Source organism: Nicotiana tabacum, chromosome 11 (assembly GCF_000715075.1).
Source record: "Nicotiana tabacum cultivar K326 chromosome 11, ASM71507v2, whole genome shotgun sequence".
Taxonomy (NCBI): domain Eukaryota; kingdom Viridiplantae; phylum Streptophyta; class Magnoliopsida; order Solanales; family Solanaceae; genus Nicotiana; species Nicotiana tabacum.
In genome coordinates, this window is record NC_134090.1 from 106,829,899 (window position 1) to 106,901,987 (window position 72,089).

General features: G+C 38.7%; 2 protein-coding genes across 5 annotated transcripts; one reads left to right on the top strand and one right to left on the bottom strand.

Moving 5' to 3' along the window:
• Positions 1 to 2,581: 2,581 nt before the first annotated feature.
• On the bottom strand, positions 2,582 to 5,160 carry LOC107802235 (karrikin insensitive 2 receptor IA-like). Its single transcript, XM_016625693.2, has 2 exons — positions 4,690 to 5,160; positions 2,582 to 3,140 (listed from the first exon to the last, which is right to left on the bottom strand). Exons 1-2 carry the CDS (start codon positions 5,073 to 5,075, stop codon positions 2,711 to 2,713), a joined length of 816 nt encoding a protein of 271 aa, XP_016481179.1. The 5' UTR covers positions 5,076 to 5,160; the 3' UTR covers positions 2,582 to 2,710.
• Positions 5,161 to 14,894: 9,734 nt separating this feature from the next.
• LOC107802233 (uncharacterized) lies at positions 14,895 to 20,916 on the top strand. Of its 4 annotated transcripts, none has more exons than XM_016625690.2 (7): positions 14,895 to 15,909; positions 17,154 to 17,329; positions 17,423 to 17,638; positions 17,703 to 17,795; positions 17,895 to 18,011; positions 18,110 to 18,528; positions 20,728 to 20,916. In XM_016625690.2, the coding sequence occupies exons 2-6, from the start codon at positions 17,312 to 17,314 to the stop codon at positions 18,275 to 18,277; spliced, it is 612 nt and encodes a 203-aa protein (XP_016481176.1). In that variant the 5' UTR covers positions 14,895 to 15,909; positions 17,154 to 17,311; the 3' UTR covers positions 18,278 to 18,528; positions 20,728 to 20,916. The 4 variants fall into 4 exon arrangements, with proteins under 4 accessions (XP_016481176.1, XP_016481175.1, XP_075081453.1 ...); XM_016625689.2 differs by having other exon boundaries at positions 20,731 to 20,916; XM_075225352.1 differs by lacking the exon at positions 17,703 to 17,795.
• Positions 20,917 to 72,089: the final 51,173 nt, after the last annotated feature.

Genomic DNA, 72,089 nt, shown 5'->3' on the forward strand with positions numbered 1-72,089 from the left:
TTTGGCGATTTCCGGTTGATAGGTGAGATTTTGATATAAGGGTCGGGATGGAACTCCGAGAGTTTCAGTAGCTTCGTTGTGTCATTTGGGATGTGTGTGCAAAATTTTAGGTCATTCGGACGTGGTTTGGTTGGGTTTTTGATCAAAAGCGTGTTTCGGAAGATTTTAGAAACTTAGGCTTGAATTCGATGAATTTTTGTAATTTGATGTTGTTTGAGGTGTTTTGATGATTGGAACAAGTTTGAATAAGGTATCGGGTTATGTTTGTGCTTTTAGTTGAGGACCCGGGGGCCTCAGGATCATTTCGGGTGGTTATCGGAGAATTTGGAACTTGGTTGCAGCAGCTGATATTGCTGCTTCTGGTGTTTTCACACCTGCAGTTTGGGGACCGTAGGTGCGGTGCCACACGTGCGAGGGGGAAGGCCGCAGATGCGAAAGTTAGTTTGGCGAGCAGTTTCCGCAGAAGCGGTCAAGGTGGCCGCATCTGCGAAGCCGTAGATGCGGAATTTCTATCGCATGTGCGATTCTAGCTATTAAGTGAGGGACCATAGAAGCGGTTGTTTTGACCGTATATGTGGTACCGCAAAAGCGGGTTTTGGACCGCAGATGCGAAAAAACCTGGGCAGAAGGTATATATTTCATCCTTCGCGATTTTTGAAGGGTTTAACCATTTTTGAACTCGGAATTGGGAGCTTTGGGCGATTTTGAAGAGGGAAATCAAGGAGACTTCGTTGAGCTAAAGATTTTGGACTTAAAACACACTTCTATGGTAATATTCCATGGATTAGGACTGAAATTTAAGGAATTAAAGGACTAAAAATGGAGGTTTAGGGCTTGAGTTTAAGAGGGCTTTAAATGGAGAGTTGAGGGGTCATTTGGACTCCGATTTTGATGTTTTTGATATGTATGAACTCGTGGGGAGACGAGGAATCTAATGATGTAAAAATTTCTGAGTTTCGAGAAGTAGTCTCGGGCCTCGGGTTTTGCTAATTTCGGAATTTTTGGTATTTTTCGATTGTTTTCGCTTGGGCTTTGTTCTCTTAGCATATTGTGACGTATTCGTTCTGATTTTGGATATATTCGACGCGTGTGGAGGCCGATTCGAGGGGCAAAGGCGTCGCGAGTTAGAGATTTAGCTGGTTCGAGGTGAGTAATGATTGTAAATGATGCTCTGAGGGTTTGAAACCCCGGATTGCATATCGTAGTGCTATATTGAGGTGAGACACACGCTTGATGACAAGCGTAGGGTCGTGCACTATTGGGTATTGTGACTTGGTTCGTCCCGATTGATGATTTTACCGTGTATTTGACTGAAACTTATTTGCTATCATCATGATTTAGGCTGATTGCCATATTTGGGCTTCGTGCCAACTATATTTGAACCCTTCAGGGATTTTTATTAATATTTCCTCACTATTTTGACTTATTACTTGAACTCAGTCATGTTAAAAGCGATCAACCTTGGTCGCTAATGTATTTAGAATAATTATTTAATTATTTTCTCCAATTTAGCGACCAACGTTGGTCGCTTTTCTTGACAGACAAGTTTGGAGTCTAATTTTTTGTCGCTTTTTTCCGGATTTCTAATAGTGATTTTTACATTATAATGTGAGGATGAGAGTAAAAGCACGAAGGTTGATTCCATGCAAGTTTATTGATTTCATTACTCTTTACTTTGATATTTGGAACGTGGACTTGACTTTGTGGTTTTGTTATTCCCTTTTGAAAGAGGCTTACTCAGTGACACTTTATTCTATGTTTTCGTTTTATGCCCCTTTATTTTTGTATTTGTTATCCCTTTCACTTGCCATTATTCTGTTGTTATATTTGACTTTTTATTTGTTATTTCGTCATTTCTTGATATATAATTGTACAGGTTTATTGTAGGTGTCTTGTCTTAGCCTCGTTACTATCTCGTCAGGGTTAGACTTGACACTTACTGAGGATATTATGTTGGTTGTACTCATATTACAATTCTGCACGTCTTGTGCAAATCCGGATATTGGTACCAGTGGAGTCACGAGGGGTGCTTAACAGATACTGTGCAGGTGATTCGAGGTAGAGTTGCATTTCATTCGCAAACCTTGAGTCATCTTCTTATTTTTGTTGTATTGTTTCCAATTTTCCGGACAATGTTGTATTTTTCTGAGAACAGTGCATGTAGTAAACTCTAGAAACTCATGTACTTGTGACTCCACATCTTGGTATGGTTTGCGTTAGATGTTGGTTTTAGACTTATTATATTTATCTTTTTTATGCTATGTTATTATCCTGTTGTTAGTCAATTAATATTGTAGTTTCTTTTGTATTTTACTGTTGCGTGTTATCTTGGCTAACTATCGATGTTAGGCGCTGTCACGACTCCGATTGTGATTTTGGGTCGTGACCCTTAGAAACACATATGGATAGAACAGTTCTAATTATCCTTACGAGAAATTCTTAGTCATAACCAAGTGACAAACTGTGCTATCAAAAACTCTTGGCAGAGGAGACGGTATTTTTGTCCCAAACTGTGACAACCACACAAATCTTTCTAAGACAGACAAGAGCATATATCACCTTCTATATGCAATAAAGGTCATGAAAACAAGATAATAATTACTAGTACTACTTTATCTCACAAATGATCATTTTTTAACATTACTTCATCTTTTACTTTTACTGCCAACAAAACAAACAAAAAAGAAAAAACAAGCATGCAAGAAATTATCTAAGAACTTAAGACTCTATGAATTACGTTAAGAAATTCTTCATGAGCAGTGAGCTGAGGGAAATGGCCTCGAGTGTTGATGATCTCCACCGTTGATTCTCCCTTGATGTTGGTGTGCATGAACGTAGCAACTGAATTTGGAACAGCAAAATCAATCTTGCACTGAATTATGGTACACGGGGTGACAACCTTTTCAAGAATGGCTCGATAATCACTGAGAAAAACTGTTTTTGCTAAAGGCAATGCAACTTCAACTCCCATTCTTTTCAAAGATTTCTCGAATTTCTCAACAGAGGGAGGATCACTTGGATCCACAGCTATACGAGCAAAGCTTGAACTCCAAACGCCGTAGTTCTCCTCAATGTTTTGAAACATCTGCTCTATATCTGCTATTTCAAAACCTCCTACATAATCTTCCAAGTTAATGAACCTATACGGCCAGGGAAAAGAAAAAATGAGTTGTTAGGGGAGATTATTTTGAAGACACACAAGGGCCAAACACTGGTGTATAAAAGGATAAACCGTATCTTTCGACAGTTTCGACCTATTAATTTACAGAAGATGATAGTTAATATTTGCAAGAAAAGATTAACTTTTTCCATACGGTATAACTCTGATGATGCAGTCTTTGGTCAGTGGATTCAATTGATACAAAAGTTATACGCATGTGAAAAATTACTAAATTGTTTAATAAATATGAAATTCTGAACTTATTATTTCAAAAGTTTATTGATTTCCAGTGCTAAGAACGATAAGGGGTCGTTTGGTACGAGAGATAAGGTGAGATAAGATATTAAATTTATACTGTATTTGGTTGGCAGTATAAATTTATTTAATCTCATACTTGATCTAGGATATCCTATCTTATTCTACCTTATCCCATCAAATGTGGGATTATTTTATCTCATCTCTCATGAGGTATAAATTAGTTTTGGAATTATAATCTTGGAATTATAATTTCGGAATAATATAGTCCGTGTACCAAACGACCATATTGAATCCATCAAGTTTAAACATAGAATATGGATGTAATGATGATGTTCTCTTAACTAAAACAAGAAAAAGGAAGGTTTGCCGTGGTGATCATTCTACTCGTTAGTTGTTACCACTATTAATAATACTTCCTTTTACCTTTACAAGAAATTAACTATTTAAGGAAGTTATCAAAGTTTGATCACTACCCTGGGAGATGGTTTTGTGTAGGACTAATATCATTGATTAGCTAGTACGCATAGTAATAATTAGAATAAACTTAGTGGCGTTTGGACATAAAAATTGTAAAATTTCAAAAAAAGTAAAAAAAAAATCAAGTGAAAATGATATTTAAAAATTAGAATTATGTTACATAAATACATTTTTTGGTTGTTTTTTAAATTTTTGTGAGTGATATTAAGTGAAAATTTTGAAAAATAATTTTTTTAAGTTTTTAAAATGTTTGAAAATTCCGAAAATTCAAGTGAAAACGGAAAATTTTATCCAAACATAATTTCGAAAAAAAGTGTTTTTTTTTATTTATGGTCAAACGGCCCTTAAAAAACCTTTACCGAAAGGTGCAAGATAAAGTGGTGAAAATTGCATTCCAAGTAAGGAAAAAAGAAATACTATCTCTTAATGGTGACTCATACAACTCTTATTTCCTTTACTAGGAAACATCAGAACCCAATATATGCAGAAATATACAGAGAAAGAAACATAAGCATATACAGGCATGTCCATACAATGAGCATCTAAATTAATTTTTGTTTGACTTCTGATAACTTAATCGAGGGTAGTCAAAATTGTTTAAGACGATAAAATAATTAAGTAAATAAAAGCATACTCTTTTTTGCAGTTTAAACTTTTAAATAAGATAATCACACAACTCAATATGGTACAAAAGCATAAGGGGTGACTATTACCCCACCTAAAAGTAAGAAAATAAATAAAAAGAGTGAGGTATAGATAAAAATATAATTAAGTAAATTAAACTAGAAAATAACCTGGGAGAAGATGCAACAAGGATGAGCCTGGTGAAGAGATTCGGTCTTTTGATAGAAGCAATGCAACCAATGATGCCAGACATGGAGTGACCCACAAAAATAGAAGAATCCAACTTCATTTCATCAAGGAGAGCTATTAAGTCATCAGCAAAAGCTTCATAGGAGGAGTATTTCTGAGAGTCAAAAAGACTTTGATCTTTAACAGCACCAGAAAAGCTCCAGTCAAAGAGGAGAATCTGGTAATTAGACATGAGTTTGGGCAATATTTTATCCCAAACAGACTGGTCTCCTCCATACCCATGTGCCAGAATTATGGTTTCTTTTCCTGAACCTATTATTCTTGCTTTCATGTTTGTGGACAAAACACCCTTATGCAATATCACCATCTTTTAATTTATTTGCTTCTAGTAGGAAGAAGAAAACAGAACAAGTATGGTTGAGTAGTTATTGGCTTTATTTTGTGTAGTCTGTGGCTACAGTTATATAGGAAAAATGAAGGAGGTTTATTGGCCAAAAAGACGATATTATTTTAACTGTTAATGTCAATATCAAGAGAAAACCATCTTTATATTTAATATAGAGTTATCTTTTGCCGGCTTTTTGATATGGACAACGATACGATTATAAGCGATTAGTTGTAAATTATGATGTACAAAAGGACATTCTGTATATAATGGTAGGTTAAAAAGAAACATATAGGCTGAATGTTTATTACGTGGAAATATATATATATATATACGCAAGTGGCAAGTGCGACCTTGGTCTGAACTGATTTGTTTAGTTAATTACCACATCAGCTTTTTGGCCTTTGGTGGACAAAGAATATCATATAATCTTTTTAAAAATCTAAAATAAGGGGAGAAAAAATGGCTGAATTAATTAAGATGAATGGTGGCAAGGTTAATCAGCATGTTTTGGGTATCTTGTTACCAAAGAAGAGAAAAAATGATAGTACTAAATTCTAGCCAATCAAAACAGAGTTATATAGAGTACTACTCTCTCCATATTTGTTTGATGCATTTTGAGTTTTTGTGAGTCAAATAAGTGTTTCTTGTACCATGATTTTTTTCATTTGCCTTATAAATATTTTAAATTATTAATTATTGTAACTTAGAACCCGTTTGAATTGGCTTATTTTAAGAGTTTTTAAACCAAAATAGCTTTTAACCCGTTTTATAGCATTTGGATAAAGTAAAAAAAAATACTTTTAAACACTTATTTTTGTCACGCCCCGACCTCAGGGAGCTCGACCGGTGCTCAATCGAGATAATCCGGCCGAGCAAGCTTACTAGATTTCCTTCTACCCAACTTACCCGTAAATAAAGAATGAATACATTTTATTAATTAGACAATGAGATAGTCATGTGAGCCACCCCAGTTCAGTACCATTAGTTGCATCATTTATAAATCTCCAAAACAATATATTTCACAATCATAGTTTAACAGTGGAAGCAGGTAATACAATTACAACATCTTTAGTTTAATTTTCCCACACCAATACACAACTTACACTATGTCTACGAAGCCTCTAATAGATACAAAAGAGTACAATAATAGTGCAGGCAACAAGGCTCTGACTATTCCTCAAAACATAATATTACACACAGAACAAAAGATGCACGCCCCCGGAATGAAGTGGGGCTCACCAAGTCAGCTGGGAAGAATGAGACCGCTATCACTGATCATTGTCTTCCGCTGTGGAATCACCGACATCCATTAAAGATGCAGCGCCCCCAAAAAAATGGACGTTAGTACATGTCGAATAGTACTAGTATGAAAACCAAACACCTGATCAAGGACTTGGAAATACAAAATGATTATGATGAATCATGGTAACAATAGAATTGCATAGATAGCTCTTAAAGCTAAAGCAATTTTTTCAAGAGCTTTTAATAACATTTATAAATTTTAAGTCGAGATCCTCTGTAACCACCTTCACACAAAGCATTACCGCCGCCTCAGTCCAATGTAGGCGGGTGGAGGTGCAATCATAATACCACAAACTCTACTCAAGCGGCCCTGTCGCCTCATCCCAATGTATGTGAGTGGAGATGTAACCACAATACCACCACTCTACACATGCCGCCTCACGCCAATGTATGCGAGTGGAGGTGTACTCCCAATCACAATCTACATAATTTGGCATAATAGCCTTCATTTGAAACAGGATTTGAAGTTATAACATTTAGATATGCAATCCAAACTTAGAACACATTCTCAAATAGTAACACAACATAACAAGAATATTTGGAATACGTATTGAACATATATCTTTTGTCACATGGGACTTACAAGGGTACTGTGGGATTCAATTCTAAGAGAAGAGTTTAGCCAATATACTTTGCTTTGAGCTTTCTTAAATTACTACAATGTTCCGAAAACTCTAGCAACCTTAATCTATTTAGAAACATAACAAAATTTAAACATAATTAGAAAGATATTCGTGGGTTCACCTCATTTAAGAATTTTATCAAACACTAAGTGTACATCATGATCTCAAGGTTCTTCTATGGTGGATTCCTTCATCTCACAACCCAATCTTTACCAATTTGAGGTCAACAACCTTCTCATACACCTCGTTGGTACATACATGTATAATGATACTCTCCCATACAAGAATCACACTCCCTATTACCCAAAATCCGAAATTGAAGAATTGGTGAAAAAAATTCTTACCTTTTAGAAGCCCTAACAAGTTCCTCTTGATGAAATTCCAAGGCTTGACTCATGTTGAGTAGTGAAATCGTTGAATCCTCCCCTTTCTCTCTCTAGAATAGCTCTCACCTCTCTCTAAAAATTATCAGATGAACCCTCGAAAATGACTCCCAAAGACTTTTCATGAAAATGGGATCGGGTAAAATTTACAAAACTTAATCTTGCCAATACAAGGTCTGCGGTCGCAGATCGAACCGCAAAACGGGTATGCGAGCCCGCAAAAAGGACCGCAAAAAAGGGTCCCAAAAATCGGGCTATTCGGGTTGGGTCTGCGGTCTGCAAACCAGTTCTGCGATCATATAATGCGCCGCAGAACTCCCCTCCAAAAGTCCTCATGCTGGGTCTGCGATGGGTTCTGCGGCCCGCATAATGGTTCTGCGACCCGCATAACGGTTCTGCGACCGCACAATGGACCACATAATGGTCCTAAAATTTAGCTAAAATTTCTGCTTCACTCTGCGGCCGATCTGCGACCCGCAGAGTGATTCTGTGGTCGCATAGCAGACCGCACAAATACCATATTCTACAATCCTTAACACAATAACCTACCTCGTCACCGCGAGACCTCAGGTTCTAGGTGAAATTTTTACGGGGCCTTATAGTTTTTAAGCTAAAATGACTAAAACAAACCAAAAGTCAAAAACTAGAATTCCTAACTTAAGACTTGTGCTGAAAAGTCACTTAAAATAAGTTCATCCAAACGGGCTCTTTATAGTATTTTTATGTAGTATTTAGATATATAAATTTTATTTCAGAAAAATTTAAAAATTTTATGTCTGCATTTGCGATCAACATTGAGAAATTTGAGTCGCAAAAGTGAGAAATTTGACTCTCACTGATATAATTGTTGTGATTCCCGGTTCATATTTTTATTAGAAGAGAGAATATGAAAAGATACGTAGTTAACATGTTTTTTTAATATTTGCATACATATTTAGCTTTTGTGTAAACAAACTTTGTTTCTTCATTAAATCACTCTTTAGTCAAATATGAGCACATAAAACAATAAAGTAGTGATACTCTTGTAGTACTCCCCCTATTCCGTTTTATGCGACATTATTTTTATTAATATATTTTAAAAAAGAATGATATTTTTATTTTTAAAAATATTTTTAAGTTTAAACTTTTTATTTTACTCTAAATGACATGCTTTTATAGTAAAAAAACATTAAGAGGTGGTCAGTTTCAAAATCCTTCTTTCTTAGTTAAATTTAATACCGAGTCAAGCTTAATATTACAAAAATTAAATATTGAGAGCTTTACAGTAGATAAAAGGTTAGGGTGATGAAAGCGATGAGCTCAGCATGCATTGGATTAGTAGAGGCGAGGAGAGGAGAGGGCAAGGAGTTGTCAATCTCGCCGGCCACCATTCAAGCTCTAGCTAGGGCTTGGAATTGGAATTAAATAGAAGAGAGGTTCTATTTTTTTTTTTTTAGGTCAGAAATGGAAGAAAAAGTAAGCATTGACATGACTACTACTAGAAGATGTAAGAATGGAAGATGAGATTTTAATTTATGAGGCTGTTGAGATCATTTATTGATCTTTTAGTTTCTGTTGAAAATTTGCTGGACCAATAAATTTTGTAGGCTGCCACAGCCTCAATATATACGTGAGAAAAATGTGTCTCTCCTCTTCATTTTTCCTATTTCTTTAGATTTTTATTTTTTATTTTTAAGTACAGAAAAGAAGAAGAAAATATTTATATTTTTGTGGGTAACTAATGGCTTACCCACACCACAAATAATAGTGGCAATATATTTCAGTATAATTTGAGAAATAAAGAAGGTGGCAACTACCCAAAAAAAGAAAAAAAACTTGTGATTGAGAATTATATTTTCAAAGACTTAATGAAATGAATGTCTAAGGAGGATAGCTGGTCAGATAATAAAAGGTCATCAGCAGCCTTTTGGTTTGAAATCAAAGTGCCATTTGCAGTTAGGAGAATGGAGAAAAATGGTTGTCCGTATGAATCACCAAACATTAATTGCTGTCATAATTGTAAAATCCTTTTAACTAATTTCATTTCATTCTTCCATTTTTGGCTCTTAGCTGCTTCTGTTTTTGTTGGGAAAAAATAGCCTTTGGGCATAATACACTTATGGGGGTGTCCCATTAAGGTAATTTAACCCTAACCATAAGTATAATCTATATATATATATATATAAAGGAGGGCTTGGAAAAGATGACTTGACACTTCTATAAAGCCAAGAATGATATTTATCTATTTTCTCAGATTTTTGGGTTTTCCCTCCCTTTTCTACTTATATATTCCATTTATTACGTCCTATTTTTACAAACCCAAAAATCACATCCCAAAAACCAAACGTTTTCGTTTCCAAAGGCACCACCCCACGGACTGAGGAAGCTAACGGTTTCTTCCTTCATTTTACTTAATAGAGAAGTGTAACGGTTTCTTTCTCCATTGTGGATGAATGTATATTCAATTGATTGAAATCAATGTATAATAAATTACATGTGCCTATATAAATTATGCATTAGGCTTTGATATTCCTTATCTAATTCCCTGGCGTTATCTTGAACTTCAAAGATTTTCCGTCTGTTGTCTCAGTTTTACCGGAAGAAGACTAGCAACTAAAAGATTTCAAAATAATGAATGAGAGTGTTACATAATGCAGTCCCATGTTTTAGCTGTTGGTGGCAGCATTAGTTACGAGAAAATTGATTAAGACTTCTCCTATCAAGGTATTATTGTCATTAATTTTGCTGACATATATATGTAATATAAATTGACTGAAATGCTTCTCAAGATTTTGTCCTATCAAAGGTGCTATATTTTAATTTTTACTTATTTCTGTATATTTTTCAAAAAATTTCCAGAAATTGGATACTAGAAGACTTTTCAGCAATGTTTCTTCTCAGTTTTAAGCCAATCTACTAATGTTATGTTGGCGAACTTAAAAAAACTAAGAAGAAGATAAATAGAAAAAATTAGTATAAAACATATTGAATTAGTGCAATTCAAATGCAAATTCGTGTTACTTCATACGGTCTTATTCTCCCATAAATTCTTTGACACTTCTTTCTAAAAGAAGAACGAATTGAGGTGTTCAAAGGACTTTTGAACAGATTATTGTATTGTATATGAACAATTTGAGAACCGTTCACCTCTTCATTTGCTATTTTCTAATATGATTTTGTAGAATTGCTATTACTATCATGTTATGGAGAGATGGCTGCGAAACAAACATTATTGGAGGAGGCAAGGGAAAAAAGAGTTGATGTAGTAATGGTTTCATAGACTACTCCTCCACCAAAATCGATCCTTACATGCTAGAGACATTTCTTATTTGCTTTTATATCCTTTTTTTTCCTTATCATTGTAATTGTTTGCTTTTCCATGTTTATTGGTGTGAAGGTTCATGTTGCAGTTACTTCATCCTCAGCTTTGTGCTTTGTGTGCAAATGATGAAGCGTGAATTTTGTGTTTATTGTAATCACGAGGATATCTCATTGAAATTTTGTAGCTCGAGCTCTGTGAGGATTATGGCAAATAATTTTACCCTCTTTAACCTGCTTATTTTAATTAGTGATCAAGTTATGTCGATGGATAAATAAGGTATTCTTTTATATAATAGCATGTTCAATTGATTATTAAAGAGTGATTTTTAAAAAAATAAAAATTACGACTTCAATTATTTAATTTTATTTTAATTTTTAAGACCGCGCAAAGCGCGGTAAATTCACTAGTTTATATAATAAAAGGATGGCTATAGAGTTAGTAATTCTCTGCATCTTGCCACGTGAGGATTCCTGAACAATCAGTGATTCGAACAAGATTGTTGCACTCGGTTCGCTTCCGCTTTGGAGAACTATCATAAGTCTCTTAAACTAGCAATTACTTGCAATATTACTGTTTTAAGAAGTTCCATTAAAGCTAAGGAAGAGAATTGACAAAAATATCTATAACCTCTATGTATATATCTATCCTCAACAACGACTGTCATATCTTGAGTCCCTGTAATTACAAATTCCATTTAACAAACATTTGTTCCATTATTACAAGCTAAATCAGAAAATTCTGTTTGGTGTCATATTGATCTAGTTAGCAGCCCAGCCTGATTGTCAGGTATCAATACAAATCTGTTTGTTAATATAGAAAAGGTTGCTTTTAAGTGTTTGTTAAATGCTTGGATAGCCTTTTAGAATTAAATAATTTGGATCGTCATACGTTTTAAATTAATTCAAAGTTTATGATCACACTATCTCTATTTGTTTTCTTTATATATATTTTTTAACCTACTATGAAATTTTAATTAATTTTTACATTAATATTTTATCTATAATAAAAATAATATCACATTTTATTTTAAATTCTAACCTTCAATTAGTCTAAAATATTAATACATAAGTTCTTTGATTATTATGTTCCAAATCTATTGAGTTTTCTTATAGTAATTTTTTTATTACATACAATTAAATTTTCTTTCTCTTTAGTTTCAAGATAACAATTTTGATTTAATTTTTATTAGTAAAATTACCTACATAAATTATTTATATTGTATTTTTTAAAATTTTAATTTGTTGTCAATTTTTTTTTATCTAGTAAGACTTCAATTTCGTAGTCCTAACCATAGCTTGAGCGTTCTCATCATAATTTTAAGAAATTTTCAATCTCAAGTTTAAGTAGTATTTCCCTTCCATTTCTAATATTAATTTTTTTAATTATTTTCTTTAATTTTACTGTTACAATATCTAATATATAGTATTATCATGTTTCCATATAAATTTTTATTAAGTTGCCACTTTATTTAATATCGTTATCTATTATTATTCTTTAATGTAATATGGATAGATATGTTGGAATTCTTAAAGTTATTTAAATTTTTCAACAAGTTTTTTAAATATTTAATGTTTTATTTTATTTTATTTTCTAAACTAATTTCTTGTATAAATATTCTCACATTGTCACTAAATAATTTTTTTTTATTTTTAATTTTTTATATGTTAGAGTTGAGTTATGCGTCCTTATTCACAATAAGATTTTTTTTAGCATAATAGATAAAAAAATTCTCATTTCAAATTTAAATAAGTTTTATCTTTTTTTTTTCTTTATGATAAAATATTAAAAAAAATTCTATTTGTTTTTCTTATTTTTTATTATATTATTTAATACTTAATACTATTATATTGTCACTTGGATTTCATTATCTTGTTTGGATTTAATATCTATTTCTACCTCACGCATTTAATATAATACAAATAAAAATAAAAAAATTATGTCAACAATAACTTTGACTCTATTGCTCATATTCTAAAATATTATGTTTCTTATCATATTAGTAAAAGAAAAATTTCATCTCAAATTTAAAAGTCATATCCTTCTCTTTTCTAAATTGAACACTATTTTCAAAAAATCATCTTATACTTTCAAACATAAATTAGTCGCACTGTATTCAGATATGAATTAAAATGTTATTTTCTTATTTGTTTGATTACATTATATTAATAAAATTTCCGCTATCATTTTATTTCTCTACATAATATTGTCAAGAATATAAAAATTATGAAATGAAAAAAAAAACAGAGCATGTTCAATCTTAATTTATTTTCACCATAAATTATATTTGATCAAATCTAATTTGTCTTAATCCTTATTAGATTTCTCTAAATATATTTAGAGTATGTCTTAAAAGTACCTATTGGTATTTTATTTGAATATGCCACTTAGCTTAACCTCATGCTTCACTACTATCCTTTTAATATAATATAGATATAGACAAATAGATATTCTAAAATATGATTTTTCTTTTCATATTAAAAAAAAAATCTCATCTCAAATTCAAATAAGTCTTATTCTACTCTATTCTGAATTGGACAACATTTTCAACAAATCATCTTATGCTTCAGATATAAACTTACTAACTGCTTCAAATATTAATCGGAAAAAAACTTTTTCTTATTTATTTGAACACATTATATCTAATTGATGTAATAATATTTCTGCTATCATTTTATTTCTCTTCCTAATGTTTTCAAAAATATAAAAATTATGAATTGGAAGAAAGGATCATATTCAATCTTAATTGATTTTCACCATAAATTAAATTTGATCAAATCTAATTTATCTTAAGTTTTATTAGATTTGTCTAAATCTATTTTGATTATATCTTAAAAGTGCCAAGTAACATTTGCTCAATATGCTAGTTGGTTTAACCTAATGTTTCACTATCTTCCATTTAATATAATATAGATAGATAACGCGATACCTTAGAGAGAAAAACATTTATTTCCTTGTCTAGGATCATCACATTCAGTTCTGGGGAAACATCATAAGTTAATTGAAATCGTTATACCACTCAAGTTTATATATATAATAAAATATATTAATTGTTACTGGTTACAAAGTTTTACATTTTAAAATTCTGAACTTTGTTATGATATATTCTTCTTAAAATTAGTCTCTCAAACATTAATCTAATCAGCATTTATTTCACTATTTTTAATATAATATATAAATCAAATTATCATTTAGTACTATGTATCAAATTAAATATACAGTACTACAGACAAAAATAAGCAAATTTAAATTTTAGGGGACATGATCACATGAAGAAATATAGATACCAATTGGTTTGGGCCAAAACCCCAAACAGACGAAGGACCAACACAGAAAAAGAAGCAAGGTGGATCTGTCATCGGATATGTGTTCAGACTTGGGGATGAAACCACAGTTATTAATATGCTCAGCAAAAAAGCTTTTTTTGTCGTCTTATATTTATTTATTTACAGGAAATCCAACAACCAACTTTTCGCAATTATTAAGGCCGGCACAAACGTGGGGACCACCCCATGTTCTTGCTCTTAAATCTTGATGTATATTTATATTTATTTATGCCCTCTTCTTCTTATTGATTATCTATCTTCTCAGAATAGTCAAAAGGAAAGCCTATAAGAAACCAAACCAGCACTTTTTGAGGCAGCTGTACCAGCCTCTTTCGAGGTGATATGTACGCAAACCTAACGAAGGAAGAGAGGTTGTTTTTGATAGATTCTAGTTTCTAAAAAAAGGTATCCGGTTGCAGCAAATTTTCGCTATGTGCGGGGTCCGGAAAAGGGTTGGACCACAAAGGTCTATTGTACGCAGCCTTGCCCTGCATTTCTGCAAGAAGCTGTTTCCACGGCTTGAACCCGTGAAAAGAACATAATAAACAAACAATAACAATGACAAGGAAATAAGATCACAACGAAAGCAAATGGTATATTGTGTAATAATAAAGATCTAGGAATACAAAGCAATGAGAAAAGTGCGAAAACTATAGGTAATAATAACACATCGTGTAACAAACTACAAGGAACTAGATTTGAGGCAGCTGTTAGTAACAGGTAATTTATTACTCCCGTTGAAAAGAACTTGAAATTAGTGTTAATCCAGTTCGAGTTGAGCAAGTACACGGGTTTGGGTTTTTACAGTTGTGAGGTTTTACTAACGCTATACTTTTGTTCTTGACTGATGTTTACATTATTTTTTCAGTAGTGTCGTAAACATATCAGAAAAGTGCTATGCATAGTATTTATTATTAATTTGACAACACTTCAAGTATTGTTTTGCCGGCCACACCACTGCTTGAAAGGAACAATTTATTTTGTACTATATTTTTATATGCTTTGAATCCTTTCAGTTCGTAAGGGGTATGATCCAAGACCACAGAAAGGGGTCGCTGGGACAAGCGCAGGAAGGGAAATTAGAAAGAGATAGGATAAGCTCCAACCGCTACAAGAAGTTGAATAATTAGTGGCGACATTTAGCAGCAACCTCATAAGTTGCTACAAAATGTATATTATCAGCAGCGACTTTAAAAAGTCGCCACTGTTTGTTTATATTTAGCAGCGACTATTCGTAGGTCGCCTCTAAAGTGGCTGAAATTTTCACTCCCGCTAAAATTAAAATTTTGGCTCCATATTTTTGTGGCGACTTCGCCGCTAAATATGTATTGCAGCAACCGGGTTGCTCCTATTCCCTTTTAAAATAACAAAAGAAAATAATTAGTAAATGAAACACTAAAATCGGTCCAGAGACCGAAGCAGCGAAACTCTTATCTCGAACACATCGAGTCGATGTGAAGAATAGAGAAGCGCCCAAAATCGGTCCTTTATAGCTAGAAATCGCAAATCGAAACCCTAAGTCGGTCCTCTCTAGCTAGAAATCTGTCCAGATAATAGAAATCCCAAATCGAAATCCCTCAAAAATCTCATCCAAATCGAAATCCCTCAAATCAGAATGTGAATTCGATTGGGTGTTTATGATACTTGCCAGAAACTTCATTTTGAAGCTAAATCTTAAGATTAGAAGCTGGATTTGTGAATCGAGTTGTGCGAAGAAGTTTCTGCCGGGTTTGAATTTGTAAATCGAGTTGTGCGAAGAAGAAGACCACTAGGGACTTTCGATTCAAAGCTTCTTCAACTTCAAGTATTCAAGAACATGTACACAGCTGCGGAAGTTGGCAAAGGACAAGATAATATAGAAGTGAAATATTAAAAACTCAGGTATGTTAAAATCCCTAATCTTTTTGTTTTTCTCTGGGGAAAGAAGTTGCTTTGCTTCAATCAAGTATTTTAATTTTTTAAAATTAAAATTAATTTCACCTCTATACATGCCAGTAGGTTTTGATCAAGTTATCTCATTAGTATATTGTTGGACATATTTTCGATAATTCTCAAAAGTGACTATTGAAAGGTGATAATGATATAAATCCTTTGCCCTGTGTGACTGAAAACTTGTGTGTTATGCAGTTCCAACCAGAGCAGTTTTATGTCTACATTTTCTCATAGAAAATGTGAAATATATAATTCAAAATTTCCCATCAGAAACTTGCTCATTGTGTCTGACCCTCTTCATGAAAAATTAGGTATACTAACTGTAGTGCATATCTGTCCACCAATAAATTATCACAGATATAAACCCCAAAGAATTTCGTTGAAGGAGATCTCACCAACCTGTTGTTGCTGTTTTCTTGTTTTCTTCCCTTTTATTAAGTAACTTTCCTGTACCCCATAGCGAAGCTTGGTTCTTCCTTGTCGTGTTAGAGTTGGGTTCAAGTTTTCTATGAAATGGATCGGTCTTTGTTTATTTGCTGTTCTCCTAAGCCGCACAAGATTATTATCATTGAAAACACAATTTTGGTTATGGCAGGTCTCTTCTTGGTATGGGATTAGTTTCACTCTTAGAAATTAGATTGACTGATTCACTCGGTTAAAGAATCCCAGGAGTTTTCTTGTCTTCGTAGTTTGATCTTCGAATAGCTTTTGCCTGTTTTAAAATCTTCGAATAGTTTGTCTTCATAGTTTCATTCAAGAACATTTCCTCTGCAGTATTCCTCTTTGCAGTAAAAAGAAGCAGAAGATCACCAGAAATGCTTCTTCCTCGTAATTTCTCTGCCCGTTTAACTATCTTCTAATCTCGTCCAGCGAAAGAAATTTTGTTATATGATTTCTGAATATTGTTTGCTGAAGTTGTCAATCTTGCATATTACCTGACAGAAACTTAATCAACATATTACTAAGGTCATGTATTTTTGTAGTTTCATAGAGTGGTACATACCATGGTTTGAACTTGTTCTTCATTGCACACAATTCGTATAAGTAATTCTGGAATAGACTGCTTCCTTCTTGTTGAATAATGTATTTTTGTGACTGCTTGTCTGAATACCCCTGGTATATGTTAGTTATTATATATATTTTGATTATTATAATCCTTTCCCCTTTAATTAGTAATTTTTTTTTTAATATAGATATGATGGATAAAAGTTGGTTGAATATTAGGAATAGATTCGACCAAAGATACAGAGATGGAGTAGACAACTTTCTTAATTAGGCATTTAGTCAACCAACGGTGAACATTGTGATTCGGTGTCCTTGGCAGAAAACAGTTCTGAAACACGGAGAAGTAATGTGGTTAAAGGTCAAGGTAATAAACTACTTTTAATATTGTAGTGACTTTAAGTTGCAAGGTTTATTTATGTGGTTAGGATATTGAATATAATGTTACATTTATTGTCAGGATAAGTTTGAAGTTTGCAGCAGGTTGCGAGAGCATAGGTTTCAGGCCTTTGTAATTAGCATTATGCAAAGGCTTTTTAGAGCATGGAAAGCTCGACTCAGCATTCTATACTCGAAGTACAGTACTAATAAAGAAAGATTGTCTCATCAACCTGAAGATGTTGAGCTTGAGGACTGGAAATACCTAATACAATATTTTGGAAGTCCGGAATTTAAGGTATTAACTTAATACCTGAAGATTGTCTCTTTGAATGATGATTTATTAATCTGTTTACTTACAGCTTGTAAGTGAGAGGAACAAAAGAAATAGAGAAAAGCAAATAACTAAGCATGCTTGTGGTACAAAGTCTTTTGCAGAAGTAGAGGAATATACGGTAAAAATATATTTAGTCCCCTACTATCACATATGCTTCTTTGTTATTTACATATTTATATATTCGCTTATATATTTTTTCTCCGTAACTATATTGTAGAGAAATCCTATTACTGGAGAATTGGACACACCAGATAAAGTTTGGGAGATCCAACATACACGCAAGGATGATAGAGGCAAACTGGCGTGGTTGGATTCACAATCCCAACAAATTCATGTAATTATCTAAAAACACTTATAAAGTTCTCTGTTTCTGTAAGTTTTATTTAATATGTTTTATTATGTTTTGATTTAAATGATTATGCATAAATGCAGGGTCAACTCCAGGAAGTTGTCGTTCAGCAACAATCTGAGGAGATAGAGCATCCCATGACTAGAGATGAAATTTTATCCTCCGTTGTTAGTGAGAGAACAGGCTATGTTCATGGAAAAGGATACGGAAAGAAACCTCGTAAAAGAGTAACATTCAGCAGGAAAACATAGAGGCCAGCATGTCTTCTGCTATTGATATTGTGCGTCAGGAGATGCAAGCCAAGATGGATAGGAAGTTGCAAGAAGAACATGAACAAATGGCTACTGAGTTGCAAAGAAATAAGGAAATTGAGTTGGAAAGGAAGTTGACAGAGGAGCGTCAACACGCAAATGCAGAAATAGACAAGAGGATCTCTCTAGAAGTGGAGAATAAGATGCACGAATAATTTGCTAGTTTCTTGACCAGAATGCAACAACAACAGGTACTTGCTCCGCTCCTTCTTAACAATTCTTCTTCCTTCTCGACATTTCTTCTTCCTTCCTTCTGTAGTGACTTCATATTTAGGGGTTTAGAAATGTGTTGGTATCTCTGGTTTTAGTAATGTGTTGGTTCTATTTCAACAGAAAGGTTGGTTTTAGTACGTAATGTGTTAGTATCACTGATTTTAGTATGTAAGGTTGGTTTGCCTGGTGGTTAATCTGCTATGCTTATGTTGGCCCTGAACTTGTGACTTTCTGCAATGAGTAACATCAGTGGAGGAATTGTTCCTTCTCACCTATGTTCCTGCTATGCTTATGTTGGCCCTGAACTTATGTTACGCTTTTTTTTCCGAAGTAATGGGACCAGCTCAAGTTTAGAATTTGCTATACTTATGCAATAGAGCAATACTTGGTTAGTTGATTTGTCTTTTAGCTGATTTTTGGTTAATTGTTTAAGTACTTAGTTGCCAGCTGTGTTGGGTCCCTAACAGATAGCTCGGTCATAAAAAAGTTACTGGAGTGAATAAAAGTTTAAAAAGTTACTGGAGTGAATAAAAGTTTGAACTTTGTTAGGTTTGTGGTAGATTTTGGAAGAATTTATGTTATGCATTTTTTCTTCTTGATTTTGGGTAATGGGACTTGGCCTCTTATGCTCTAGAGCTTTCCTTTGGCTGAGCAAGACTTTTGGTTAATTGTTTTACTTCTACTCAGCTGATTTTTTGTTGATTGTTTAAGTAGTTTTAATTGGTTTAGTTGATAGCTGTTTTAATTCTATTTCTTTGTTGAGGAGTTTTGGTTATATGGCAATTAGTCTTGGCTATGGAAGTTTTGCTTCTTTCTAAAAGTTCTTTACAAAAATCAATGGTGAAGAGAAGTACTTTTTTACTTGATGTTGTGTAATGGGACACTTTAAGTTTCGAATTTGAGCTACTTATGCAATAGAGCTTTTTCTCTATCTAATCAAAAGTTTGTTGTTTGTTTTGTTTTTTCTTCTTCTAAGTTGATTTTTCGTTGATTATTCTAGTAGTTGAAATTGGTTTAGTTGCTAGCTGGTATAATTCTACTTTGTTGGGGAATTTTGGGTGTGACAATTTGTCTTGGCATGAAAGTTTGCTTCTTTTTTAACAGTTCCTTATGAAATAGGAGTACTCATCTATAGTACTTTAGATTTTGGAAGATTTTATGTTCTATTTGTTTACTTGATTTTGAGTAATGGGACTAGTTCAATTTTAGATTTTGGTTTATTTTTTCTTTCTTTTTAGTTGATTTTTGGTTTATTCTTTTACGACTTATAATTCAGCTGCTAGCTGTTATAATTTAACTCTTGTGGGTGTGGCTATCAGTCTTTTTTTGAATGTTTTTCTTTAGCGTTCGTTACAGAAATTTTAACTTTGTTAGTTTTCGTGGTAGATTTTGGATGATTTTATGTTATGCTTTTTTCTTGATTTTGAGTAATGGGACCAACTCAATTTTAGAATTCGAGCCTCTTATGCAATAGAGGCTTTTCTCTGGCTGAGAAGACTTTTGGTTAATTGTCCCCCCCTCTATTTAGCTGATTTTTCATTGATTATTTTAGTGCTTGTAATTGTTTTAGCTGCTAACGGCTCTAATTCTATTTCTTTTGGGTATGACAATGAGTCTTGGTATGAAAATTTGCTTCTTTAGCAGTTCCTTACAAAATACAAATACTCATCTATAGTAGTTTAGAACAGCTGTTGTGGAGGGTATGAAGAAGTTTAAGATGAGTGAGTTTGGTTGATGGATGTGAAGATGATAATGATCAGAAAGATACTATAAAATTTTGAATTTTGTTAGGTTTTGTGGTAGATTTTGGAAGATTTATGTTTTCTGCCTTTTTGTTGATTTTGAGTAATGGGACTAGTATTTGAGTTGCTTATGCAATAGAGCCTTTTCTCTGTCTTCGCAAGAGTTTGGATGATTTTTTTAAAGCCGATTTTTTGTTGATTGTTTAAGTAGTTGTAATTGGTTTATTTTCTAGCCGGTCTAATTCTACTTATTTGCAATAGAGCTTCTTTGATGCTTCAATGTATCCATAGTATTACATTTTTCACACAATTAGAGACTTATTCAATTGATATTGGAATGATTTAGCGTAAAATGAATATAAAGTATAGCAGGGAAAGAATGAATTGGATATAACAAATCTCATTATGTTCCTTATATATATTCCTTTTGTATAGCAGGGACAAGACACTTAAACAGTGGTTCAAGCATGGTGTCGAGCAAGGAGCAATTACAAGGCACTTAATATTTTGTCTTTTTTGGGATATGTATATGCGTACAATTACAATGCACAATGAAGTGTCGGGTAGTATATATGTAATTGACTTTTTAGTAATGATAATATTTGTAATATTCGGTTTGAGAAATTCTTTTGGTGTTTGTCAAGCATTATTGGTTTCTTTAATATTGATAGTCAATTGATATGAATATCTCTATATGAAATTTGAGAGAATTAGGTTCCTACTGGTATGGAAATGTATATAATTTTGGTCGTTATAATTGCTGAGAAAATAACTTTTAGTGGTGACATAGTTTTGTCAAAAAATTAGTAATTGTTGCGATAGATAAGTTGCCACAGAAGGTCAATTTCTTTTGCAGCGACTGTAGTCGCTAGAGAAAACATTGTGTCTTTCATGGTTAAACCTTTTGTGGCCACTTTAGGCGCTACTAAATGATATTTATAGTGGCGACATAATCTTGCCACTGAACATAAATATTTTTTCTGGCAATTTTAGTCGCTACTAAAGAATATTTATAGTGACGACATAATCTTGCCACTGAACATAAATATATTTTGTGGCGACAGTAGTCGCTGCTAAAGGTGAATATATAGTAGCGACCCATCTAACATTTGTTCTTATGGAACAATTTTTTGTAGCATTTTTTCCAACCTTTTGTGGCAACTTTGTCGCCACAAAATATGTTCTTTTAGTGGAGATTATAAAATGTCGCCACATATAACCTTCAGTTATGATTTTCCTTGTGGCAATACAAAATTCGCCGCTAATACCTTTTATCAGCGACTACTAGGGCTTTGGTGGCGACTTTAGTCGCCACAGTAAGGGTGATTTCTTGTAGTGAATATTCTCATTTCATTTTGAAGAAGATTCTCTTTTCTTTTTGTATTGAATGCTCGTTGTTGAAGTTGCTATGAGTTTCCTTGTATCAGAAAGTCTAATCGAGATAAGATAAGTGTGTGTGTGTGTGTATATATATATATATATATATATATATATATATATATATATATATATATATATATATATATATATATATATATATATATATATATATATATATATATATAGCATGGCGTCCTGTCAAACCTCCCAACGCCTAGCGCCATGGACGGCTCCATGGTCTTGGCCGCACAAAGTAACAAGCGCGCCTGTGCCTATGTTGCCTCACCAATAGCCCTCGTGAGCACCCCGCACGCAGACAGTGTAGCGCGCACAGATTCTGATGCTAAAGACAAGGTTGCTGCCAACGGGCATGCTTTTGCCTTGTAGGAATCTAAGTCCTTTTCATTGTAAATAAAGAGTAGTTTTATTTCCTGTATTTCCATTATGTCTCTCTAGCTTAGTTAGATCAAGTCATATAACTTTAGTTTAATTTTTTTTAAGTATTATTAGGGGGATCAAGCAAGCAAACAATTCTCTGTACTGGTGTCTCTCCCCTTCGACACTGTGTTGCTTTTCTGTAATAACTTTCATTAATATAATCAAACTTTCTTTCATTCTCAATTTTCTTTTCTGTTCTCTCAATTGCTTTTGACATTGATTTTTTCGTGCGGCACTGACAATCTCATCTAGCGTACAGAAGGGACCCTAGTTGGCGGATAGTAACTGCACGGACATCGGTTGCTTAGCCTTACGTCGTCACTCTTCCAAGGAATCTGAGGAAGGCGCCGCGTAACAATTGGTATCAAAGCCTAGGCTCGACACCGAACGAGGGAACACATTGCCATTATCACTATTTCTGACCATGGTAAATCATGGGGATCACATTGTGGTCCTTGAAGCTATGGCTAACATATTACGACCTATCATGAATACGGTGCCTGATCTAAGAACCATCCTAGTGAAAAGGTTGGGACGACTTGGACCGCAAGATGCGACAGGCCGAACGTGACATTGCGAACATTAGTCACGACTTTGAAGGAGACCACCAAACGATAGCCAGAGAGGCAGCTGAAATTTTTGGTAAGTTCGAGGGCTTCCAATAGGAGCAGACTGAGGATTTAGCCTATAGGGCACAAGAGGCAGATACGGTAACTGCCATGCAGCAAACCATAAACAAATTGACAAGCCAGCTCAAGGTTGTCAATTCTACACTACAAGGCTTACTTCGAGGAAGCGGAAAGCAGATCGGGGGTGCTGTGGACCTCACCCCTGTGCCACAAAAGCTGAAGATTCCTGAGCCAGAACCATACAATGGAGCTCAGAATGCCAAGGAAGTGAAGAACTCCATCTTCGACATCGAACAATACTTCGATGTCGTAGGGGAGTAAGAAGAAGAAAAAGGTAGCAACTGCTGCCATATATCTTCAGGGTGATGCTAAACTGTGGTGGCGAGTGAAATACGAAGCCATCAGGGTTGGTGAAAATACTCTCGAAACATGGAAAAAATGAAGGCAGCCATATGTCTATAGTTTTTCCCCAAAAAGGTTGAGTACAACGCACGGAGAAAGCTACAAGAGCTCAGCTAGACCAAGTAAGTGTGGGATTACGTGCGAGAATTCTCCTCGCTCATGCTGAACATACGAGATATAGGGGACAAATAAAAACTCTTCACGTTCCTAGAAGGATTGAAACCTTATGCCTGTATGGAGCTGCAAAGACAAAGGTTAGACACTTTACCCAAGGCGATCAAAGCAGCGGAATGCCTTGAGGACTATCGGTGGAAGCTCGGAAGGATAAGCCTCAACCGCATGTCTGTGGAGGATACTAAGAGGGGCATCCTAGTAATGGTGGCCCTGGTAGAAGTGGAGGAGATCGGGTTGCAGCCAAATCTAAGACGCCTTCCTCAGGCAGCAATAGTGCTGTGTCTCACAACAATGATCGAGGAGCGAAGCCCCTTTCAGGATGCCGTCATTGCGACGGGCCACAATGAATGCCCATACGCATAGATGATCACCCATCAAACTTTTGATGATGGGACGGATGATGACATAGGTGATGTTGACCATATATAACCAATAGGTGCCTTCAATGCACTTTTTTGTTCTATTTATGAGGCCTTAGCGCAAACCAGTGCTGGTATCCGTAAGAAGAAAGACCCATGCTCAATCACCAAGAAAGGAAAAAAGAAGGCGGATGAGGGGCCTCCTCTTAACCAAGATAAGACCTTGATGTTCGTCGAGATTAAAGCTAATGGAAAGCCCATTCTGGCGATGATAGACACGGGCTCTACTCACAACTACTTGGCCTCAATTCAGGTAGAGAGCCTTGGTCTAGTTATGGGAAAGGGTAGAAGCCGCGTCAAGGCTATCAACGCGCGCCTCAACTAGTTGGTGGAATAGCCAAAAGAGTGCCCGTGAAGCTTGGTCCTTATGAAGGAAAATTTATCTTGCGCATGGTGATCATAGATAACTTCGAGCTGATAGTTAGGTTAGAATTCATGAGGCAAACCAACACCATTCTTGTAACTTATGCCGATATGCTACTGATGATGGGAGCAAACGGGCCAAGTCCTGCATTATCCCATGCACAACCATAAAGATGGCTGCTGAGAACATCTCGTTCCTGCAATTGAAGAAGGGAGTCAAAAAATATGAACCTACGTTCATGGATACCCTCTGTATTGAAGATATAGAACACTCTTTGGTTCCCATTCCTGCACCCGTGAAAGAGATGCTAAAAGAGTTTGAAGACGTCATGCCACAAGATATGCCAAGTTGACTCCCGACTAGACGCATTGTGGACCATGAGATTGAGTTGGTGGGTGCGAAGCCACCTGCCCAGGCGCCTTACAGAATGTAACAACCCGAACTCACCGAGCTTCGGAGATACTTGACAAAAATGCTAGACACGGGGATCATTGTGCCCTCCAAGTCTCCTTATGGGTCCTTTTTTCTATTCCAAAAGAAATAGGATGGCACCCTACAACTCTCTGTGGATTATCGGGCCCTAAAAAAAATTACCATGAAGAAAAAGTACCTTATCCCACTAATGGAAGACTAGTTCGATAGATTGGGTAGTGCTACAGTGTTCATCAAAATAGACCTGAAAATAAGTTACTGGAAAGTCCGAATTGATAATGGAGATGAACACAAGATGACATGTGTGACAAGATATAGGTCATACGACTTCCTGGTCATGTCATTCAGCTTGACTAATTCTCCAGCGACATTTTACACCTTTATAAACCAAGTGTTCTGAGAGTAAATTGAGGAATACATAGTGGACTACTTGGACGACATTGTGGTATATAACAAAATATTGGAGGAATACCTGGAGAAACTGCGAAAGGTCCTAGCCCGATTGCGGGAGCATGAATTATATGTAAAGCTATCCAAGTGATCATTCGCCCAGAAGTAGATTGACTTCCTCAGATATGTCATTGAGAAGGGCGGATAAATATGGACAACTAGAAGATTCAGGCTGTCACAGATTGGCCGCCGCCTAAGGATATCCATGCCTTGAGGGCGTTCCTTGGCCTATACAACTTTTACCGGTGGTTTGTGAAGAATTACTCTCTCATTGAAGTGTCGTTGATAGAACTCCTAAAGAAAGTCATGCCTTGGGATTGGGTTTCCTAGCGAGGGGAGGCCTTCAATGCATTGAAAGCGACCAAGTCTAGTAGCCCCGTCTTGGCCCTTCCTAATTTGGCCAAGCCATTCGAATTACAAACGGATGCTCTGACTTTGTTCTGGGCCGAGTCTTGCTACAAGAGGGGCATCCAGTTGCATACAAGAGCCAGAAGTGGAAGGATGTAGAACGACGCTATGCCGCCTATGAAAAAGAATTATTGGCTGTCATTCATTAATTCTTACGCCTTTGGAGGCACTATCTGCTGGGAACCCCGTTCGTGGTCAAGACAAACAACACAGTTGTTAGCCACTTCATGACCTAGCCAAAGCTAAATGGCCGCTAGGCCATATGGCAGGAACTCCTAGCGAAATTTCACTTCAACTTGGAGTACCAAAGTGGGAAGACTAACCAAGTTGCTGATGCGCTCAGTTCGAGGATTAACTTAGCATCAGTGTGCCTATTCACTACCCTAAGGTGGAGTGAAAGAGACCATATACAAGATCTACTCCCAAAGGATCCTGCTACACAGTATTTGGTCGATTTGGTAGGACTGGGCAAGACTCACCAGTTCTTTATAAAATATGTGTACTTGAAGGTGAAAGGGAACCAACTTTATGTTCCTAAAGGAGGAGATATGCGAAGGATTCTTCTGATGGATTTGTGGGCCGGCCACCCAGGTGAAGAACGCTCCATGACGTTGTGGTGCTGTGCTTATTATTTGCTTCAAATGGCGGATGATGTTGCTCAGTATGTGAAGACTTTCCTAGTATGCCAGAAATACAAGTCAGACCGCTTGACACAAGCGGGAATTTTGGAGCCAATGCCTGTTCCAAAAATACCTTGGGAAAGCATTCCGTTAGATTTCATCATCAAATTGCCCAAGGTCTAAGTATGCTACATTTATATCAGCCCCACAATATATATTAGTAGAAGATACAACTAAACTCTTCTTCTTTCATGTTGTCAAGTATTGAGGTCTGCCCAAAGACATCGTTAGTTATCACGACCCTCGCTTCACTAGCAACTTTTGGACACAACACTTTAAGTGCATCAGGTTCAAATTGAGCCGCAACTCAAGTTTCCATCCATAATCTAATGGCCAGGCGGTAGTGGTGGTCATAAAATCCAAAAATTGAATTCCAAACCGAGCCGAATTAGTTTGGTATTTCGGTTTCGGTTTTTTCGGTATTTCGATTTATTTCGGTACAGAAATTTCGGTATTTCGATAATTCGGTTCGGTATACGGTATTGGGTTTTTGATATTTCAGTATACCGAAATATGGTATTGCATTCTTACCTCCATTGGCTTTTCCACTAAAATCATTTAAAGATTTCAGTGACTTCTCTGCTTTAAGTTGATGATTTTTACCAGTTAGTTCTTCTATCTCATTCGAAAATGAAGCTCCTGTGCTATTGTGGAGCTTCTTGAAGTAAGAATCTAAGGCTCTCAGTTGCTTCTCCTGATTCTTCAATGCATATTTCACTGTCCAAAATATTCTTCTCTGAGAACTATGTGAAAGCCGGGATTCGAAGAGGTGCATTCTTGTCTTCTCTCTATATACATGATTTATTTTAGGCAAAATTGGTCGTGGAATGCATCCCCTGCTATGAACTCTTTCCAATAATACTGTAGTGCACACCATTATATCTTTTTCAGCAATGTACAGGTTCCTTAAGGTAATGCATGGTCATTCTTGCTAGATACCTTAGATATATTTTTGTGAATTGAGAAAATGTCAACCTTTCTTGTACATAAACTTCTGCATCCAAAGAATATTTGTATCAGAACCAAATGCACTTTCATTTTGTATGATATCAACAAATTGTATGAATTACAAAGCTTATAGAAGTACACCTCACAATTTACTAAGCCTCAGTGGCTTCTCTACTTCACAAGTAGCTACTCCATTGGCATAAAAGATGCTTTATCAACATGTCGAATTGTCTTCTGGTGATATTGCATTGGCTGGTTGATTATCTTTGAATAGTTGAATCAGAGATCTCTTCAAACAGAACTTAGATATAGTAAAGATTTGGTTTAAACCGAAATCGTACCGAAACCATACCGAACCAAAATAAGAAATACCGAACCGTACCGAAATATTTTGGTACGGTATTTGGTATACACAATTGATAAACCGAATACTAAAATACCGAACCGAAATTCTTAAATATCGAACTGAAGTACCGAATGCCTACCCCTACCAGGTGTGGTTCAATGGTATGCTGGAGGAATATCTTTGCCATTTTGTTATGGGATCGTCGAAGAATTGGGTGAAGCTTCTAGATGCTGTTCAACTGTGTTTCAATTCACAAAAAGCTCTCGTACAAACAAAAGAGCTTTTAAAATTGTTAACGAATAACAACCGCTACTCCTACACACTATGAATGCCCTAACCGTGCCGAAATCTCCTCAATCTTCTAGCTTTTCGAAGGAATGGAAGTAAAATTTGGAGATAGTGCGGATCTATCTTGTCAAAGCCCAAAAGCGGATGAAAAAGCATACTGATCAAAATTTTCGCTTTGTTAAATACCGAGAAAAGTGATAGTGAAAATCCCAAAGCGATACTTGTTTGCAGGGATCCATGACCCTCGCCTATTGCACAAATATATTGAACCCTTGTCCATTGAGAAGGGCATATGGAAAATTGCATACTAGGTGGTGCCCCTTCTACCATGGGCGTAGAGGCTCCTTTCCCATTTGATTTTGTTGTGTTGCAGAAAGGGGCAGGCGACCTCTCTCATCACTTCCCCGCCTTGGGTGTCATAGCTTTTGTTGATGGCGTTCATGAGGTTAAGGGGAACATTATCTGTTGCCCTCGTCTCGTTTCCTTGGTTACCTGCCATGGAAATTCTTGTATGCACAGAGAGGAGAGATAAAATTTGTGGTTTGTTATATTAACAAATCACGTGAGTTATAGATCTAATGGAAACTAAATGATTGGCTAAGAAAATTCCCATAGACATCACCAAACTATTTGACCCAAAATTTAGATCTAGGTTTAAACAATCAAATTTTCTAATAAAATAGAGTTGATCTTAGCCAATATTAATATCCAAAAGATAGATTAGCCGATTTTGTAGTGGGATGTCACAGATACTATTTGAGTAGCAATAATGGCAACAATAAAACTATGTTCAATGATCCAAGAATAAAGAAGGTAGCATTAAATAGCAGTAAATAATGATGAATGACACTTATGTAAATAAATGCATCTGAGTTACCCGAAAAGAGTGAGATTCTTGATATTCTTTATGACAAAGATAGATGATGATAAGCCTTTAAATATTCATATCCTCCTTGGATCGTGGGAGAAAATATAGATAAAGATCTGAAGAAAAGGTATATTTTGTATGTGTATGATAAAGTAAGAATCTTCAGAGAATGTTAATGTATTGTTCTTTACAATGAGTGTCCAATCCCCTCTACAATTACTGCTCTTTCTATTTATAAGGGAACATGGGTCAAAAATCCTAAATTGTACAACTAGGAGGAATATTCCCTAGAATATTCTCTGGTGCCCTATTTCTAAAACATAGCCGTTACAGCTTTACTGAAGGGAATACTCGTCCTCATCTTTGTCCTCTATTGAGTCAACTCGACCTAGCCTTCGTTCTTTGTTAGGCTACCTCAACCTCGCCTTCATCCTCCGTTGAAACCAAATCGATGACGCGTGGCGGCCTTTGAAGGCTTTCTCAATGTTGACTCGACCCACATATAATTATGATAATTTATAGCCCATAAAATGTGCATTTTGAATTTCTAGTGATGTCTTTTAAGATAATGAGTGCTCATGCAGCTATCATGGACCTTATGAATCGAGCCTTCATGCCTTTCATCGACTCGTTTGTAATAGTGTTTATTAACTATATCCTTGTGTATTCATGAAGTTGGGAGGACCTTATCGATCATCTCCGAGCGGTTTTGCAGTCTCTGTATCAACACAAGTTGTATGCGAAGTTTTCAAAATGTGAGTTTTGACTCGATTCCGTCGCTTTCTTGGGTCATATTGTTTCTAGTGAGGGAATCAAGGTTGATCCTCAAAAGATTGCAGCATTGAAGAATTGGCCTAGACCTAGAACTCCGACAAAGATATGCAGTTTCTTGGGCTTAGCTATGTACTATAGGAGGTTTGTGGAGGGGTTCTCTTCTCTTGCCTCTTCGTTGACTGAGCTAACACAAAAGACAACTAAATTCCAATGGTCAGATGCTTGTGAAAGGAGCTTTCAATAGCTAAAGTCAATGTTGACTATGGCACAGGTGTTGACCTTACCGGAAGGTACATATAGGTTCGTCGTATATTGTGATGCTTCAATAGTTGGACTCGGGTGTGTATTAATACAACATGGCAAGGTGGTTGCATATGCTTCAAGGAAACACAAGAAACATGAGAAGAATTATCCAACACATAATTTTGAGCTTGTGGCGGTGATGTTCGCATTGAAGACTTGGTGTTAATATTTGTATGGGGTCTATGAGGGCATATTCACGGACCATATGAGTTTTCAATACATCTACAAGTAGAAGGAGTTGAATCTAAGGCAAATAAGATGGTTTGAGTTACTTAAGGACTATGACATCACCATTCTCTATCAATCGGGGAAGACTAATGTTGTGGCAGATGCTCTTAGCTGAAATTTGATAGGTAGTTTGGCTCACTTGGAGGCACACTAAAGGCCGATGGCAAAAGAAGTTCATTGGTTGGCTAGTTTAGGAGTTTGGCTCGAGGACTCTAGCAAAGGTAGGGTGATTGTGAAAAATAGAGCCGACTCATCACTGGTAGTGGAAGTTAAGGAGAAATGGTATGATGATTGGTTTTTGGTGCAATTGAAGGAGGGAATTCATAAACAAAGACCTCGACTTTTCCTCTTGGTATGAATAATGGCATGCTAAGGTATCAAGGTAGATTTTGTGTTTCGAATCTAGAAAGTCTCCGAGAGAGAATCATGACCGAGGCTCATAGTTCGAGGTATTCCATACACCTAGGCTCTACGAAAATATACCATGATCTCAGGGAAGTCTACTGGGGGAACGACATGAAAAGGGATATAGCGAACTTTGTGGCTAGATGCCCGAATTGTTAACAAGTGAAGGCCAAGCACCCGACACCCAGTGTCTTGGCACAGAATGAGATTCCAATGTCGAACTGGAAGATGATAAACATGGACTTTATGGCAGGTCTACCTTGCATGACTCGTAAGTTTGACTCTATTTGGGGTATTGTGGATCAACTCACAAAGTTGGCACATTTCTTGCTTGTTAAGGCCATTGGCATAGTAGAGCACTATGCTTAGTTGTAATCAAGGAGATACTTAGATTACATGGCACTCCAGTTTCCATCAACTTAGATAGAGGGGCACAATTTAGCACTAATTTTTGGCATAAATTTAAGTAAGGTTTGGATACTCAGGTAAATCTTAGTACAACTTTCTATCCACAAACTGATAGACAAGTCGAGCGCATGATACAGACACTTAAAGGCATATTGCGTGCTTGTGTTCTTGACTTCAAGGGTAGCTGGGATGATCATTTTCCACTCATATGAATATGCCTACAACAACTATCCTGCCACCACTCAAATGGCACCATTCGAAGCTCTATATGGTAGGAGATGTAGTTATCTCTCATTGGTTGGTTTGAAGTCATATGAGACAAATTGATAGGACTAGACCTTGTATATCAAGCTATGGAGAAGGTCAAGATTATTAAGGAGCGGCTGAAAATCTCTCAGAGTCACCAGAAGTCCTTTCGGATATGCAACACAACGATTTTTAGTTCAAAGGGGATGACTGTGTGTTCTTGAAGGTTTCTCACATGAAAGGCATAATGCAATTTGGGAATAAAATAAAATTGAGTCAAGGTATATCAGACCGTACATAATCTTATAGAAGACTGGTCAAGTGGCTTATATGCTTGAGTTACCCCCAGAGATGTCCTTGGTGCACCCAGTATTTCAATAGTTATATACGAGCCATGGTAGAGGTAGTAGGGGGCATGCCAGTCAAGGGTTGTCCATAATCGTACATATGCTTTAGCGGGTTGACAAGATTTAGAGACCTCACCTGATATGGTTACAAGTATATTGTGCCTTGATTGATCCGTATTCGACATTATCATATGTTACCCCATTGGTTGTTGGGAAGTTCGAAAGGACACCAGAACAATTGGTTAGACCATTTGAAGTGTCTATATCAGTTTGTAAACCTATAATAGTAAAAAGAGTCTATCATAATTGCATAATAATCGTGTGTAATAATGAGATATTGGTTGATATTATCGAGTTAGAAATGATAGATTTTGATGTAATATTGGGCATGGATTGGTTAGATTCATGTTATGCCATGATAAATTGCCGAGCCAAGAGTGTATATTTCAATTTTCCACAAGAAACTGCTTGTGATTCAAAAGGTAATGTCGGGGCACCAAGAGGTAAGTTTATTTCATACTTCATTGCGAAGAAGATGATGTCCAAAGGATACATATGTCATCTTGTAAGAGTAAGAGATATAGATGTAGCACCACAGACACTCTAATATGTTCCAGTGGTAAATGCGTTTGAGGATGTGTTTTCGGAAGAGCTTTCGCACTTACCCAGAGAAAGAGAAATAAAGTTTGGCATTGATGTGGTTCTAAGAACTCAACCAGTATCTATTCCGCTATATAGAATGGCACTGGCGGAATTACCAGAGCTTAAGAAGCAGTTGAGGGATTTACTTGAAAATGGATTCATAAGGCCCAATGTGGCGCCATGGGGAGCATATGTATTGTTTGTACGAAATAAAAATAGGTCATTGAGAATGTGTATTGATTAACGTCAACTGAATAAGGAAACAATCAAGAACAAGTATCCCCTCCCTAGAATTGCTGACTTGTTTGATCAGAAGCAAGGTGCTAGCTGCTTCTCCAAGATCAATCTATGATCGGGGTACCATCAAGTAAGAGTTAAGGACAAAGATATCCCGAAGATAGCTTTCCGGATGAGGTATGGGAAATTTTGAATTCTTAGTAATGTCATTTGGGCTAACAGATGCACGAACGACTTTCATGGATTTGATGAATAGGGTGTTTATACCATTCTGAATGAGTTTGTGATAGTATTCATAGATGACATATTAGTGTACTCTAGTCGAAGGAACATCATGCCAACCATTTATGACAAGTGTTACAGATTCTTCGTGATCGCAAACTATATACAAAGTTTTCTAAATGTGAATTTTGGCTAACATTCGTAGTAGTTCTGGGCCATATTGTGTCTGACGAAGGTATAAAGGTACATGCATAAAAGATAGAAGTGGTGAAAAATTGACCAAGGCCTATGATACCTACCGAAGTTTGTAGTTTTCTAGGCATAGCAGGTTACTATAGAAGATTAGTGGAGGGATTCGCTTCCATATCTGCTCCATTGCCAAAGTTGACTTATAAGGCAACCAAGTTCAGGTGGAGTGAAGCATATGAAAAGATCTTCCAAGAATTAAAGAACAGGTTGACCTCCGCACTAGTTCTAGTGCTTCCAAAAGGTAATGAGGGTTATGTGGTATACTATGATGCTTGGAGAATAGTCTTGGGATGTATAATGATGCGACATGGTAAGGTAATAGCTTATGCCTCAAGACAGTTACGGCCACACGAGAAGAACTACCCGACACATCTTGGATTGGTAGAGATTGCTTTAAAGATATGTTGTTATTACTTATATGGAGTCCATGTTGATATTTACACTAATCACAAGAGCTTGCAATATATCTTTAAGCAAAAGATTTAAATTTAAGGAAACAAAGATGGTTAGAATTACTTAAAGACTATGACATTGATATTTTATATCATCCGAGGAAAGGAAGTGTAATAAGGAATGCTTTTAGCCATAAAATGATAATGAATTCTAAGGAGCAACCCGTGGAAAAGCAAGAAATCATTAAAGAACTATATCTAGCAAGCTTGGGAGTTCGACTCCTCGAGTCTCCGGATTAAGGAGTCAATATACAAAATGCGGCAAAGTCTTCACTTGTGATAGAGGTTATGGAAAAGCAATATAAAGATGATGTCCTATTGCAGCTCAAAGGATATGTATAGACACGCAAGACAAAATCTTTCGAGCTCATAGATGATGGGGTTCATCGGTGCCAAGGTAGGATATGTGTACCTAATGTAGAAGGGTTATATGAAAGGATTATGGCGGAGGCACATAATTCCAGGTATTCTACTGAAAATAGATATATTGGTGGACTTAAAGGAAGAAAGATATTTCGTACTATGTCCCAAAGTGTCCTACTTGACAACAAATTAAAGTAGTACATCAAAAGTCAAGCGGTTACCTGCACTGCATTGAGATTCATGTGTGGAAGTGGGACATGATTAACATTGATTTTGTCGCAGGGTTGACTCGTTCGCTCTAGAATTTTGACTCTATTTGGGTTACTGTGGGTTGACTGACCGAAGTGGTTCACTTCTTGCCGGTTAAGACTTCTTATTCGGTGGTGGATTATGCAAAAATTGTATATCAGGGAGATAGTACAGTTGCATGGAGTCACTATATCCATCATAACTGATTGGGGAGCCTGTTTATTGCTCATTTTTGGAGATATTTTCAAAGAAGTTTAGGGACACAAGTAAGTTTCAGTACAATATTTCACCCTCAAACGGATGGTCAAGCTGAGCGTACTATACAAACACTTGAAGATATGCTACGAGCATCTGTATTAGACTTCAAAGGTAGTTGGGATGAGGATTTATCACTTATTGAGTTTTCTTACAATAATAGTTATCTTTCGAATATTAAAATGGCACCTTATGAAGCCTTATATGGAAGGAAGTTTAGACCACCAATTGGATGGTTTGAAGCAGGAGAGAGTGCCTTGATTGGGCTGGAACTTGTGTACCAAGCCATAGAGAACATGAAGTTGACACAAAAAAGATTAGCTATTGCTCAAAGTCGACACAAGTCTTATGCAGATATTAGAAGGAGAGGGCTTGAATTTGCTATCGGATATTTCTTAAAAGTGTCACCAATGAAAAAAGTTATCAGATTTGATAAGAAAGGGGAACTTAGTCCAAGATACATAGGCCGTATAAAATAATCCGTAGAGTTGGCCAAGTGTCTTATGAGTTGGAATTGCATCCGGAGTTAGCAACAGTCCAACCGATATTTCATGTATCAGTGCTTCAGAAGTGCATAAGTGATCCCTCTAGCATAGCTCCTATAGAAGATATTTAAGTCAGGGAAGATATTACATACGAAGAAGAGCCAATTGCTATCTTAGATCGACAAGTGAAGAAGTTAAAGAACAAAAAAGTGGCTATTGTAAACGTATTGTGGAGAAATCCTCAAGTGGAGGAGATTACATGGGAAGCAGCGGAGGCAATGAAGTCAAAGTATTCCTATATGTTTCGGCTCCAATAACAAGAGCAAATGGAATAAGGGAGACAATGACAAGTAGGTATAAGCTACCATATTATTGTGATGCTAACAGCTTATATTAACTTAAGCTTGAACTTGTTGGGTTGGTTAATTATGCCAACATTTGAGGACGAATGTTCTTAGGGGATGGGGAGAGTGAGAATTTAACACTCCGTACTTCATACATCTTTGTCATCATAAGTTACCTAACGTAAGCATGGAAAGGGTGAAATCCCTTAACATTTGTTAAGGTGAATAAGTGTAATACCCCGTATTTTCCAATACGTGTATTACTAAGTCGACGTCGAGGAACCTACTTGAACTTGGGAAAATAAGGTTATAATCGGGCCTAAAGTTTAGATAACCAAGTATGCATAAAGGTTAAAGTGAAAGAGGAAATCAGATTTGAAAAGGGACTACGATACACCATATCTTCTAGTAGACGTATTTCTAACTAAAGGTCCAAGAGTATATCTGAACGTGAAGGGACAAAGGGTTAATAAAACCTACAAGTCTTAGCACCTATATACCTTCAACAACTAAGCAAATAAGGTCTGAAACATACTTGGAAATTAAAGCAAGTGCAAGGGTCTGCTTGTCATTCTACTAAGCAAGTAGGTGACACACCTCCTCGCTAAAATACAAGGAAGCAATTTAACCACTTTTTAATAACCAAAGTTGTAAAAGAGAAGGCCCTTTAAAGGGGATGAAACTCATTCATTTTACACACATAAACTCCAGAAAACCATCTCCACAAAGAAACCATAGCAGCCTTCCTCCCAAGCTGGCTGTTCTTCACTCCTAAGGTAGCCCCAAGTTGAAACTTCTTCTCCTTTCAAATTCAAGTTGGAGGAACTCTCTTAGCCCCAGAGAATCAACAAGATATATGTTATCTTCAAGTTATTGTCATACCCCAACCCTGGGGAGCGCGATAAGTGCTCAACTGAGATATCCCAATCAAGCAAGCCTACTTGATGCCTTCAATCCAACCTTACACAAGAATTATTTGGGAATCACTAACAACAGTTAGATGTGAGAGGATAAAGTGTACAACAACATCTTTCATTACTTAAAGAGGGCCTCATTGACAATTTCCAAAAGGTTACATGTTCATATTAAAAAGTGAAACATCCGACAACTACAACATTTATAGTCTATCTCCCAAATCAAAACACAACCCACACTATGTTTGTGGAGCCTCTAAATGAAATAGAAGAATAGTATAAAAGTACCGGTGACAAGTTCCCGGCTATACCTCAAACTACAATGTACAAGGATCAAAAGACACATGGTCCCAAGAGGAAGTGGGGCTCACCAAGTAGGCTGAGAAGAGTCTTTTTGTACAAATGACATGGACTATAAAACATTTAAAGGCACTTATAAAACATCCGGAAAAATCATAGCTTCAGCACATGAATATATAAGGGTTTAGAACACATTGGGAACATTTACTAATAAGAGCACAATAATTTGCAATTAGAACAAGAATCAACTCGTAAGTCCTCGGATCAACTAGCCATAGAAGCAGATTGTAATGATAGAGATAGGAACTCAATCAAACCATAATCAATGTTTATGAGGATTTCGAGAAATCCAATTCTACAAAAAAAGTGTAGCCAACATACCTTGATTGAGCTTTCCTTTAGATTACTACAAAATTTTAAGACTCCTAGCGATTTCAATCTATAGGAAGATGACAAAAATTTAATCATAATTAGAAGGATTCTCATGATATATGTCTCTTGGGAATTTTGTCAAATACCTACTATGCAAGATCAATTACAAGGCTCTATAACGGTAATTCCTTCTTTCCTCAACAAATCTCAACAAGAATCTACCTGTAATAGTTCAACAACCCTACATACCACCTCCCATTGGAACATGCATGACCTAACTCCTACTCCATAGCTTACTTAAACCCATAACAACTTGCATGAAAGCTTAGGACAAGGACTTACCTAATAGTTGATGGCCTAGTGAGTGGCTTCCTTGATTCATCAAGATTGAGCAAGAATGGATGAGTATGATGGTTGGAGCTTCTTCTTCTCTCTATAAAACACTCCCACCTCTCTAAAAAACTGATTTTTGCCATAAAAAATGACCCCAATAGATTTTAATCAAAAAGTAGAGTCGGGTTATAAAATACACAAAATAGACCATCCGAACTCAATGTACGATCGTAGAATGCACCGCAAAAAAGGTCTGCAGTCCCCGAAAGGGACCGCGAAGTAATCCTCTAAAATAGGGCTGGCCTGGCCCAATACATGGCAGATCTGCACTCTGCAGATCAGTTATGCGGCTGCATAATGCACCACAAAATCTTCCTCCGAAATTCTTATGTTGATTCTGCAACGGATGTGCGGCCCGCAAAACGGTAATGCAGTTGTATATTGGACCATAGAATGACCTTCAAAATTAAGTTTTAGCTAGTTCTCTCTACGATGGATCTACGCCAGTAGAATAGTTTTGCGGTAGCATAAGGGACGGCAAAAATGCCATGTTCTACAAAATTTTCCACCATCTCCACGATGCATAGTACAACCTAAAAAGTCTGTACCGCTTCTACAACCTTCCAACACATTCGCCTACTTCGGCACCATAAAATCCTAAATTCCTTGGAAATTTTTTATGGAGCCTTACATCCTCACCCACTTAGGATCCTTCATCCTGGAATAACGAATAGAGTCTGTCTGAACACCTAATAAGGCTTAGCTCTCCCCTTACACCTCAAGATCACCAAATTCGGACAACTTCCCAAATTTGCGAAGATTTTGGTAGAGTCTCCCCTATATTTGGACCTATCTACCTGTCAAAGAGCCTCAGAAACCAGTCCTAACAGCATATTCACAAAACAACGACGTATCATAGCATGAAAACAATACTTACCATAAAATCATAGGCATTATATACCAAAAGGGGCTATTAGTACAAACTGTACAAGTTGAACATAATTCATAGAAAATAAGCTCTAAATATTCTTTTAAAACACAACAATATGGTTACACAAACAAGTGAGAGTATTTTTTCATCATCTCTTCTTTGGCTTCCCAGGTGGCCTCTTCAATTTGTTGGTTTTGCCATAGTACTTTCACGGAGGAAATCTCTTTATTCCTCCACTTTTGGACTTGTCTATAAAGGATAGCAATCGAAATATCCTCATAGGTCAATTATTCATTAACTTCAATAGTCTCTACCGGAATGATGAGCGACGACTCTCCAACTACCTTCTTCAATATGAACACATGAAACACCGAGTGCAACTAAGGACATCTCTTGTGGTAGCTCCAACTTATAGGGCACCTGGACAACCATCTGCAAGATTTTGTAAGATCCGATATACCTTGGACTCAATTTTCCTTTAGTCCCAAATTGCATTATACCCCTTATAGGGGAAACCTTCAAGAATACCCAATCATTCTCTTTGAACTCCAAATCTTTGCGACACGCATTCGAATAGGACTTTTGGTGACTTTGAACAATTTTTAACCATTCCTAAGTGATCTTAACCTTCTCCATAGCCTGATGTACAAGGTTTGTCCCTATCAATTCTACTTCCCCAACTTCGAACCAACCAATGGTAAATCTACATCTTCTACCATATAAAGGTACGAATGATGCCATTTGAATACTGGTATGATAGTTGTTGTTATAAGCAAATCCTATCAATGGAAAATGATCATCCTAGCTACCCTTGAGTTTAAGAACACAAGCGAGCAGCATATCCTTAAGTGTTTGAATAGTCCGCTCTTCATGCCCGTTGGTCTGTGGATGAAAAGCTATACTAAGATTTACTTGAGTACCCAAACCTTGCTGAAATTTCTGCCAAAAGTTAGCGGTAAACTATATCCCTCGATTCTGAGATGATAGAAACTAGAGTGCCATACAACCTAACGATCTCCTTGATGTATAACTGAGCATAGTGTTATGTTGTGTCGGTCATCTTAATAGTTAAGAAGTGTGATGATTTCTCAAGTCGATCCAAAATCACCCAAATCGAGTCAAACTTTCGAGACATGCGAGGTAGACCGACCACAAAGTCCATATTGATCATCTCCCACTTCCATGTTGGAATTTCTATATCCTACGCCAACCCACCGGGCCTTTAGTGCTTGGCTTTCACTTGCTGACAGCTTGGACATCTTGCCACAAAGTCTGCTCATCCCAATTCATGTCATTCCACCAGTAGACCTTCTTGAGGTCAAGATACATTTTCATAGAGTTGTGTGTATGGAATACCTAGAACTCTGAGCCTTGGTCATGATTCTCTCCTAGAGACCATCTATATTGTGAATGCACAACCGCCCTTGGTACCTTAACGTGCCATCATTCGTGCCAAGAGAAAAAGTCATGGTTTCACGTTTATGAATTACCTCCTTCGACTGCAGTAATAGTGGATCGTCATATTATTTCTCAATGACATCTACTACGAGTAATGATTCAGCCCTATTTTGCACAATCACCCCACTTTCGCTAGAGTCCGTAAGCAGCGCGCCCAAACTAGCCATCCAGTGAATTTCCTTGGCTAACGACCTTTGATATACCCCCTAGTGAGCCAAACTACCCATGGATTTCCAGCTAAGAGCATCCACCATAACATTATCCTTCCTCGAATGATATAGAATATCGATGTTATAGTCCTTTAGTAACTCGATACATCTCCTTTGCCTTAGATTTAAATCCCTCCGCTTGAGGATATATTGAAGACTCTTATGGTCTATGAATCCACATGGACCCCATACAAATAATGACGCCAATTCTTCAATGCTAACACCATCGCCGCGAGCTCTAAGTCATGTGTTGGATAATTTTTCTCATGGTCCTTGAGTTGCCTGGAAGCATATGCAGTCACTTTGTCGGGTTGCATTAATACACACATATGTCCAACCCTTGAAGCATCACAATACACAACAAACCCATCTGTTCCCTCTGCTAAGGTCAACACAGGTGTCGTAGTTAACCTTGACTTCAACTCTTGAAAATTCTTTTCACAAGCAGGAGACTATTGGAATTTCGTTGCCTTCAGTGTCAATTTAGTCAATAGAGAGGCAAGAGAAGAGAACCCCTCAACAAATCTCATGTAATACATGACTAAGCCCAAGAAACTACAGATTTCTATTGGAGTTGTAGATCTAGGCTAATTCTTCATAGTTGCGATCATCTAAGGATCTACCTTGATTCCCTCAATATAGACAACATGACCCAAGAAGGTGACTAACTCGAGTTTGCTGACATAGAGTTTGCAGAACTGACTTGAGATAACCGGCATGGTCCTCTCAACTTCATGAATACACCAGGATATTATCAATGAATACTATCACAAAAGAGTCGAGGACAAGCTTGAAGACTTGATTCACAAGATCTATAAAAGTCGCAGGGGCATTTGTTAGCCCAAAAGATATCACTAGAAACTCAAAGTTCCCATACCGAGTGATGAAAGTTATTTTCGGAATATCCTGCTCCTTGATATTTGATTGGTGATATTTGATCTTAAGTCAATCTTGGATAAGTACTTAACGCCTTGTAACTGATCAAACACGTCATCTATCCTTGGCAGTGGGTACTTATTCTTGATTGTGACCTTGTTACGCTGCCGATAGTCAATACACATCCTCAATGACTCATCTTTTTTCCTTACAAAGGGAACTGGTGCACCCTAAGGAGACATATTTGGCCGGATGAAACCCTTTTCTAACAAATCTTTTAGCTACTACTTCAGTTCCTTCAATTTTACTGGAGCCATTATGTATGGTGGAATTGATATAGGCTGCATGTTTGGCAACACATCGATCCCAAAATCAATCTCCCTATCTGGTGGAATTCCAAGAAGCTCATCTGAAAGACCTCTGGAAATTCATTCACAATTGGCATAAGCTCAAGCACCGGTGCCTCAGCCTCAGTGTTTGTGACTCGAACTAAGTGGTAGATACACCCCTTGTTGATCATCTTCACGGTCTTAAGGTAAGAAATAAACCTGCACTTTGGCAAAATATCATCCCCCTTCCACTCAATGACTGGCCCATGTGGAAACTCAAATCTTACGGTTCTAGTCATGCAATCAAGCTTGGTGAAACATAAGTGAAGCCAGTCCATCCCTATTATCATGTCAAAATCCACCATCACCAATTCAATGAGATTGGCTCAGGTGTATCGACCATAAACCGTGACAATACAAACCACGTGACAATAATAGACTAACCAATTGGAGTTTATACATAGTACGACTCATGAAGCTATTTCAGTTCTATCCCAAATTCCATAGAAACATAAGGAGTGACATATGACAAGGTGGAACCAGGGTCTATAAGAGCATATGTATCATGAGATTGGACAATCAATATACTTGTGACAATATCTAGAGAAGCCTCTGAACTTTGGCGATCCCTCATAACATAGAACCTGCTGAGTCCTCCAAAACTCTATGCACCACCCCTAGCTTGACCACGTCTTGTGTTTGCTGGGGTACCTCGATCCAGAGGAGGTGTTGTAGAAGTAGTGGCTACTGAACTGGCTAGCTGCACCATACCCCTACCAATGGTCTGATGGGACGAAGGGAAATTCCTTTGAATATGACCCCTAAGACCACACTCGTAGCATACATGGTGGTCCATGTAGCAGACACTTGAGTGCATCTTTCCACACCTAGGGCATGTGGGCCACTATGTGGAAGGAATCTCCTACCTTACTAACCCTACTGATAAGATCCCCTATTGCCCTGACACAGCCTGAAATGACTCCACGGGTGCTAAGCTGGCCTTGATGGCGATGCACAAATAGAAGACTGAGAAAAGGACTGTGTCCGTCTAGATTACCCTCCCTTGAATACTACCCTTCCACCACTACCCCCACTGGAAAAACCACCAAAGTTTCTTGTGGACAAGGACTTTTTTCTACCCTGTCACTCCATTTTATTCTTCAATTTTCGGGCCTCGGTGGCTTGAAAAATGCCACCATCTTTCCATAGTCAATGTCAGAAGTCAAGGTGATTGTAGCAGCCTTGTTGATAACCAAAGGGATAAGGCCTTGCACTAACCAGCGCACCCTAGACTCCATAGTGGGCATCATGCAAATAACATATTTGGACAAATGCGCGAATCTCATAGGGTAATCCCACACACTCATACTATCTTGCTTCATGTTCTCAAACTCGGCGGCATAGATTGTCCTAGTCCTAGAAGGCAAGAAATGATCAATGAAAGCATCCTCAAACTCTCTCTACTTTACCGGAGGGCTACCCTTCTCACAGGACTCCTCCCGTAGCTCAAACCATGAATACGCCACCTCCTTAAGGCGATAACAGGCTAACTCCACTACTTATATCTCTGTGGCACGCATAACGCGTAGAGTCTTGTGCATCTCATCGATAAAGTCCTGGGGATCCTCCTCGGGATTAGTACTTGTGAACACCGAAGGATCCAATTGAAGAAATCTATATACCTCGGAACTATCAGAATCCCCTTGCTAGTTAGAGGAAGTAGGTGTAGCATTCAATCTCTTGGCCTGGGAAGCCAAAATATTTGAGTCAACATTTGTATGGCTTCCCTAAGGTCCCCATAAGAAATACTAGGCCAAAGGTTGAGGCTGGAGGTGGAACTAGAATATCACTTAGAGGAGGAATTGGCGCATTCTCCACAAGAGTAGGAACCGGTGCATTCTCAGCTAGAGTTATAGAATAAGGAGGCATTATGGTCTGAGGAGTGTCTTTGCCCCTCGGGCGCCCACTTGTAACATCAGGCAAAGAATCAGTTGCTGCTTCTAGGTGGAGTTGGACCGTTGGCCACTCATTTCTTTCTTCTTAGGTGACATGTACTAAAAGTTAGAACAATACACGAGTTAAAGGAAGAAAAGTCTTCTAATCAACTTTATCGCACGATCTAGAATATCAAATAAGGGTGACATTCCAAAATGCCCAAATAGACTCCAAATTATAGATGTGATCGACTACACACCGATAATAAGGACTCTACTAGACACGGGTCTAAGACATCCTAGGACACTTTTAAAACCTTAGCTTTAATACCAAGCTTGTCATGCCCCAAACCTGGGTAGTGCGACCGATGCTCAACCATGATATCCCAGTCAAGAAAGCCTACATGATGCCTTCTATCCAACCTTACACAAGAATTATTTGGGAATAAATAACAAGAGTTAGATGTGAGAGGAAAAAGTGTACAACATCATCTTTCATTACATAAAGGGGGCCTCATTGATAATTTCCAAAAGATTAATTCATATTAAAAAGTGGAACATCCGACAACTACATCATTTATAGTCTATTTCCAAAATCAAAACACAAATCACACTATGTCTACGGAGCCTCTAAATGAAACAAAAGAATAGTATGAAAGTGTTGGTGACAAGACCTCAGCTATTCCTCAAAATACAATGTACAAGGATCAAAAGACACAAGGCCCCGAGAGGAAGTAGGGCTCACCAAGTCATCGGAGAAGAAGGTGTACTGCTAGCAATGATCGATGCCGCCTGTTGTAGAACCGCCTGCATCCATCAAAGATGTAGCGTCCTTGAAAAAATAAATGTTAGTATATATGTAATAGTAGTAGTATGTAAAGCTAAAAACCCTCTCATTGAATAGAATGACAACATGAGGAGAGAAACATGGAAACAATGAGCATAGTAATCATATTTAAATGTCAAGTTAAAACAAAGTAAAACTTCAAATAAATATTTTCAATTTTGGTTAGGAGATCCTTAGTATTGATACACCACCATGCACATGGCATGAAGTCCGATCACTGCCCGACCGGCTAAGCCATATCACCCAAAAGTATGAGGGCTGACATAGAAATACAACACCACCTGATCTCTGCACGTTCAGTTAAGCTGTCTCACCACAATGTCGTATAGGTCAACATGGTCCTTGCTAGCTATCAATGCATCCCAATCAAGGGGAATAATCTCACTATGATATAAGAGGAACTTGTCATTCAAACAATCCCTATACTGGCACGTGTAATTTCACGTTTGGGCATTTATAACCCAGCCTTCCTCGATGACCTGAGGATACTCCCAAAAACTTTTATCATATAAAAGAATTACATTTGTTTCATAGGTTTTCATACTTTCTTTCATTTCATTGGCACTCTTGGCCACACATGTAAGTCATCATTCTTCGCACGATGGCCTCTTTTCATACTTCATGCTTTTCATGCTTTCATTTGACATAGACTATAAAATATTTAAATAAGAGCATACTAATTTGCAATAATAATTTTCAATCGGAACAACAATCAACTCATAAGTCCTTGGATAAGCTAACCATAGAAGCAGACAATAATGATAGAGAATGGAACTTGATCAAACCATAATCGAAGATTACAAGAATTTTGAGGAACCCGATTCCATGGAAAGAGTTTAGCCAACATACCTCGTGTGAACTTTTCTTTGGATTACTACAATGTTTGAAGACTCAAAGCAAATTCAGTCTATAGGAAGATGATAAAAATTGAATCATAATTAGAATGATTTTCATAATATATGCCTCTTGAAAATTTCGTCAAATACATACTATGCAAGATCAATTACACGGCTCTATAATGGTAATCCTTTCTTCCCTCAACCAATCTGAACTACCTCGTGTGAGCTTTTCTTAGGATTACTACAATATTTCAAGACTCCTAGCGAATTCAGTCTATAGGAAGATGATAAAAATTGAATCATAATTAGAAGGATTGTCCTGATATATGCCTCTTGAAAATTTCGTCAAATACCTACTATGTAAGATCGATTACGCGGCTCTACAATGGTAATCCCTTCTTCCCTCAACCAATCTCAACAAGAATCTACTCGTAATAGTGCAACAACCCTACATACCACCTCTTATTGGCACATGCATGGCCTAACTCCTACTCTACAACTTACTTAGACCGATAAGAACTTGCCTGAATGCTTAGGACTAGGACTTACCTGGATAGTTGATGGCCTAGTGAGTGGCTTCCTTGATTCTTCAAGATTAATCAAGAATGGATAGGTAGTATGGTTGGAGGTTCTTCTTCTCTCTCTAAAATACTCCCCATATTTCTAGAACAACTGATTTTTGCCATAAAAATTACCTCAATGCATTTTAATAAAAATAAGGTTGGGTTATAAAATACATAAAATAGACCCTCCAAACCCAATGTGCGATTGCAGAAGGAACCGTAAAATAGGTCGGTTGTCCGTGAAGTCATCCTCCAAAACTAGGCTGGCCTGCCCCAATCTACGGCAGATTTGCAGTCCGCAGATTAGTTATGCGGCCGCATAATGCACTGCAAAATCTCCCTCTAGAATTCTCATCTTGATTCTGCGATGGATGTGTTGCGCACGAAGCGGTGATGCTGTCGCATATTGGACCACGATGACCTACAAAATTAAGTTTCACTTGGTTCACTATGCGACGGATATACGGCCAGTGGAACAGTTATGCGGTTGCATAATGGATCGCAAAAATATCATGTTTTGCAAAAAATTCCATTAACTCCACAATGCGTTGCACAATCCAAAAAGTTTGTACTGTATGTACAACCTTCATACACATTCACCTACTTTTGCACCATAAAATCTTAAATTCATTGGCAAAAGTTCATGGGCCCTTACAGTTATATTGCTGTAATTCCAGCTCATTTTAATTTAATTTAACTTGGGGCAGCCACACTTGTTATAGTTAAGAATTCATGGGCTATGCCTTCGAGGCTAATTCCATACCGTTCATGAGACATATGTACATGCTTATAGATATGGTATAGAGTGACTAAGGTACATGTAAAGGTGGCATCTTTTTATAAGTATATTAGTGCTTCTATAAATTCTTTCATCTCCCACATGTTACTTTGTGACTTACCTACTCAATACATTCTTCCATACTGACGTCCCCACTGGGAATGCTACATTTCATGTTGCAGGCACAGATACTCAAGCTAGTAGACCTCTACTAGAGTAGGGCACAAGGCGTACCGAGTCATGTATGTACATTTTGGTATTAAATAAGGATTAAGGGTAAGGTGGGTGATGACGTCCAAATCCACTCCTCACAGATTAAGCGGGCATGGTCGCATGCAATATAATATACTTAATTATGAATTGGGTTCGAATCCCACACCAAAATAATATGTAGGCGATTGGGCAAGTAAGAGAATTATTGCTTATTATGCTCAGACAAACACTAATAATGGTTTTGAGAAAATATTATAACTAATGCGAAAATTTAAACTAACCTATAAAACAAGTAAAATGATCAACGACTACAAGCATAGATACAAGGGGAATTACACTCAAGTAACAATCTAATGTATTTCACCATTTTATAAATATGAGCGAGTTTGTATTAATTAGCCTCAGATAATAATTCTATATTAGCTTCTTCTAAACACCAAAAAGACTTCCTAATTGAATTATCCCTATATCAATTAAGAGAATAAAGTACACCCGAATTTGGCTAAAAGTAGTTAAATCCTATCCCTAGGTAGAATCTATAAAATGAGGGTCAACGCCTCAAGTTCTTGTTAATTAAGCTTTCCAAACCCTGAGTTTGCCTTTTCCAAATTTAAACCAAAGTAAATGGGTGAGTTCTAGGTTTAGCTAATCCCTTAAGAAACATTAAAGAACAAGAATGTACGCGGCAAAATCAGAGGACTTGATTTCTCGCTCTCAAGTCACTTCACAAGAATGCCTCGACACCCCGAGGACAGGAAGCCACGACCGAGTTCCCGATTTCGGGGCTCATCGAGGCCCGACTCAGAGAATACGGAGATCGAAGCCAGGACAGAAGGGGAAGTTCCCAAGGCACACGGTTAAGTATGACAGGGCCGGCCTATCTAGAGTCCATGCTGAGGCATCACGTCAAGCCATCCCATCTCCATACTTTGTAATTAATGCCCATGTATTTGTAGCCGAGTTCCCCTCTTATATAAAAGGGGCTCACGCTACCTTGTGAAGGGATGATATTGCTCCATTTTCTCCACAAGTGCAATAATATCTCTCTCTCTCTCTCTCTCTTTTCTTTCAAACTTACTTGTTCTCACTGGCCCGAGGCCACCTTATATCCCTCGTTCTCTTACTTGTTCTTCGTTATATAGATTGGTATTGTCTGTAAAGAGCCTTGTTTAATTATATCTCCAACTGTTATTTCGTTCCCGACTATCCCCGATAGCCCAAACTCGACCCCAACATCGACCCCAAGGTCCCCCTCGACCAAACCTGCACCCGGGCAGCAGGCCCTTCAGTTCGATTACTATCTCGCTCTATCTTGCATTTCATCATTAAACTCCATATTATTAGCATCAACTGCTCTAACAACTAGCTCAGGAATAGATCATATATTATTAGAATCCCATTTACAAATTTAATTGTTGTTACCATTTTCACGGTAAATAGTTTGGTGCCCACCGTGGGGCTAAAAATAATAGTGATTATTTTATTGCTGGTTTCATTGCACAAATACACATTATCTTTCACACTTTTTCTTGTCCAAATATCTCTTGATTTCAGGTCAAAATGTTTGGCTCGGTATACAGAGTCGAGAATGACTACCCCGAAAATCACAGCGGAAACAGTGAGGCTGTTCCGGTGGTTGGCACAATGCCGCGGAACCCCTATAACACATCTGGGATAATTCCAGCAGATGCAGGTTCGCGAGGCGCGCAGCAGGTCGATGATGCCTCGCACACTGATGGGAGCATTCAGCATATCGACCAACAGGAAGCCCAACAAACCCCGGCTCGGAAAACACAAGAAGTTAATATTCATGAAATTTTTGAAATATTGCAGGCACAGCAGTTGGCTATCGCCCAGTTGCAGATCCATCTGGGGATTCCCAGCAGAATAGCGCTGGAAACGTCTCCTTGCGCCGAACAAGTACCCAAAAGATCAAGCAACAACATATCGATAATAGACCCTGCCACAATGAACACGGTGGGGGATCTCTCCAAGAGAATTGAGTCAGGTTCGTGGAGGTTCATGCAACAGTTATCTCCCGGGGAAGCGGTCCCGGAACCCGCTTCACGAAAATCTGGAACGCCGGAACTCCCTAGATGCGACAGGACCTCGGATCCCAACGAGCGCACCACCGCTTACACATGCGCGAAAAAAGGCAGCGACCTTCAAGATGATGAGTTTGAGCCCGTCTCGTTGAATAAGTTTGGTGAAACACTCTCGAAAGAAACCATGATGTGGTGCCGCAGCCTAGCGCCTGACCTCACAAACTCGCTTACCATATTAGTAGATCCCTCTGCAGGAGCACACACCGATGCCATCGAAGCAGTAACGGAAGATCCCAACACATCTAAGGCCAAACAAAGAGAGAGGGAAACACCACAGGAAGTTGCGCCTCCTTCCCTGATAGGACGAATGAGATCGCTCCCAGTTTCTGATGACTGGGCAACCCAGGCCTTCGCCTGAAGTTTAAACAAAACATTCCCGACGGCTCCAGGTCATTTCAGACGAAGATTAATCATATACCCAGCTGAGACCTGGTCGGATGCCCATACCCAACACCGGCCACGAATCAGGGCCATGGACAACCGTTCGGGAGCCTCTACGGGCCCGGTATACTTGTGTAAGCTCCCAACAAAGAAACTAATGCCAAACAGATAGAGGTATTATCTATGCGCTACGAATTGGAGTAATGCCACATGATGCAACCTACCTCGCAATGGTAGGAAAATATTTCGAGGGCAACATCCTCAAGGAACCTTCAGTGGAACCAGATCTGACGAGGCACAGCCGGAGAGGAATCCTGCCTAGCAGAGTACGGTTTCAACATGGCTATACCAAATATTATGATCACCATAAGCAAAACCAGGGACGTTGAGCGACTCAGGCCCGTTCGACCAAGACCTTTTCGAAGGAACCACAACCCGGCACGGGAACCGCAGGGCGCGCGCGACCACGGGGTCAAATATGGCCACCGGCTTAGAAGGATGACAGCCGTGCTACTCAATAAAAATCACCGCCGAGTACCATCGAGCGATCAGGCTCGAGTCCATCCCCAAGGGAGGAAGGCAACCGGGAAGGATGAAGCGAACAAGCCACGACGTATTACCACAACATTGAATGAGCGACGACACCCTCCGAGGACTCATAAAATGGAAAGTGAAAATGTTCGCCGTCAGGGAAAAACGGGTCCAGGGAAATATTCCGGAGGACACCCTTACATCCAGGGAAAAGGGGCACCGAGACTCCGCCTTAGCGTCACATTGACGCATTGGTAACCCTCTCCCTTATTTGATTTATCTTAAATAAAACATGTGTTCATGAATTCAGGTGGTACGGTCACGTACAACAACGATGTCGAACAAAGTCAGTGGGGCGGTCTGGACTAACGGACCAAATCGCTCCCGCATCCCGAATACCTAGCGAATTCCAAATGACAAATCGCCACAAAGACCATTCTCTTGATATAGCCCGTCTGAGCTCGGGTCGAGACGTCGAGCTCTGTACCATCGGAGGAGGCGCAAAGCACGGACGACACACCACCCGAAGACAGTGTCAGCCTCATTCCGCCAAAAGCATGAAACCCCTCGCAAAGGGCAGAACTAAAATAAGTCGACAGAGAGCAATACACGATGAGAGGAAATTCTTCACAATGTGGCGCGTCACCGGCATTAATGCCCCACCCTCGGAAGGATCAAAGGGTAAGAAAACCACATCTTCGGCCAAGCCTGATAAGACACAGTGGATGGTTGTATGGGGACTCATGCCTCGAAAAGGTAGGAACATACCAAATCTCAAAGCATCGCCTACACATCCCGCGGTGAGGAAGAACTTCTTTACTCCCTTGTTATTTTTGCAATGACCTGTATGCAGACAACTGGACAGGACATTCGGAAGTTCTAACTCTACCCGGAGATCCCTAGGCTCTAAAAAAGGGTCCGCCGTGCTCTTTCCTCTCAATCGAACTCCTGCCCCAAAGAGGGCCTCGTCAGCAAGATTATTAGCGGGGCAGCGCACCTCCAGAAGAGGATCCAATAAGGTTGCAGGCCTTCTTCTACAGTCCAACGACTAGTGGTGATCTTCTTCTAAGGGCACCGTCCCCTCGGTAGGACCGGGAAATGGCAGACTAAATCTCAATAGGGAATTATGTACCGGATCGAATGGTCCGAGAAGCTGAGCCCGCGCGGGCCGAGCTCACGACAATGAAACAATGTATGTCTACACTAAGCAATAAAAGGATATCTTTTCAACACCTTATTCTCTAAACAAGGAAATCTCAAGTATACCTCCGACAGGGGCCTCTCCACCAAACGCGTCCCGAGATACTCGGAGACTTAGCATCAACAATCCAACACCCGCACGACCCCAGGGTCAGAACTCCGGGCTCATAAAACCCCTACAAGGCAACTTCGAGCTCACAAAAAGCGGTCTTCAAACTTTATAAAATTTGATGACTCGGAGACTGTCATTCATCGCTATGTGCTGGAAAACCAAAAATTATAAGACCCCTAGCGGGCAGACTCGGCGTAACCAGATCTATTCTACATTACAACAAAAACTGTAAGACCTCAACAGGCATGACAAAAATTGTAAGACCTTAACAGGCATGACAAAAACTGTAAGACCTCAACAGGAATGAAAATTCCGAAGTTTAGGCTATACGTCGCATTTGTAAGAGTCCCGAAAGGGCATACCCTCGATGTAGACGCCTGAACTACCACTTGGGATCAAAAATGGCTCCGGCTAAACACATATGACTATGGTCAAAACGGCTGATACAGGCAAACTAATGCGACTCGGGGACGCCCGACCGTCGCTAAACAAAAATCGCAGGCCACTACTTCGAATATACTTCGAAAAGAACCGGTTAAAACAGGCTTCCCTCACCAGGCAAAAATGAGCTTCGACCATGTCATCTCCAAATCACAAGGCTTCAATCTACTCAACCTACGAGCTATGAACCTTCCGAGGTGCTCAAACATTGCCGATAATGACTTAAAGTCGAGGTTCTTCTAGAATCAACGACGGGTCAGGCAAAACTATTTCAACAGACCTTCACGAGTGGAAAACAAAGCCTACAAAAAGCCCACAGGCAAAACAGTGTAAGAGCCATTATCGCCAGCCAAACGAGCCTCTGAGCCACACACTAAAAGGTCTCTACGACCAAACATTGTAAGAGCTATTGTCGCCAGCTTGAAAATTGACAACTTGAGGATTAAAATGATCCTGAATCGTAACCTGATTCGGAGACCCGATCCAAAATAGTTAACTATGCAAGCCTCCAGGCCATTTATTAAAAGGTCTCAATGACCGAAACAACACAAGAGGCACTATCGCCAGTTTGAAAATCAAAAGTACTTAAGGGTCAATTAATGCTCGAGTAGCAACGCGACTCGGAGACTGGAGCCGAAATAGTTAAACTACAAGCGTCAATCGCCAGCCGAGCGAGCCTCCGGGCCACCAACCTATAAGGTTACTTCGACCCAAAGCACAAAAGGCCATCATCGTTCGCCCATGTAGGAAGGAAAAAAAAAGGGTCAATTAAAGCTAGAGTCACAACGCGAATTGGAGAGTGGACCCGAAATAGTTGAAACAACAAAATGTCGGAGGGCGAGAAATGAAGGCCACCATTATCTGCCCATGCAGGCAGGAAAAACATAAGGGTCAATTAGAGCTCGAGTTGCAACGCGACTCGGAGACTGGACCCAAAATAGTTGAAATAACAAAATGCCCTAGGGCGAGAAATGAAGGCCACCATTATCCCCTCATGCAGGCAGGAAAGAACTTTAGGGCCGAGTGAAGCTCGAATCGCAATGTGACTCAAAGACTGGACCCGAAATAGTTGAAACAACAAAACGATCGAGGGTGAGAAATGAAGGCCACCATTATCCGCCCATGCAGGTAGGAAAGAACTTGAGGGCCGATTGAAGCTCGAATCGCAATGCGACTCGGAGATTGGACCCAAAGTAGTCGAAACGACAAATGCCCAAGGGCAAGATATAGGAGCAATAACTACCTGCCCACACGGGCATAGAGGATTTAAAGGCAGGCAAGCTCGAGTCAAGGCCTGACTCGGAGACTGAGCCTGAAAAGCTAGGCAAAACGGAGACCTCGACGCCTACTCTTGTCAAGGATCACACTTAAATGTTTCTAGGCCTGCCCGATAAGTTCCGGACCTATGAGGATCCCGCCAAACTCCGAAACTAGCCAGCCAATACAGAAATATATGCAGAAGAAATAAAGCTTCAAGTTTCCGCTTATCTTTCATACGCAGAAAAGGCGTACTCTCCATCTACAGACATGCTCTACATATGTCAAATACAAAGCGGGAAAACGGAGAAACCTACACCCTGCTCCAAAGGGCTACAGCTTGCTGGGTTCACTCCTCACGTCGTCAGCAAGAAGTGACCGCGCGTCACGCTTGTCCGCCCTCACTCAAGACAATTCCTCCGAGAGAACGAAGCCTCTCGCACCGACCTCCTCCAGTACCTCTCTTCGGGATCTACAACAAACATATTTCTCGGTCCTCTTCTCCCGGTCGAGGGCTCACTTCATCTTGGCTTGAGCATGCCTAATGTCTTATACGAATCGCTATCTTCTAATTAACCTTGGTTCGACTTAGTGCCGCTTCAGCCTGGGCATCAATTATCTCAGCCCTGATCTTCGAGAGATCAGATTCAAGTTTCCCGATCATATCTACTTGAACTTTGGCATTGTCACGAGCCAAGCAGAGTTGGGCTTCAAAGGCAGGGACCTTGGCCGAGGTGCCTGTCTCCTCTAAAGATTGAGCTTGCACCTGAGCCCTTAGCTTGCCACAAACAGGCGGCCGATGTCACCCTTGAGGTATTCCAAGGACTCTGTCTTTTTCTACAGCTAATATAACAAAAAGTGGGGGTTAACCTTAAGGTCCCAAGGGAGCAAAGCACGAGCTGCAAAAAGTTACCTACTCCATCAAATAGCTCTCGTAATTCGAGCTCCAGTACACCTCATATCGCTAATGCAACAACTCAACCTCCTTCTCCTCGCTAAGTAGCCTAATGGACTCGCCCTAGTCTAGAGGTTTCTGAAGCCTGACCACTTGATGTAGCAGCTCAGACATAAGCCTATCACAGGCCTGCACAATGAAAGCTCAATAGGGGGAGGAGGATGCAGAATACAGTAAGACTGCACCTAAACTCACCACGAAGTGAAGCCGACAGACTTCCTCGAAGACAGAACATACTCCTGTTGATCCTGCCTCTTCATTCCCAGAAGAACCGACCTCAGGCAAAACATATTCACTCAGAGGAACCGCCACCCGGGAATCAGATACTCCGGGAGTAGCAGACTCGGACGATGCCCTCTCCTCGAAGACACGAGCCCGTTCGACCACACTGCGGGTACCAATCCCATTTATTACCATCGCCCCTTGGCTTGGAGGCCGACGCCTTTTCCTCCCCTTTGGAAGAGCACTGCATCATCCCGAAGAACCGCCCGATACCTGCGAACGGCAAAGCCAGTACAAAAGAAAGGAGGGAAATGTTACTTCAAATATACGAATGGCAAGGCAAAGGCAGCGTGCGTGCATACCTTGGTATTTCGCTCGCCATATGGCATGAAATATAGCTCGCCACCGACGCTCATTGTAGGTCAAATGGGTTACCAGCCTCCGGACCCAGCCGGGAAGGTCAAGGACTTCGCCCGGCGTCCATGAAGTTTCTGCAACAAGGGAGAAAACACTATTATTCAACTAATTTTTGCTATAGGCAAAATCTGAAAAAGCACCAGACGCTTCGCTCACGTGCATAATTCCACCCTTCGGGAAATGGCAAAAGCTCCATAGGGATAATGTCGACCGTCCAGACCCGGATAAACCAACTAGCCCACTCTCGATCCCCATCCTCTTCGTCGTCAACTACAAAGGGTATGGACGAACGACACCTCAGGGTTAGCAGGCCCTGGTGATGAAAGGGTCGGTATAGCCTAACGAGATGGTTAAGCATGAATTCAAGACCAGCCTTCTTCGCAAAGAACCTCATCACCAACACCACCCGCCAAAACGACAGATGTATCTGCGCCAAAGTAACCCGATACTTCAAGCAAAAATCAAGCACAACCCTATCAAGGGGACCAAATGCAAAAGGATATAGGTATATGCTCAAGAATCAATCAGTAAAGTCCATAATACTCTTATCTAGGGGAAGCACCTACAGCGCTATCCCCTCGCTCCATCCACAGTATTTTCTCACCGTCTCCAGATGTTCCCCTCTTATCAAAGACACCGTCTTTAGAGCGAACTCCTGCGGTTCTTGAGCACCGCGAGAAGCACTCCCCACTCTCTGCCGGCCCGGCCCCGAAGTGGTTTCCATGACTATGGTAAAACTAACAAATTAGAGCAAGGGCGTGCGCCAACACTTTTTGTGCCTGAAGAAATAAAGAACCTATGCCAAAGTAGAAGGGCAGCTATCTAAAAATACTGAGGCCTTGCGAAGAAGTTGAAGCCGCCCCACATATGTGTGATAAGAAGCGACGACTCACCTACCCGGAGTGAGCCCCAGAAAACCTACAGCCTCGATGCAGATCGACGGGGTGATACCCGATCCCGAAAGCATCCTTCTATGAGAAGCCAAGATTCGAGGAATCGTCCGTATTATCTCCAATCTCAAGGTAGCACTCTACCCCGAGGATCCCCACCAAAAATAAGTCGGACTTCGGGAAGCTTTTGATGCCATCACTCAACACGAGGCAATACCTGATCTCATGGTTCCCTTTCTAAAAAGAGGAATAAGCACAGGAAGCTCCGATCATGAAAGCTCCACGAAGGTCCGAGGCAGCGCCCAAGTTCGGGAAACTCCTCAACAGAAGTTTATCCTATACATTTTAAGAAGGCTATCTGCATCAAGATCAAAAGGGACCCCCAAGTACCCAAAGCTGACCTTCATTCAGGATAACATTCTCGAAGGCCCCAAAATTTGGCATGTTATCCCCATACAACTCAGAGGGCCCCGACAGCCCGGTCCTATTAGGTCAATTCAGGATTGGTCCGAGGTAAGAAGATGGGTTCGGAAGGGAGCCATGTTGATTGGTAGAGGATTGGAAAGAGCGCTCATGCCCAAGTTAAATGTCAGTGGTCAAAAATAAAGGAAGACATTCAAAAAACCTCAAAGGGCACGAGAACATGCAATTACATAGCAAGAATCGAAAGCAGAAGTCAATGAAGTTCATTCATATTCATAATGATCCATGTACAATAGCCCTCGGGGGGTCCTTACATATAATTACAAAAGCCTACTGAGATCTACAAGAGGAACAGAAGGATGTACATGTGATGAAACATGAGGGCCCGGTCCACCCTCGAAGATCCATCTCCGGTATCAGCATCCTCGAGCGCCGCTCCCTCGAGCACGCATCCTCAAGGGTGGTTCCTTTGACCTCCACCTCCTCTAGGTTCCCAGCTCAATCCCCTAAGGGATTCCCACCAGAGAAGATGAAGAAAAGGAAAGGAGGGGACGTAGAGGAGGTAGAGAAAAGAGACATGGACCACCAAAGCCAAAGGTTAAAGATTTGGCGGGCCTCAGCCTCAACAGCCGGTAGTGCCACTTTATCCCTTGGGAAAGAAAAAACCCTAGGGATGAAGTGTCACACCAGGCCTGGGTAGGAGAGTGAGAAGCGGTGCATAATCCGAACGACTGCCTACATGAGGGGGAAACCGACTCCCCATCCGTCATCACCTCAGGCTAACAGTAGCAGCAAAGGCCAGCATATCGACGACCACAACAATAACGGGACAACACAATTATGCTCGACAAAGGGAAGTCCCGGTAAAGGGCTACAACATGATCTAAGGGAGCTTCACCAAATGGCCTTGAGGCCATGAGCCCCAAGCATGATGTTCAAGGATAGAAGAAGATGATAAGAAGGAATGGGCAAATAAGCCAACAAAAGCACTAGGATAGGAAAAACAACGCCAACACACTCCCATTTATAGGGGGTTACGACACGATCATCAAGGCTTTGAATGATTGACCGACTGACGTAGTTAATGTATCCTTGGAAGACCAAATCAATGGCGGTATCTTCACCTTGAAGAGCAGGAATCAGGAGTGCATTGAATGAAGTCGAAAATTCATGAACCCGCGGATGCCCCGGTTTCCACAAAGCTCGCGCCAGGAGTCGCATCATCGGTATGACATTGCCGTAAGGAGCTCGAGGAGTCAATTGTCAGAATCATTTCCCATCACTTCGCTCAGGGAAACACGGAGACTATCTGTACTCGGCAAAATCAGAGGACTTGATTTCTCTCTCTCAAGTCACTTCGCAAGAATGCCTCGAGACCCTGAGGACAAGAAGCCGCGACTGAGTTCCCGATCACAGGTCTCGTCGAGGCCTGACTCAGAGAAGACAGAGATAGAAGCCAGGATAGAAGGGGAAGTTCCCAAGGCACATGGCTAAGTCTGAGAGGGCCGGCCTATCTAGAGTCCATGATGAGGCATCATGTCAAGACATCCCATCTCCATACTTTGTAATTAATGCCCATGTACTTGTAGTGGAGTTCCCCTCTTATATAAAGGGGGCTCACGCTACCTTGTGAAGGGCTGATGTTGCTCCATTTTCTTCACAAGTGCAATAGCATCTCTCTCTCTCTCTCTTTTCTTTCTAACTTACTTGTTCTCACTGGCCCGAAGCCACCTTATATCCCTCGTTCTCTTACTTGTTCGTCGTTATATAGCTTGGTATTGGCCATAAATAGCCTTGATTAATTATTTCTCCAACTGTTATTCCATTCCCGACTATCCCTGATAGCCCAAACTCGACCCCGAGGTCCCCCTCGACCAAACCTGCACCCGGGCAGTAGGCCCTTCGATTCGATTACTATCTCATTCTATCATGCATTTCATCATTAAACTCCATATTATTAGCATCAACTGCTCTAACAACTATCTCGGGAATAGATAACGTATTTTTAGAATCCCATTTATAAATTTAATTGTTGTTACCATTTTCACGGTAAACAAAGAATAATTAAAAAAATAATAACTCACTCCATAATTAATAAAAATCATTTAATACATAAGCATAACAATAGATTTAATCCAAACTTCAATAAGGAATATTTCCATAAACAAGATTCAAGTTTTGAAATAAATACTGCACATTTAGATATTCAATACATAGCAAGTTATTGAAGAAATGAGCAAAGGATTGAGATATTCTCAACCAAAGTCTTCAAATCTTCAACCCCCAAGTGTGGTGTAAGAAACCCTAGCTCCCAAAATTTTATATTTAGTCAATAAGACCAAAGATTATGCCAATGATCTTTTCCAAATGAGATGGGTCGAGTATTAAATTGTTAGGGAGCCAAAAATGTGAAATGTCAATTCTTTCTAGATTCTACCAAGTTAGTATGCTACGCGACCGTGCAAAAAAGCACGACGATTGCGGTGAACAACTTTTGCAGTGCGTCTCTATCACAAAAAGAGCCATTTTTTCGCGGAGAATACTTGGCCAGATTGACCGACCATCCAACTATGTCTTCGCGATCAGCAGAAACTTATCGCGGTTCACTTCTTTCCACAGATATGTGATCACTGACGAAGCTCCATGTTCTCGAAAGGCACTCGACCAGCATTTGCCCAAACATCCCTTAAATACATTCACATTCCAACAGACGCGTTCGCAATAGTCGTTTTCCTTGAAGTTCGTGACTGAAAAGAGAAATAACTGGCAATAGTTAATTATTTCCATTTTAACTTTTTTTCTTTTGTATCTTCCCTAAATCACATAATACCTGAAATATGCCAATAAACCTTAACAAATTCTTTAGTTTCTCAATAAAATCATCTATTGGTCTAAGTATAAAAAAAAAGTTGGTAAATTATTAAATTATCAAACTCCAAAAATTAAACTATTGCTTGTCCTCAAGCAAGTAAACAACTAAGAAAATCCTTCAATAGAATCATAACTTAAGGTCCATGGTACCCCAACATCATATCAAGTCAAAAAGGTTCAAATTAAACACAATCTAGCGACTTTGGTTGGTAGCAATAATTAATCCAAAGCATATGAATCACTAACTTCTCACAAATTTCATTTCAATTCAAGTGCTCAAACACCATGTTAATTAAAGTAGCAATCAAGTCAAGACACTAAAACTTCAAAATTTTCCTATTGATCACATAACAACTTTCTTTGATTCGTTTGTCTCAATTGGAAAAAGAAATAATTTCACAACTCAAACTTTCATGTGCCCTCATAATAAGAAGAGAATCCCACAAATATTACAAGTATTTCAAAATAAAAGTGGGATGTCAAATTGGAATAATTTAGATCTCTCTCCCACAAAAAAGTCAAATGCTCAAAAGTGGTACCATATGCTTTTCCTTTGTGTAGATCTCCACTAATGTAGTTACACCTAATTCAAAATCAATTTGCACATAATAGTTACAACGAAGGATTTTGGATAAGGGTAAGATAACATTTTGGGTAAAAACCTACAACCTTCCCTTAGCATTTCATCACATAAAGTTTAATCACATTTCCTTTCTCTCTTCATATCTTCCACCCTATGTCTCTGATAACAACAAGGTCGAGAATCCAAAGTAGAGTAAGAATATTAAAAGTAAATACGGAAGCATAAAAATAAGAAATTCAACGGCTAGAATTAATGTACAGAAAATAAAGGATATGGAAAAACTGTCACACCCCGAACTTGGGGGCAAGACCAGCACTCGGTGCCTCACTTAACCTAGCGTACCAACCTGCCATTGAGGGACTCTAAACATACAATGTCATACTTTGGCCATGGGACCACATTTTAAGATAATTTGCAAAGCAAAATATAAACCTAAACAGAAACTAGCTTTGACTAAACCTCAATATAAAGCTCGGCCGATAAGGCCGTCATAACTACTACAGTGACAAACTAACAAAATATACATACAAGGCCCACAAACCAACATACTGCACTAACTGACAGGATATGTCTACAATCCTCTACTGATGGATGTACTGTGGTTGAAATAGGGCCCTAACATATCCATAATATATATATATATATATATATATATGTACTCAAAACCCTAGACCAACAACTCTGAAGGACGTGGAGCTTACTGATCAAGCTGATCACTGACATCACCTATGGAAGAGGTCTACCAGGTTGTCTATCGAAACCTGCATGCATGAAATACAACGTCCCCAGGAATGGGACATCGGTACAAAATAATGTACCGAGCATGTAAGGCAATAGAATAACTGAAAGCTAAAACTAAACTGATAATATAATAACTGAAAGTAACTGGGAGTCAAAGATAATCTGGAGATATACTTACCTGCTGATACTCACTCAACTCTCTTAGTATAGTAAGTAAAATAGTTGTACGACCCTATAGGGCTCGAAACGCGTAACTGCTCTGCCATAGTCGCTCATAGGTGCTCGGTCATAGTAATCTCTGTATCTCGGCCATTCTGGGCTTGATCATAGGTGCTCGACCACAAATAGCTCGACATATAACTTACCATCTGATTAGAGGTTGCCCAATAGGAGCCTACCCATCGATTATATCTCGATGGTGGTGAAAATACTGTAATACTGTATATATATAGACCTTTTTTGTCTCTTGGAAGAAGAAAATGCTTAATTAAATATAAAGTCCCGATAAGGGATAATACTATAACTTATGGGACTAGGATAATGTACATAAGTTCAGGAATACGAACTTCTCTTTATATCTCGCTATCAAACTCATGTAGTTACGGGATCATGCCAAAATGAAGGAAAGGTGTAGCCTTAACATACCTTATCACAATCTTTTAAATCACCAAGTTAAAATTGCCTATTCACACTTAAATCAACAACAACAATAAAAATACTATCATTAAGTTTCGAAAGGGACAACTATCGCACAACGAACGACAAGCTTATTTTGTATTAAAAGGGCAACATCTCCCCTATAATATTTACTTCCTCCAAATTCAAGATGACACCAACAATACACAACAATAATAAAATATATAAATTATTTTCCAATCGTATATACACAACAAAATGCTACAAAACAACCCAACACACCCCAATCTCTTTATACTCAAAACGACCACTGTAGTAGTGTCAAACAACTCGAAAATGTTACGATGAATGACCAGACCACAACCTTGCATTTATGTGGTGTTTCTACACACCGTTTATCCTCCAAAACTCCCTAAAATAGTAGCAAAATACTCAATCTAACAGCAATACAAAACAGTCTGCTACAAGTGAATAACTCGAACTCACGACTTCCGATCACTGTCCCGTGAGTTCTTAAAATTATAGAACGACTTTGCATAAATCTCCATCAGAAAAAATGGATGAAAGAAAGCGTTAAACTTACCTTATTTGTTTAATAACTCAGCTCATATATTGGTTCTTCAAACTCTATGTTTTACCTCCAAATAGAACTTGAAAATGAGAGAAAATCAATTAGGGTTTGTGAGCAATTTTTGGGAGGATGTTTGAAGGAGTTTAGGTCATTATTGTTCCCTATTATCATTTTATTATATGAAGGAAATAGGACTTTAATATGTCTCTTTGGACGACCCAAACTGGTCCATTTTTGGACATATATAATCCTCTCATTTAAGCAAGTAGGTGACACACCTACTTGTCACCTAGCAGTCTGTGCAGTCTCACAAAAATGCATATATCTCTTTACTCTGATGTCTTAATCACAAAAAGTTTAATGTGTTAGAAAATACACTCATATATCTTCAATTTTATGGGTGTAACACCCCATAACTCTAAGTATATTGGGAGAAAATTGCAGTTACATTTGACCCAAATTTTAGTAAAACTTATGTACGTAACAAGTGATGACTTTCATCGACTTTTGTTCCACAACTCGCTTGACCTCAAAACATAACAAATGACTATAATAAAACTAAAATAAATCATATCATAACCCTCTTATCATATTAAGAATCCTAGTCTCACCCTAAAGGTACATGTTATAATATTCCAAACTTGTCGACTTTCGATGAAATATTATTTTCTTCAATTCCTTTAGCTTCTGAATCTTCCAACTCTCTTTGTACTTCTTATTCATGTTCTTCAATATTTATAACCTATGAGGTAGCATGATAACTTACTTCATATACTTTCAAAAAGGATCTCATTTTTCATCTTTCATTAGATTGCTTGCGACGTACTCTTACGTACAAAAATATGGGGTGTAACATTACTCCCCCCTTAGGAAAATTTGTCCTCGAATGTTTACTCTTAGAGACTTGGGAAAATTTTGCTAGAGTCTCCTCCGCACACGAGACTAAAACCAACATGCATGTAGCCAGAAAACATATTATACATGCCACACATGGCCAATGTCTATAAATAGCAACGCTTGGCCTTACACGCCCGTAAATCATAAATACTGAAAGTCAAAAATAAGAGTTTACCTGATGGCCTACTAGCCTGAATAGAGTTGTGCTGAGGTATCCTATCTCAAGCCATATCGTCAGTTTGAAATAAATGGGGATATTTAGATTTCATTTCTTCCTCCACTTCCCACGTCATCTCTTCCACGTTCTTGCTCCTCCATAAAACTTTCACGGAGGCTACCTCCTTATTTCGTAGCTTGCAGATTTGTTGGTCTAGGATGGCAACGGGAACTTCCTCGTATGATAAGTCCCCAATGATATGTACATCATCAATAGGCACCACTCGGATAGGATCGCCAATGCACTTCCATAACATAGATATGTGAAAAACCAGATGGATACACTCTAATCTTGAGGGAAGGTCTAACTTATATGCTACTCGGACCACTCTTCGAATAATCCTATAAGGCCCAATATACCGTGGGCTAAGCTTTCCTTTATTGCCAAACCTCATCATGCCCTTCATAGGCGACACCTTTAAGAACACCCAGTCATCAACCCTAAACTCTAAGTCTCGTCGCCGCATGTCAGAATATGGCTTATGGCGACTTTGAGTTATCAAGAGTCGCTCCTGGATAAGCTTTACTTTCTCTACGGCCTGCTGAACCAAGTTTGGCCCATGTAACCCAGATTATCCAACATCAAACTACCCTATAGGAGATCTGTACTTACGCCCATACAAAGCCTCATACGGAGCTACCTGGATAATGGAGTGGTAACTATTATTATATGCAAACTCGATAAGAGGTAGATATTCATCGGAACATATTTTAAAATCCAACACACATGCTCGTAACATATTGTTGAGCGTTTGAATTGTGCGCCGAGTTGTCCATCAGTATGTGGATGAAAAGCTATGCTGAGATTCACCTGAGTCCCTAGACCTCTCTAAAATGACCTCCGGAAATATGCTATAAAACGGGCCCTACAGTCAGATATAATAGATATTCTTACTCTGTGTAGCCACACTATCTCCTTAATATATAATTTCTCATAATGTTCGGCAGTATATATAGATCTGACTGGTAGGAAATGGCTAATTTCGTGAGCCTATCGACTATCACCCATATAGAATCAAACTTGCTATGAGAACGATGCTAACCTGTGACAAAGTCCATGTTTATCGCCTCCTATTTCCACGTCGGAATCTCTATAGTCTGCATTACTCCTCCGGGCTTCTAGTGCTCTACCTTCACCTGGTAGCAACTAGGACACTAGACGACAAACTCATCAATGTTCTTCTTCATATCGTTCCACCAGTACATATCCTTATTGTCATGATACATCTTCGTCGTCCCAGGATGAAAGGAGTACCACAAATAATATGCCTCTGACATAATCCTATCTCGTAGCCCTGCTACATCTGGAACATACAGATGACCCCTATATCTGAGAACCCCATCTCCCTTGAGCTCTAACAACGTCTTCTTCTAATGCGGAACTCGCTCTCTCAACTCGACCAACTCTGGGTCCTCGTAATGCCTTTTCTTGACTTCAGCTATGAGAGATGATTTTGTAGTATTTTGGAGTACAACTCCACCATTGTAGGAATCTACTAACCGAACCCCCAAACAAGCCAATTGATGAATATCTCTAGCTAATTGTCTTTTCTCAGCCTCTACATGTGCTAAGCTACCCATAGATCGGCAACTCAAGGATTCTACTACAACATTAGCTTTCCCTGGATGGTAGAGAATGTGAACATCATAATCTTTCAATAGCTCTAGCCATCACCTTTGTTGCGTCTCTTTTGCAAATTCAACTCTTTTTTCTTGAAGATATATTGTAGGCTTTTATGATCTATAAATACATCAACATGAATACCATATAAATAATGCCGCCATATCTTAAGTGCATGTACAACCACAGCTAACTCGAGGTCGTGGGTCGGATAATTCCTCTCATGCTTCCTTAACTGCCTTGAAGCATATGCAATTACCTTCCTATGTTGCATTAGGACACATCTTAACCCGATACTTGCGGCATCAGAATACATGGCATAACCTTGTGGACCCTCTGGAAGTGTTAGAACTGGCACTGAGGTCATCCTATTCTTAAGCTCTTGGAAACTCTTCTCGCAAGCCTCTGTCTACTGAAACTTAGCTACTTTTTTAGTAAGCTTCGCCAATGGTGATGAAAGGGAAGAAAAACCCTCTATGAACCTCCGGTAGTATCCAACTAAGCCTAGAAAGCTACGAACCTCTGTCAGAGTGGTAAGTCTAGGCCAGGATTTCACGACCTCAATCTTCTGAGTGTCTACCTTTATACCTTCATCGAACACAATATGCCCCAAGAATGATATAGACTCCAACCAGAACTCATATTTAGAAAACTTAGCATACAACTTACGATCACATAGAGTTTGGAGTACCGCTCGCAGGTGGTCTGCATGCTCCTCCTTTGAACGTGAATAAACTAGAATATCATCAATAAATACTATCACGAACAAATCTAAAAATTGCCAGAATAGGCTATTCATCAAGTACATAAATATGGTGGCTGCATTGGTCAACTAGAAGGACATGATAAGGAACTCGAAGTGGCCATATCGAGTCCAAAAGGCTATCTTCGAAATATCTTTCTCCCGAACTCTGACCTGGTGGTACCCTGACCTCAAATTTATCTTTGAAAAGCATCTAGACCCGTACAACTGATCAAACAAGTCATCGATCCTTGGAAGTAGATACTTATTCTTAATAGTTACCTTGTTCAACTACCTATAATCAATACACATCCTCAGTGAGCCATCTTTCTTTCGCACAAACCATAACGGTGCACCCCAATGTGAGGTACTGGGCCTGATAAAACCTTTCTCAAGAAAATCTTTTAACCGCTCCTTCAACTCCTTTAATTCGGCAGGTGACATTCTATACGGAGGGATGTATATTGGTTGAGTTACCGGAAGCAAACCGATGCTAAAATCAATCTCTCGCTTTGGAGGAATACCTGGAAGCTCATCTGGAAACACACTTCATACTCTTTGACTACTGGAATAGACTGAAGTGTAGATATGTAAGCCTCTACATCTGTAACTCGCACAATATGATAAACGTACCCTTTTACGATCATTTTCCTTATCTTCAGATAGGAAATAAACCTACCTCTGGGTATCGCTGTATTACCTATCCATTTAAGGACTGGCTCACCTGGAAATTGAAATCAAGCTGCCTTTGCTCGACAATCAACTGTGGCATAGCAAGTTGTCATCCAGTCCATGCCTATGATAGTATCAAAATCCATCATCTCTAGCTCAACTAGGTCGGCTGAGGTTTGACGATTACAAACTATCACTGTACAACCTTGGTAAACCCATCTAGCAATAATTGATTCTCTGACCGGTGTAGATACCGCAAAAGGATCACTTAGTATTTCAGGCATTATACCAAACTTCCCCGCGACAAATGGGATAATATACGATAAAATAGATCCTGGGTTTATAAAGGCATAAGCATCGTGAGAGAAAATGGTCAATATACATGTCACAATGTCTGGTGAAGACTCCTGGACCTGTCGACCCGCTAAACCATTGATATGGTTTTGGTTACCACCTGAATTGGAACTTATACCTCTGCCTTGATATCTACCATCCAAAGACTGAGACTCGCACCCTGAAGGATGCACAGACATAGATGATCCTGTTGCAGAACTCGTTGGTTGTGCCATACCCCCAGAATCTCTATTTGGGCAATCTCGCATTATATGCCCCAGATGCCCAGATGTATAACAAGCATCAGAACCTACTCGACATTGGCCCAAGTGTCCTCTACCACATATGTCACACTGCGGTAGAAATGACCATGCCTGCCCTGAACCTCATTGTCTCTGCAAACCCGACGCCTGTGAGCTCTCACCTGGAAAATCTCATCCTCTTACACTGCCCTTGCTTAGTCCTCTGTATACCCTATTGCCAATGCCTACCACTTTCTACATTCTAGGCAAATGCCTGAATCCGGGAGATATCCATACTATCCTACAATGCAATAGTTGCACATGCCTCGGTCAACTCCGAGGCCAACCCTTCTATAAACTTGTGGATCTTGTCCTACATAGTAGCAACTATGGATGGAACATATCTGGCCAATGAGTCAAAACTGAGACTATACTCTCGAACACTTATATTTGACCTACTCGAGGGCTAGAAACGGATCTACTCAAAGCTGTCGGATCTCCCGTGGTAAGTACTGGTCAAGGAAGGTATCTGAAAATTTTTCCTAAATAGCTGGAGGTGAATCAAGTCCCCTAGACCTCTCCAATCATTCGTACCAAAGGATGGCTATATCTCAGAGTCAAAAAGCTGCTAGCTCAACTGCCTCTTTCTCTATTGCATGCATAACCCGAAAGATCCTATGAAGCTAATTTATAAAATCCTACGGGTCCTTCCTCTGATCTGTCCCCGTGAACTCTGAGGGACTCAAAGCAATAAACTCTCGGACCCTTGTACTCCCAGACTCGTCAAAAGACCCGGCACTAGATGATGCCCTAGACTATTACTGGGTAGCTACCAACTGTCTCAACAAATACACCACTCTCCTCAAGTCTTAATCTGATAGAAGTGGAGGGGGAACTAGATGTGCGGTATCCCTAGGAATATCCTCAGGTGATGGAGGAGCTGGTAATGCCTGAGTAAGTATCTCTCCCTGGGCCTCAGACTGGGCCACATCTATTGGGGGTACCCTAATGGTCCCCTCACTTGCTGTTGTATCTCTCCTCTGGCTAGCCGTAGTCTTTCTAGTCACCGTCCTCTATGTATGCAAATACCAATAAGTTTAACTCAAATTTCCTATAACTCAGTTCTATAGCATGATTTAGAATTGAAAGAAGGGTAACCAACTCCCAAATTCCCTGTAGTTCCCGTTTTATATAATGTGGTGCACAACACATCTATAAAACAAAACCCTACAAGACATGCCTTGTAAACTCCTAGGACATAATTGCTCTGATACCAAGTTTGTCACGTCCCGAACCTGGGGGCGAGACCGGCACCCGGTGCCTCACTTAACCTAGCATACCAACTTGCGACTGAGGGACCCTAAACATACAATGTCATACTTTGGCCATGGGGCCACATTGCAAGACAATTTGCGAATAAAAATATAGAACTGAACGGAAACTAGCTTTGACTAAATCTAAATATAAAGATGGGCCGACAAGGCCGTCATAACTACTACAGCTGAGAAAACAAACAAAATATACATACAAGGCCTAAAAGCCCAACATACTGCACTAACTGTTAGGATATGTCTACAAGTCTCTACTGATGGATGTACTACGGTCAAAATAGGGCCCCAATCTACCCATATTATATATACATATATACACAATTTTTACTCAAAACGCTAGACTCGGTAACTTTGAAGGATGTGGAGCTTACCGATCAAGCTGATCACGACAGTACCTACGGAGGAGTTCTACCAGGCTGTCTCTCAGTATAGTAAGTAAAATAGTTGTCCGGCCTATAAGGCTTGGAACGTGTAACTGCTTTGTTGTAGTAGTCTCGCTCATAGGCGCTCAACCATACTAGGCTCTATATCTCAGCCGTTTTGTGCTTGCTCATAGGCGCTCGGCCACACTTGGCTTGGTATATAACTTACCATTTTATCAGGGGTTGTCCAATAAGGCCCTGCCCATCGATTATAGCTTGATGGTGGTGAAAATATTATAATGCTATATATATATATATATAAAGAGAGAGAGAGAGAGGGAGAGAGAGAGAAAGAGACCCTCTACTCACTTGGAAGAAGACAATATTTAACATAATATAAATTTCCGATAAGGGAGAATACTGTAACTTATGAGACTAGGATAATGTACATAAGTTCAGGAATACAAATTTCTCTTTATGTATCGTTAAGAAACTCATGTAGTTACAGGATCATGCCAAAATGAAGGAAAGTTGTTGCCTTAACATACCTTATCAGAATCTTTTCAACACCATGTTGAACTCGCCTATTCGCATCTTAATCTGCAACAATTATAATAATACTATCATTAAGTTACGAAAGGTACAATTATCACACAATAAACGACAAGCTTATTTTGTATTAAAATGGGCAGCATCTCCCCAATAATCCTTACTTCCTCCAAATTCAAGATAAAACCAAAAACACAAGAACACAACAACAACAAAAAAAATATACATTATTTTCCAACCTTTTATACACCACAAAATACAAGAAAACATCCCAACACACCCCAATCTCTTCATACACAAAACGACCACCGTAGTAGTGTCAAACAACATGAAAATGTTACGACGAACGACATGCCCACCACCCTGCATTTATATGGTGTTTCTGCACACCCTTTATCCTCCAAACCCCCCTAAAACAGTAGCAAAATAGTAATTCCAATAGCAACACAAAACAGTCCGCTACAAGTGAATAACTCGAACGCACAACTTTTGATCACTGTCTCGTAGTTCTTACAATTATAGAACGACTTTCCATACATCTCCAGAAGAAAAAAAGGATGAAGGATAGCAGTAAACTTACCTTATTTGTTGAATAACTCAGTTCCTGTCTTGGTTCTTCAAACTCTAGGTTTTACCTCTAACTAGAACTTGAAAAAGAGAGTAAATCAATTAGGGTTTGTGGGCAATTTTTAGGAGGATGTTTGTAGGGGTTTAGGTCTGGTTATTGTTCCCTATTATCAGTGTATTATATGAAGGAAATAGTCCTTTAAAAGGTCTCTTGGGACGAGCTGAACTGGCCCATATTTGGACATATATAATCCTCTCATTTAAGCAAGTAGGTGACACACCTACTTGTCACCTAACAGTTTGTGTAGTCGCGCAAAAATTCATATATAACTCCACTCCATTGTCTTTTTGACAAACGGTTTAATGCTTTAGAAAATATACTCATATATCTTCAATTTGATGGTTGGAACACCCCGTAACACTAAGTATATTGGGAGAAAATCGCAGTTATATTTGACCCAAATTTCAGTAAAACTTATTAATGTAACATGTGATAACTTTCATCGACTTTTGTGCCATAACTCGCTTGACCTCAAAAATTAACACATGACTATAATAAAACTAAAATAAATCATATCATAACCCTCTTATCATGTTAAGAATCCTAGTCTCACCCCAACGGTACATGTTATAATATTCCAAACTTGTTGACTTTTGATGAAATATTATTTTCATCAATTCCTTTAGCTTTTGAACCTTCCAGCCCTCTTTGTACCCGTTGTTCATGATCTTCAGTATTTGTAACCTCCAAGGTAGCATGATAACTTATTTCATATACTTTCAAAGATGATCTCATTTTTGGTCTTGTATTAGTTTGCTTACGACGCACTTTTACGTACGAAAATATGGGGTGTAACAAAAATTCATAAAATAATTCCAAGAACTTCCAAGAACACAAGTTCTATAGCCTTGATAAGATCCAAACAAAGACAATTTTGATTAATTTAAGAAATCAAATGCCTTTACTTAAAAATTAATCAAAACAATAGATTCGGATCTTGACCGCTTAACGAGTAGCTTGAGATAACAACTACTAACTAGTAATTATCGCCTTCTAAGAATACCACAAAGGAATCAATCATATCACAATAAAGAAGTTATTTTACTACCTTGAAATATGAACTACTAAATGATATCACAATAAAGAAGTTATCTTACTACCTTGAACTATGAACTAGTAAATGTTGAAACATAAATCTCAAAGCATAAGTACCAAAGGTTCAAAAGAATTGTCAAAGTACAATATTATTAATCAATAATGAAATACCATAATGAACAAAAAGAACTCCTATTATAGAAGCAAAAAGTCCTTAAAAATAGGTAGGATGGATACCAAGGCATAAAAGAAACCCTAAAAGATTATTCTAGAATCTTAAAAAGAAACACTAACTTTGTAATGACCAGACCAATCGTTTTGAGTGTTGTAGCCCCGTTCTCCCATTTATTGCCTATTCTGTATTTGTTTGTTGTTATGTAACTTTCCGGGGAAGAGGTTTGGTTTCAGGGATGTTCCGGAATGAGTTGGGATACTTAGTCCCAAGGTTGGAAGCGTAAGTTGAAAGAGTTGACTGGATGTTGACTTTTGAGTAAATGACTCCGAAATGGAGTTTTGATTGTTCTGATAGCTCTGTATGGAGATTTTGGACTTAGGAGCATTTCAGGATATTGATTTGGAGGTCCGTACATGATTTTGGCTTGAATTAGCGAATGTTGGAAAAATAGAAGTTTGGAGAGTTGAGAAGTTTGATCAAGAATTGAATTTGTGGTTACTAAGCTAGGATTTTGGTTCCAGAAGTTGGAATAGGCCCGTTGTGTCATTTATGATACCGGTGCAAAATTTGAGGTCAATCGGAGTTGATTTGATAGATTTCGGCATCGATTATAGAAGTTGGAAATTCATTAGTTTCATTAGGCTTGCATTGGGGTGAGATTAATGTTTTTGATATTATTTGATGCGATTTGAGGCCTCGACTAAGTTTGAATCATGTTTTAGGACTTTTTGGTATGTTTGATTGAGGTTCCGGGGGTCTTAAGTGGTTTTTGGATGCTTAACGGATTGAAAGTTGACTTGAAGAGTTGCTGAAGTTTGCTGATGCTTGTGCTTCTGGTTTCCTTATATGCGATTGCGAGTGGAGGATTGCAATCACGAAGAGTATTAGAGCATATAGGATTTTTGTTCTATGCGTTATCATGAAGGAGTTCGCGATCATGTAGCTTGGGAAGGCAATGCTATGCGATCGTGTAGCAGGGGGCGCGTTCGCGAAGGAGGAAGAGGAGGCCTGGGCTCCACGTGTTGTTCATTACGATCGCGTGAGGCTATCCGCGATCGCGTAGGTCAGGGATAATTGGTGACCACATTTGCGACCTGGTCTATGCGTTCACATAGAAGGCTTTTAGGCCACTGAAGATTCTGTTCTTCGCGATCGCGAAGGAAATTTCGCGATCGCGATGTGTAATCCCTGGACATAATATAAGTTTTCAAAAATGAGAGTTTGAGTTATATCTCATAATTTGATTTTGGGAGCTCAGATTGAGGCAATTCTTGGAGGGATTTTCAAGGGATTGATTGGAATAAATGATTCTGTTATGACCCAAACTGAAGGGTCATGACAACACCCGGTACCTTAATCAACCGATTACCAACTCAACATATCTTTCTTATCATACTATCATTGGTAACTGGGCCAACATGGCCACAACTCGTAATGTATAACTATAAGTGGGAAAACACTGTATCAATGAACCATATTTCTTAAAACATGAATACATATGGGTCGTCAAGGCCTCTGACATACTATACAAAATGAACCTCTGTCTACAAAGCCTCTAAGAGTATTTGACATCAAATGGGATAGGGTACTGGCCTACCCATAAGTCTGTAGCAAAATTCTGACATGATGACTCATAGACTCGGTTGCACTCTGAATGAGGTGGAGTCTTACCGATACTTCGATGAATGCTAACCTCGTCTATTATGAGGGATCGTCAAACTAATTATATACACCCGCATGCAGCGTTCCCAACAAAAGGACGTTAATACTAATAATGTACCGAGTACGTAAGGCATATAAACAAGTATATCAAAGACATGGAAGAAACATGGAGTAAATGACTCAACCTATAAGTCTGGATTACTCTGTAAATCATGAAATACTTATAGTGTCATGCATATGCATATGAATGTCATGTCGTGCATAGGTACATGTATTCATAACATCATCAAGCCTCTTTGGGCATCCTATCATATTATCTCGGCCACTTTGGGCAAAATCATCAACGTATACTAGCTGATCAGGTGGTGGTGCGTATATAGTGTTGTAACCGTAACCTTTTCCTATATCCCATATACATATTATGTACATATATACGCGTATATAATGCCATCTGGTCATGGGTCAATGTACATGTATAAATGAATGCAATGCATGAGAAGTACGTCAATAAAATCTCTCGGAATGTCATAAAACCATTATTCCTTTGAGTAATATCATGAAATAAACTTTATCAACTTACTTATTTTCTGAGACCCATGAACAGATGTTGGAATAATAGGATATATGGGAAATCAAGAACATAAGCATCTCGGCATTTCTATGAATAGAGTCATTTATGGATGTTGTGCATTTGCTCGTTTCGTTTGTATCGCATGGATCATGCCAAAAGGAAAGAAGGGATAACATTAACATACCTGAGACGATTCTCTTGACAATCCCTCTAACACAAATCAATTACAACAACACGTAACGGTGAATCGAAGTAGGAAAAAATCTATATGATATTCTTGAGAAAGATTGTACCATGTTTTCTTAGAATTGCATCTCACGCATAATTGAATCTTGTATGAATTTTGTTGAAGCAATTTATGTGCTATAGCAGATCCGCATGATGTCTTTCCCAAATTGAATGAATGAATTTGAAATATCCCTTATTATCGTGGTGTGGGCCCCACTTCATAAGGTTTATTTAGCCACCAAAAAATCTCATAAAATGCCACCTAAATTTCCTAAACCAAGAGTCACTACTCGTATCCAAATAGTCACCCCTTTTTCCTTAATCAACTTTGTTAAATTCCCCACTAATCCAATAATTAACCAATTACCCACATAGTTAAGAATTATCTTAAATTACATAAGATACTACTCACTTTTAACACACTTTATACTTCTTACTATCATGGTCATGTGGTACCTTGTAGGGCACTAGTCCATAACACAGGGTATTATAGCTTGGACCTTGTTTTATTTAAAACTTCGACGAAACTCTTTTCCTTCGATTCGCTCACTCTTTCACCTTCACGAATTTACTTATCACTTGTTTGAAATAGCATAATACTTATAATCTCAAAACAATCTCATTCTCGAGCTTACGTGTTAAATTACAACGAAACTGTAATGTACAAAAATGCAGGATGTAACATCTCGTTTCCGAGCTTTCACCAATTTACTTATGGCATCCTTTTACATATAAAAACTTGGGGTGTAACCGATTCTAACTCGGATTTGGTTAATATACATGAATATATCATTGTTTCATCATTTATTAGAGGGTTGGGTTGAAAAAATTGGGAAAAATTGTAGAAACTTCATACGCTTAAATTT

What these genes read in the sequence shown, in the direction of transcription:
- LOC107802233 (XM_016625690.2), top strand. An exon ending in CAGAAGTAGAGGAATATACG is followed by an intron (nt 17,796 to 17,894) that starts GTAAAAATATAT and finishes ACTATATTGTAG; the next exon opens with AGAAATCCTATTACTGGAGA. An exon ending in CACAATCCCAACAAATTCAT is followed by an intron (nt 18,012 to 18,109) that starts GTAATTATCTAA and finishes GCATAAATGCAG; the next exon opens with GGTCAACTCCAGGAAGTTGT.
- LOC107802235 (XM_016625693.2), bottom strand. Translation starts at nt 5,075, where the DNA reads ATGGTGATATTGCATAAGGGTGTTTTGTCCACAAACATGAAAGCAAGA. An exon ending in CTTGTTGCATCTTCTCCCAG is followed by an intron (nt 3,141 to 4,689) that starts GTTATTTTCTAG and finishes CTGGCCGTATAG; the next exon opens with GTTCATTAACTTGGAAGATT.